This window comes from Coregonus lavaretus (assembly GCF_964263955.1).
Source record: "Coregonus lavaretus genome assembly, contig: HAP1_SCAFFOLD_517, whole genome shotgun sequence".
NCBI lineage: Eukaryota > Metazoa > Chordata > Actinopteri > Salmoniformes > Salmonidae > Coregonus > Coregonus lavaretus.
Window position 1 is genome coordinate 1 of NW_028158141.1, and position 72,089 is coordinate 72,089.

The window sequence follows — 72,089 nt, forward strand, 5'->3', positions numbered from 1 at the left end:
TGATTCCATATGTGTTATTTCATAGTTTTGATGTCTTCACTATTATTCTACAATGTAGAAAATAGTAAAAATAAAGAAAAACCCTTGAATGAGTAGGTGTGTCCAAACATTTGACTGGTACTGTGTATAAATATATATATATATATATATATATATATATATTTGGATTGAAAAAAGAAAACTGCTTACAAATGCTCTCTGTGAGTTTCATCATCTGCCAACATGGCTGGTAAGGATAGACAGTGGCTGGTGGCTGGTGGCTGGTGGCTGGTGGCTGGTGTTCATTTGGCTGATGGCTGGTGTTCATTTGGCTGGTGGTTGGTGTTCATTTGGCTGGTGGTTGGTGTTCATTTGGCTGGTGGTTGGTGTTCATTTGGCTGGTGGTTGGTGTTCATTTGGCTGGTGGTTGGTGTTCATTTGGCTGGTGGCTGGTGTTCATTTGGCTGGTGGCTGGTGTTAATTTGGCTGGTGGCTGGTGTTCATTTGGCTGGTGGCTGGTGTTCATTTGGCTGGTGGCTGGTGTTCATTTGGCTGGTGGCTGGTGGCTGGTGTTCATTTGGCTGGTGGCTGGTGGCTGGTGTTCATTTGGCTGGTGGCTGGTGGCTGGTGTTCATTTGGCTGGTGGCTGGTGTTCATTTGGCTGGTGGCTGGTGTTCATTTGGCTGGTGGCTGGTGGCTGGTGTTCATTTGGCTGGTGGCTGGTGGCTGGTGTTCATTTGGCTGGTGGCTGGTGGCTGGTGTTCATTTGGCTGGTGGCTGGTGTTCATTTGGCTGGTGGCTGGTGTTCATTTGGCTGGTGGCTGGTGTTCATTTGGCTGGTGGCTGGTGTTCATTTGGCTGGTGGCTGGTGTTCATTTGGCTGGTGGCTGGTGTTCATTTGGCTGGTGGCTGGTGTTCATTTGGCTGGTGGCTGGTGTTCATTTGGCTGGTGGCTGGTGGCTGTTGTTCATTTGGCTGGTGGCTGGTGGCTGGTGTTCATTTGGCTGGTGGCTGGTGTTCATTTGGCTGGTGGCTGGTGTTCATTTGGCTGGTGGCTGGTGTTCATTTGGCTGGTGGCTGGTGTTCATTTGGCTGGTGGCTGGTGTTCATTTGGCTGGTGGCTGGTGTTCATTTGGCTGGTGGCTGGTGGCTGGTGTTCATTTGGCTGGTGGCTGGTGTTCATTTGGCTGGTGGCTGGTGTTCATTTGGCTGGTGGCTGGTGTTCATTTGGCTGGTGGCTGGTGTTCATTTGGCTGGTTGCTGGTGTTCATTTGGCTGGTGGCTGGTGTTCATTTGGCTGGTGGCTGGTGTTCATTTGGCCGGTGGCTGGTGTTCATTTGGCCGGTGGCTGGTGGCTGGTGTTCATTTGGCTGGTGGCTGGTGTTCATTTGGCTGGTGGCTGGTGTTCATTTGGCTGGTGGCTGGTGTTCATTTGGCCGGTGGCTGGTGGCTGGTGTTCATTTGGCTGGTGGCTGGTGTTCATTTGGCTGGTGGCTGGTGTTCATTTGGCTGGTGGCTGGTGTTCATTTGGCTGGTGGCTGGTGTTCATTTGGCTGGTGGCTGGTGTTCATTTGGCTGGTGGCTGGTGTTCATTTGGCTGGTGGTTGGTGTTCATTTGGCTGGTGGTTGGTGTTCATTTGGCTGGTGGCTGGTGTTCATTTGGCTGGTGGCTGGTGTTCATTTGGCTGGTGGTTGGTGTTCATTTGGCTGGTGGCTGGTGTTCATTTGGCTGGTGGCTGGTGTTCATTTGGCTGGTGGCTGGTGTTCATTTGGCTGGTGGTTGGTGTTCATTTGGCTGGTGGCTGGTGTTCATTTGGCTGGTGGTTGGTGTTCATTTGGCTGGTGGTTGGTGTTCATTTGGCTGGTGGCTGGTGGCTGGTGTTCATTTGGCTGGTGGCTGGTGTTCATTTGGCCGGTGGCTGGTGTTCATTTCCCACCCTCCCTGCCAACAGCCCAATTGTTCTCTCATTGAACCACCCCAACATGTTTCCTAATGCTGCTGCGTTCGACAGGTTCCTGCAGCACTTTGCTCTGAGCAGTGTGGGTCAGGAGCCCATCCAGGATGACCACCTGGGGGCACTGTTCCCCACGCCAGACACCAGGAACCATCTGGCAGGACGCACTGACAAGGTAACTAACCCTCTGGCAGGACACACTGACAAGGTAACTAACCCTCTCACAGGACAGACTGACAAGGTAACTAACCCTCTCACAGGACGCACTGACAAGGTAACTAACCCTCTCACAGGACACACTGACAAGGTAACTAACCCTCTCACAGGACACACTGACAAGGTAACTAACCCTCTCACAGGACGCACTGACAAGGTAACTAACCCTCTCACAGGACACACTGACAAGGTAACTAACCCTCTCACAGGACACACTGACAAGGTAACTAACCCTCTCACAGGACACACTGACAAGGTAACTAACCCTCTGGCAGGACAGACTGACAGGGTAACTAACCCTCTCACAGGACACACTGACAAGGTAACTAACCCTCTCACAGGACAGACTGACAAGGTAACTAACCCTCTCACAGGACAGACTGACAAGGTAACTAACCCTCTCACAGGACACACTGACAAGGTAACTAACCCTGTCACAGGACAGACTGACAGGGTAACTAACCCTCTCACAGGACAGACTGACAAGGTAACTAACCCTCTCACAGGACAGACTGACAAGGTAACTAACCCTCTCACAGGACACACTGACAAGGTAACTAACCCTCTGGCAGGACAGACTGACAAGGTAACTAACCCTCTGGCAGGACACACTGACAAGGTAACTAACCCTCTCACAGGACACACTGACAAGGTAACTAACCCTCTCACAGGACACACTGACAAGGTAACTAACCCTCTGGCAGGACAGACTGACAAGGTAACTAACCCTCTGGCAGGACACACTGACAAGGTAACTAACCCTCTCACAGGACACACTGACAAGGTAACTAACCCTCTCACAGGACACACTGACAAGGTAACTAACCCTCTCACAGGACAGACTGACAAGGTAACTAACCCTCTCACAGGACACACTGACAAGGTAACTAACCCTCTGGCAGGACACACTGACAAGGTAACTAACCCTCTCACAGGACAGACTGACAAGGTAACTAAAGCTCTGGCAGGACAGACTGACAAGGTAACTAACCCTGTCACAGGACAGACTGACAAGGTAACTAACCCTCTCACAGGACAGACTGACAAGGTAACTAACCCTCTGGCAGGACACACTGACAAGGTAACTAACCCTCTGGCAGGACAAACTGACAAGGTAACTAACCCTCTCACAGGACAGACTGACAAGGTAACTAACCCTTTGGCAGGACACACTGACAAGGTAACTAACCCTCTCACAGGACAGACTGACAAGGTAACTAACCCTCTGGCAGGACAGACTGACAAGGTAACTAAAGCTCTGGCAGGACAGACTGACAAGGTAACTAACCCTGTCACAGGACAGACTGACAAGGTAACTAACCCTCTCACAGGACAGACTGACAAGGTAACTAACCCTCTGGCAGGACACACTGACAAGGTAACTAACCCTCTGGCAGGACAAACTGACAAGGTAACTAACCCTCTCACAGGACAGACTGACAAGGTAACTAACCCTTTGGCAGGACACACTGACAAGGTAACTAACCCTCTCACAGGACAGACTGACAAGGTAACTAACCCTCTGGCAGGACACACTGACAAGGTAACTAACCCTCTCACAGGACAGACTGACAAGGTAACTAACCCTCTGGCAGGACACACTGACAAGGTAACTAACCCTCTCACAGGACAGACTGACAAGGTAACTAACCCTCTCACAGGACAGACTGACAAGGTAACTAACCCTTTGGCAGGACACACTGACAAGGTAACTAACCCTCTCACAGGACAGACTGACAATTCTCACAGGACAGACTGACAAGGTAACTAACCCTCTCACAGGACACACTGACAAGGTAACTAACCCTCTGGCAGGACACACTGACAAGGTAACTAACCCTCTCACAGGACAGACTGACTAGGTAACTAACCCTCTGGCAGGACACAGTGACAGGGTAACTAACCCTCTGGCAGGACACACTGACAGGGTAACTAACCCTCTCACAGGACAGACTGACAAGGTAACTAACCCTCTCACAGGACAGACTGACAAGGTAACTAACCCTCTCACAGGACAGACTGACAAGGTAACTAACCCTCTCACAGGACAGACTGACAAGGTAACTAACCCACTCACAGGACAGACTGACAGGGTAACGAACCCTCTCACAGGACAGACTGACGAGGTAACTAACCCTTTGGCAGGACACACTGACAAGGTAACTAACCCTCTCACAGGACAGACTGACAAGGTAACTAACCCTCTCACAGGACAGACTGACAAGGTAACTAACCCACTCACAGGACAGACTGACAGGGTAACTAACCCTCTCACAGGACAGACTGACAAGGTAACTAACCCTTTGGCAGGACACACTGACAAGGTAACTAACCCTCTCACAGGACAGACTGACAAGGTAACTAACCCTCTCACAGGACAGACTGACAAGGTAACTAACCCTCTCACAGGACACACTGACAAGGTAACTAACCCTCTCACAGGACAGACTGACAAGGTAACTAACCCTCTGGCAGGACACACTGACAAGGTAACTAACCCTCTCACAGGACAGACTGACAAGGTAACTAACCCTCTCACAGGACAGACTGACAAGGTAACTAACCCTCTCACAGGACACACTGACAAGGTAACTAACCCTCTCACAGGACACACTGACAAGGTAACTAACCCTCTCACAGGACACACTGACAAGGTAACTAACCCTCTCACAGGACAGACTGACAAGGTAACTAACCCTCTCACAGGACACACTGACAAGGTAACTAACCCTCTCACAGGACACACTGACAAGGTAACTAACCCTCTCACAGGACACACTGACAAGGTAACTAACCCTCTCACAGGACAGACTGACAAGGTAACTAACCCTCTCACAGGACACACTGACAAGGTAACTAACCCTCTCACAGGACACACTGACAAGGTAACTAACCCTCTCACAGGACACACTGACAAGGTAACTAACCCTCTCACAGGACAGACTGACAAGGTAACTAACCCTCTCACAGGACACACTGACAAGGTAACTAACCCTGTCACAGGACAGACTGACAGGTTAACTAACCCTCTCACAGGACAGACTGACAAGGTAACTAACCCTCTCACAGGACAGACTGACAAGGTAACTAACCCTCTCACAGGACACACTGACAAGGTAACTAACCCTCTGGCAGGACAGACTGACAAGGTAACTAACCCTCTCACAGGACAGACTGACAAGGTAACTAACCCTCTCACAGGACAGACTGACAAGGTAACTAACCCTCTGGCAGGACAGACTGACAAGGTAACTAACCCTCTCACAGGACACACTGACAAGGTAACTAACCCTGTCACAGGACAGACTGACAAGGTAACTAACCCTCTCACAGGACACACTGACAAGGTAACTAACCCTCTCACAGGACACACTGACAAGGTAACTAACCCTCTGGCAGGACAGACTGACAAGGTAACTAACCCTCTGGCAGGACACACTGACAAGGTAACTAACCCTCTCACAGGACACACTGACAAGGTAACTAACCCTCTCACAGGACACACTGACAAGGTAACTAACCCTCTCACAGGACACACTGACAAGGTAACTAACCCTCTGGCAGGACAGACTGACAAGGTAACTAACCCTCTGGCAGGACACACTGACAAGGTAACTAACCCTCTCACAGGACACACTGACAAGGTAACTAACCCTCTCACAGGACACACTGACAAGGTAACTAACCCTCTCACAGGACACACTGACAAGGTAACTAACCCTCTCACAGGAGAGACTGACAAGGTAACTAACCCTCTCACAGGACAGACTGACAAGGTAACTAACCCTCTCACAGGACACACTGACAAGGTAACTAACCCTCTCACAGGACAGACTGACAAGGTAACTAACCCTCTGGCAGGACACACTGACAAGGTAACTAACCCTCTCACAGGACACACTGACAAGGTAACTAACCCTCTCACAGGACACACTGACAAGGTAACTAACCCTCTGGCAGGACAGACTGACAAGGTAACTAACCCTCTGGCAGGACACACTGACAAGGTAACTAACCCTCTGGCAGGACACACTGACAAGGTAACTAACCCTCTCACAGGACAGACTGACAAGGTAACTAACCCTCTGGCAGGACACACTGACAAGGTAACTAACCCTCTGGCAGGACACACTGACAAGGTAACTAACCCTCTCACAGGACAGACTGACAAGGTAACTAACCCTTTGGCAGGACACACTGACAAGGTAACTAACCCTCTCACAGGACAGACTGACAAGGTAACTAACCCTCTGGCAGGACACACTGACAAGGTAACTAACCCTCTCACAGGACACACTGACAAGGTAACTAACCCTCTGGCAGGACACACTGACAAGGTAACTAACCCTCTGGCAGGACACACTGACAAGGTAACTAACCCTCTCACAGGACAGACTGACAAGGTAACTAACCCTTTGGCAGGACACACTGACAAGGTAACTAACCCTCTCACAGGACAGACTGACAAGGTAACTAACCCTCTCACAGGACAGACTGACAAGGTAACTAACCCTCTCACAGGACACACTGACAAGGTAACTAACCCTCTGGCAGGACAGACTGACAAGGTAACTAACCCTCTGGCAGGACAGACTGACAAGGTAACTAACCCTCTGGCAGGACAGACTGACAAGGTAACTAACCCTCTGGCAGGACACACTGACAAGGTAACTAACCCTCTGGCAGGACAGACTGACAAGGTAACTAACCCTCTGGCAGGACACACTGACAAGGTAACTAACCCTCTCACAGGACACACTGACAAGGTAACTAACCCTCTCACAGGACAGACTGACAAGGTAACTAACCCTTTGGCAGGACACACTGACAAGGTAACTAACCCTCTCACAGGACAGACTGACAAGGTAACTAACCCTCTCACAGGACAGACTGACAAGGTAACTAACCCTCTCACAGGACACACTGACAAGGTAACTAACCCTCTGGCAGGACACACTGACAAGGTAACTAACCCTCTCACAGGACAGACTGACAAGGTAACTAACCCTCTGGCAGGACACAGTGACAGGGTAACTAACCCTCTGGCAGGACACACTGACAGGGTAACTAACCCTCTCACAGGACAGACTGACAAGGTAACTAACCCTCTCACAGGACAGACTGACAAGGTAACTAACCCTCTCACAGGACAGACTGACAAGGTAACTAACCCACTCACAGGACAGACTGACAGGGTAACGAACCCTCTCACAGGACAGACTGACGAGGTAACTAACCCTTTGGCAGGACACACTGACAAGGTAACTAACCCTCTCACAGGACAGACTGACAAGGTAACTAACCCTCTCACAGGACAGACTGACAAGGTAACTAACCCACTCACAGGACAGACTGACAGGGTAACTAACCCTCTCACAGGACAGACTGACAAGGTAACTAACCCTTTGGCAGGACACACTGACAAGGTAACTAACCCTCTCACAGGACAGACTGACAAGGTAACTAACCCTCTCACAGGACAGACTGACAAGGTAACTAACCCTCTCACAGGACACACTGACAAGGTAACTAACCCTCTCACAGGACAGACTGACAAGGTAACTAACCCTCTGGCAGGACACACTGACAAGGTAACTAACCCTCTCACAGGACAGACTGACAAGGTAACTAACCCTCTCACAGGACAGACTGACAAGGTAACTAACCCTCTCACAGCAAACACTGACAAGGTAACTAACCCTGTCACAGGACAGACTGACAGGGTAACTAACCCTCTCACAGGACAGACTGACAAGGTAACTAACCCTCTCACAGGACAGACTGACAAGGTAACTAACCCTCTCACAGGACACACTGACAAGGTAACTAACCCTCTGGCAGGACAGACTGACAAGGTAACTAACCCTCTGGCAGGACAGACTGACAAGGTAACTAACCCTCTGGCAGGACAGACTGACAAGGTAACTAACCCTCTGGCAGGACACACTGACAAGGTAACTAACCCTCTCACAGGACACACTGACAAGGTAACTAACCCTCTGGCAGGACAGACTGACAAGGTAACTAACCCTCTGGCAGGACACACTGACAAGGTAACTAACCCTCTCACAGGACACACTGACAAGGTAACTAACCCTCTCACAGGACACACTGACAAGGTAACTAACCCTCTCACAGGACAGACTGACAAGGTAACTAACCCTCTCACAGGACACACTGACAAGGTAACTAACCCTCTGGCAGGACACACTGACAAGGTAACTAACCCTCTGGCAGGACACACTGACAAGGTAACTAACCCTCTCACAGGACAGACTGACAAGGTAACTAACGCTCTGGCAGGACAGACTGACAAGGTAACTAACCCTGTCACAGGACAGACTGACAAGGTAACTAACCCTCTCACAGGACACACTGACAAGGTAACTAACCCTCTCACAGGACAGACTGACAAGGTAACTAACCCTCTCACAGGACAGACTGACAAGGTAACTAACCCTCTGGCAGGACACACTGACAAGGTAACTAACCCTCTGGCAGGACACACTGACAAGGTAACTAACCCTCTCACAGGACAGACTGACAAGGTAACTAACCCTCTGGCAGGACACAGTGACAGGGTAACTAACCCTCTGGCAGGACACACTGACAGGGTAACTAACCCTCTCACAGGACAGACTGACAAGGTAACTAACCCTCTCACAGGACAGACTGACAAGGTAACTAACCCTCTCACAGGACAGACTGACAAGGTAACTAACCCACTCACAGGACAGACTGACAGGGTAACGAACCCTCTCACAGGACAGACTTACGAGGTAACTAACCCTTTGGCAGGACACACTGACAAGGTAACTAACCCTCTCACAGGACAGACTGACAAGGTAACTAACCCTCTCACAGGACAGACTGACAAGGTAACTAACCCACTCACAGGACAGACTGACAGGGTAACTAACCCTCTCACAGGACAGACTGACAAGGTAACTAACCCTTTGGCAGGACACACTGACAAGGTAACTAACCCTCTCACAGGACAGACTGACAAGGTAACTAACCCTCTCACAGGACAGACTGACAAGGTAACTAACCCTCTCACAGGACACACTGACAAGGTAACTAACCCTCTCACAGGACAGACTGACAAGGTAACTAACCCTCTGGCAGGACACACTGACAAGGTAACTAACCCTCTCACAGGACAGACTGACAAGGTAACTAACCCTCTCACAGGACAGACTGACAAGGTAACTAACCCTCTCACAGGACACACTGACAAGGTAACTAACCCTTTCACAGGACAGACTGACAGGGTAACTAACCCTCTCACAGGACAGACTGACAAGGTAACTAACCCTCTCACAGGACAGACTGACAAGGTAACTAACCCTCTCACAGGACACACTGACAAGGTAACTAACCCTCTGGCAGGACAGACTGACAAGGTAACTAACCCTCTGGCAGGACAGACTGACAAGGTAACTAACCCTCTGGCAGGACAGACTGACAAGGTAACTAACCCTCTGGCAGGACACACTGACAAGGTAACTAACCCTCTCACAGGACACACTGACAAGGTAACTAACCCTCTGGCAGGACAGACTGACAAGGTAACTAACCCTCTGGCAGGACACACTGACAAGGTAACTAACCCTCTCACAGGACACACTGACAAGGTAACTAACCCTCTCACAGGACACACTGACAAGGTAACTAACCCTCTCACAGGACAGACTGACAAGGTAACTAACCCTCTCACAGGACACACTGACAAGGTAACTAACCCTCTGGCAGGACACACTGACAAGGTAACTAACCCTCTGGCAGGACACACTGACAAGGTAACTAACCCTCTCACAGGACAGACTGACAAGGTAACTAACGCTCTGGCAGGACAGACTGACAAGGTAACTAACCCTGTCACAGGACAGACTGACAAGGTAACTAACCCTCTCACAGGACACACTGACAAGGTAACTAACCCTCTCACAGGACAGACTGACAAGGTAACTAACCCTCTCACAGGACAGACTGACAAGGTAACTAACCCTCTGGCAGGACACACTGACAAGGTAACTAACCCTCTCACAGGACAGACTGACAGGGTAACTAACCCTCTCACAGGACAGACTGACAGGGTAACGAACCCTCTCACAGGACAGACTGACAAGGTAACTAACCCTCTCACAGGACAGACTGACAAGGTAACTAACCCTCTGGCAGGACACACTGACAAGGTAACTAACCCTCTCACAGGACACACTGACAAGGTAACTAACCCTCTCACAGGACACACTGACAAGGTAACTAACCCTCTCACAGGACAGACTGACAAGGTAACTAACCCTCTCACAGGACACACTGACAAGGTAACTAACCCTCTGGCAGGACACACTGACAAGGTAACTAACCCTCTGGCAGGACACACTGACAAGGTAACTAACCCTCTCACAGGACAGACTGACAAGGTAACTAACGCTCTGGCAGGACAGACTGACAAGGTAACTAACCCTGTCACAGGACAGACTGACAAGGTAACTAACCCTCTCACAGGACACACTGACAAGGTAACTAACCCTCTCACAGGACAGACTGACAAGGTAACTAACCCTCTCACAGGACAGACTGACAAGGTAACTAACCCTCTGGCAGGACACACTGACAAGGTAACTAACCCTCTCACAGGACAGACTGACAAGGTAACTAACCCTTTGGCAGGACACACTGACAAGGTAACTAACCCTCTCACAGGACAGACTGACAAGGTAACTAACCCTCTGGCAGGACACAGTGACAGGGTAACTAACCCTCTGGCAGGACACACTGACAGGGTAACTAACCCTCTCACAGGACAGACTGACAAGGTAACTAACCCTCTCACAGGACAGACTGACAAGGTAACTAACCCTCTCACAGGACAGACTGACAAGGTAACTAACCCACTCACAGGACAGACTGACAGGGTAACGAACCCTCTCACAGGACAGACTGACGAGGTAACTAACCCTTTGGCAGGACACACTGACAAGGTAACTAACCCTCTCACAGGACAGACTGACAAGGTAACTAACCCTCTCACAGGACAGACTGACAAGGTAACTAACCCACTCACAGGACAGACTGACAGGGTAACTAACCCTCTCACAGGACAGACTGACAAGGTAACTAACCCTTTGGCAGGACACACTGACAAGGTAACTAACCCTCTCACAGGACAGACTGACAAGGTAACTAACCCTCTCACAGGACAGACTGACAAGGTAACTAACCCTCTCACAGGACACACTGACAAGGTAACTAACTCTCTCACAGGACAGACTGACAAGGTAACTAACCCTCTGGCAGGACACACTGACAAGGTAACTAACCCTCTCACAGGACAGACTGACAAGGTAACTAACCCTCTCACAGGACAGACTGACAAGGTAACTAACCCTCTCACAGGACACACTGACAAGGTAACTAACCCTTTCACAGGACAGACTGACAGGGTAACTAACCCTCTCACAGGACAGACTGACAAGGTAACTAACCCTCTCACAGGACAGACTGACAAGGTAACTAACCCTCTCACAGGACACACTGACAAGGTAACTAACCCTCTGGCAGGACAGACTGACAAGGTAACTAACCCTCTGGCAGGACAGACTGACAAGGTAACTAACCCTCTGGCAGGACAGACTGACAAGGTAACTAACCCTCTGGCAGGACACACTGACAAGGTAACTAACCCTCTCACAGGACACACTGACAAGGTAACTAACTCTCTGGCAGGACAGACTGACAAGGTAACTAACCCTCTGGCAGGACACACTGACAAGGTAACTAACCCTCTCACAGGACACACTGACAAGGTAACTAACCCTCTCACAGGACACACTGACAAGGTAACTAACCCTCTCACAGGACAGACTGACAAGGTAACTAACCCTCTCACAGGACACACTGACAAGGTAACTAACCCTCTGGCAGGACACACTGACAAGGTAACTAACCCTCTGGCAGGACACACTGACAAGGTAACTAACCCTCTCACAGGACAGACTGACAAGGTAACTAACGCTCTGGCAGGACAGACTGACAAGGTAACTAACCCTGTCACAGGACAGACTGACAAGGTAACTAACCCTCTCACAGGACACACTGACAAGGTAACTAACCCTCTCACAGGACAGACTGACAAGGTAACTAACCCTCTCACAGGACAGACTGACAAGGTAACTAACCCTCTGGCAGGACACACTGACAAGGTAACTAACCCTCTCACAGGACAGACTGACAGGGTAACTAACCCTCTCACAGGACAGACTGACAGGGTAACGAACCCTCTCACAGGACAGACTGACAAGGTAACTAACCCTCTCACAGGACAGACTGACAAGGTAACTAACCCTCTCACAGGACAGACTGACAAGGTAACTAACCCTCTTGCAGGACAGACTGACAAGGTAACTAACCCTCTGGCAGGACAGACTGACAAGGTAACTCACCCTCTCACAGGACAGACTGACAAGGTAACTAACCCTCTGGCAGGACACACTAACAAGGTAACTAACCCTCTCACAGGACAGACTGACAAGGTAACTAACCCTCTGGCAGGACACACTGACAAGGTAACTAACCCTTTGGCAGGACACACTGACAAGGTAACTAACCCTCTCACAGGACAGACTGACAAGGTAACTAACACTCTCACAGGACAGACTGACAAGGTAACTAACCCTCTCACAGGACAGACTGACAAGGTAACTAACCCACTCACAGGACAGACTGACAGGGTAACGAACCCTCTCACAGGACAGACTGACGAGGTAACTAACCCTTTGGCAGGACACACTGACAAGGTAACTAACCCTCTCACAGGACAGACTGACAAGGTAACTAACCCTCTCACAGGACAGACTGACAAGGTAACTAACCCACTCACAGGACAGACTGACAGGGTAACTAACCCTCTCACAGGACAGACTGACAAGGTAACTAACCCTTTGGCAGGACACACTGACAAGGTAACTAACCCTCTCACAGGACAGACTGACAAGGTAACTAACCCTCTCACAGGACAGACTGACAAGGTAACTAACCCTCTCACAGGACACACTGACAAGGTAACTAACCCTCTCACAGGACAGACTGACAAGGTAACTAACCCTCTGGCAGGACACACTGACAAGGTAACTAACCCTCTCACAGGACAGACTGACAAGGTAACTAACCCTCTCACAGGACAGACTGACAAGGTAACTAACCCTCTCACAGGACACACTGACAAGGTAACTAACCCTTTCACAGGACAGACTGACAGGGTAACTAACCCTCTCACAGGACAGACTGACAAGGTAACTAACCCTCTCACAGGACAGACTGACAAGGTAACTAACCCTCTCACAGGACACACTGACAAGGTAACTAACCCTCTGGCAGGACAGACTGACAAGGTAACTAACCCTCTGGCAGGACAGACTGACAAGGTAACTAACCCTCTGGCAGGACAGACTGACAAGGTAACTAACCCTCTGGCAGGACACACTGACAAGGTAACTAACCCTCTCACAGGACACACTGACAAGGTAACTAACCCTCTGGCAGGACAGACTGACAAGGTAACTAACCCTCTGGCAGGACACACTGACAAGGTAACTAACCCTCTCACAGGACACACTGACAAGGTAACTAACCCTCTCACAGGACACACTGACAAGGTAACTAACCCTCTCACAGGACAGACTGACAAGGTAACTAACCCTCTCACAGGACACACTGACAAGGTAACTAACCCTCTGGCAGGACACACTGACAAGGTAACTAACCCTCTGGCAGGACACACTGACAAGGTAACTAACCCTCTCACAGGACAGACTGACAAGGTAACTAACGCTCTGGCAGGACAGACTGACAAGGTAACTAACCCTGTCACAGGACAGACTGACAAGGTAACTAACCCTCTCACAGGACACACTGACAAGGTAACTAACCCTCTCACAGGACAGACTGACAAGGTAACTAACCCTCTCACAGGACAGACTGACAAGGTAACTAACCCTCTGGCAGGACACACTGACAAGGTAACTAACCCTCTGGCAGGACACACTGACAAGGTAACTAACCCTCTCACAGGACAGACTGACAAGGTAACTAACCCTTTGGCAGGACACACTGACAAGGTAACTAACCCTCTCACAGGACAGACTGACAAGGTAACTAACCCTCTGGCAGGACACACTGACAAGGTAACTAACCCTCTGGCAGGACACACTGACAAGGTAACTAACCCTCTCACAGGACAGACTGACAAGGTAACTAACCCTTTGGCAGGACACACTGACAAGGTAACTAACCCTCTCACAGGACAGACTGACAAGGTAACTAACCCTCTCACAGGACACACTGACAAGGTAACTAACCCTCTCACAGGACACACTGACAAGGTAACTAACCCTCTCACAGGACAGACTGACAAGGTAACTAACCCTCTCACAGGACACACTGACAAGGTAACTAACCCTCTGGCAGGACACACTGACAAGGTAACTAACCCTCTGGCAGGACACACTGACAAGGTAACTAACCCTCTCACAGGACAGACTGACAAGGTAACTAACGCTCTGGCAGGACAGACTGACAAGGTAACTAACCCTGTCACAGGACAGACTGACAAGGTAACTAACCCTCTCACAGGACACACTGACAAGGTAACTAACCCTCTCACAGGACAGACTGACAAGGTAACTAACCCTCTCACAGGACAGACTGACAAGGTAACTAACCCTCTGGCAGGACACACTGACAAGGTAACTAACCCTCTGGCAGGACACACTGACAAGGTAACTAACCCTCTCACAGGACAGACTGACAAGGTAACTAACCCTTTGGCAGGACACACTGACAAGGTAACTAACCCTCTCACAGGACAGACTGACAAGGTAACTAACCCTCTGGCAGGACACACTGACAAGGTAACTAACCCTCTGGCAGGACACACTGACAAGGTAACTAACCCTCTCACAGGACAGACTGACAAGGTAACTAACCCTTTGGCAGGACACACTGACAAGGTAACTAACCCTCTCACAGGACAGACTGACAAGGTAACTAACCCTCTCACAGGACAGACTGACAAGGTAACTAACCCTCTCACAGGACACACTGACAAGGTAACTAACCCTCTGGCAGGACACACTGACAAGGTAACTAACCCTCTCACAGGACAGACTGACAAGGTAACTAACCCTCTGGCAGGACACAGTGACAGGGTAACTAACCCTCTGGCAGGACACACTGACAGGGTAACTAACCCTCTCACAGGACAGACTGACAAGGTAACTAACCCTCTCACAGGACAGACTGACAAGGTAACTAACCCTCTCACAGGACAGACTGACAAGGTAACTAACCCACTCACAGGACAGACTGACAAGGTAACTAACCCTCTGGCAGGACACACTGACAAGGTAACTAACCCTCTCACAGGACAGACTGACAGGGTAACTAACCCTCTCACAGGACAGACTGACAGGGTAACGAACCCTCTCACAGGACAGACTGACAAGGTAACTAACCCTCTTGCAGGACAGACTGACAAGGTAACTAACCCTCTGGCAGGACAGACTGACAAGGTAACTAACCCTCTCACAGGACAGACTGACAAGGTAACTAACCCTCTGGCAGGACACACTAACAAGGTAACTAACCCTCTCACAGGACAGACTGACAAGGTAACTAACCCTCTCACAGGACAGACTGACAAGGTAACTAACCTTCTGGCAGGACAGACTGACAAGGTAACTAACCCTCTGGCAGGACAGACTGACAAGGTAACTAACCCTCTCACAGGACAGACTGACAGGGTAACTAACCCTCTCACAGGATAGACTGACAAGGTAACTAACCCTCTCACAGGACAGACTGACAATGTAACTAACCCTGTCACAGGACAGACTGACAAGGTAACTAACCCTCTCACAGGACAGACTGACAATGTAACTAACCCTCTCACAGGACAGACTGACAAGGTAACTAACCCTCTCACAGGACAGACTGACAAGGTAACTAACCCTGTCACAGGACAGACTGACAAGGTAACTAACCCTCTCACAAGACAGACTGACAAGGTAACTAACCCTCTCACAGGACAGACTGACAGGGTAACTAACCCTGTCACAGGACAGACTGACAAGGTAACTAACCCTCTCACAGGACAGACTGACAAGGTAACTAACCCTCTCACAGGACAGACTGACAAGGTAACTAACCCTGTCACAGGACAGACTGACAAGGTAACTAACCCTCTCACAGGACAGACTGACAAGGTAACTAACCCTCTCACAGGACAGACTGACAAGGTAACTAACCCTGTCACAGGACAGACTGACAAGGTAACTAACCCTGTCACAGGACAGACTGACAAGGTAACTAACCCTCTCACAGGACACACTGACAAGGTAACTAACCCTGTCACAGGACAGACTGACAAGGTAACTAACCCTGTCACAGGACAGACTGACAGGGTAACTAACCCTGTCACAGGACAGACTGACAGGGTAACTAACCCTGTCACAGGACAGACTGACAAGGTAACTAACCCTCTGGCAGGACAGACTGACAGGGTAACTAACCCTCTGGCAGGACAGACTGACAAGGTAACTAACCCTCTCACAGGACAGACTGACAAGGTAACTAACCCTGTCACAGGACAGACTGACAGGGTAACTAACCCTGTCACAGGACAGACTGACAAGGTAACTAACCCTCTCACAGGACACACTGACAAGGTAACTAACCCTCTGGCAGGACAGACTGACAAGGTAACTAACCCTCTGGCAGGACAGACTGACAAGGTAACTAACCCTCTGGCAGGACAGACTGACAAGGTAACTAACCCTCTGGCAGGACACACTGACAAGGTAACTAACCCTCTCACAGGACACACTGACAAGGTAACTAACCCTCTGGCAGGACAGACTGACAAGGTAACTAACCCTCTGGCAGGACACACTGACAAGGTAACTAACCCTCTCACAGGACACACTGACAAGGTAACTAACCCTCTCACAGGACACACTGACAAGGTAACTAACCCTCTCACAGGACAGACTGACAAGGTAACTAACCCTCTCACAGGACACACTGACAAGGTAACTAACCCTCTGGCAGGACACACTGACAAGGTAACTAACCCTCTGGCAGGACACACTGACAAGGTAACTAACCCTCTCACAGGACAGACTGACAAGGTAACTAACGCTCTGGCAGGACAGACTGACAAGGTAACTAACCCTGTCACAGGACAGACTGACAAGGTAACTAACCCTCTCACAGGACACACTGACAAGGTAACTAACCCTCTCACAGGACAGACTGACAAGGTAACTAACCCTCTCACAGGACAGACTGACAAGGTAACTAACCCTCTGGCAGGACACACTGACAAGGTAACTAACCCTCTGGCAGGACACACTGACAAGGTAACTAACCCTCTCACAGGACAGACTGACAAGGTAACTAACCCTTTGGCAGGACACACTGACAAGGTAACTAACCCTCTCACAGGACAGACTGACAAGGTAACTAACCCTCTGGCAGGACACACTGACAAGGTAACTAACCCTCTGGCAGGACACACTGACAAGGTAACTAACCCTCTCACAGGACAGACTGACAAGGTAACTAACCCTTTGGCAGGACACACTGACAAGGTAACTAACCCTCTCACAGGACAGACTGACAAGGTAACTAACCCTCTCACAGGACACACTGACAAGGTAACTAACCCTCTCACAGGACACACTGACAAGGTAACTAACCCTCTCACAGGACAGACTGACAAGGTAACTAACCCTCTCACAGGACACACTGACAAGGTAACTAACCCTCTGGCAGGACACACTGACAAGGTAACTAACCCTCTGGCAGGACACACTGACAAGGTAACTAACCCTCTCACAGGACAGACTGACAAGGTAACTAACGCTCTGGCAGGACAGACTGACAAGGTAACTAACCCTGTCACAGGACAGACTGACAAGGTAACTAACCCTCTCACAGGACACACTGACAAGGTAACTAACCCTCTCACAGGACAGACTGACAAGGTAACTAACCCTCTCACAGGACAGACTGACAAGGTAACTAACCCTCTGGCAGGACACACTGACAAGGTAACTAACCCTCTGGCAGGACACACTGACAAGGTAACTAACCCTCTCACAGGACAGACTGACAAGGTAACTAACCCTTTGGCAGGACACACTGACAAGGTAACTAACCCTCTCACAGGACAGACTGACAAGGTAACTAACCCTCTGGCAGGACACACTGACAAGGTAACTAACCCTCTGGCAGGACACACTGACAAGGTAACTAACCCTCTCACAGGACAGACTGACAAGGTAACTAACCCTTTGGCAGGACACACTGACAAGGTAACTAACCCTCTCACAGGACAGACTGACAAGGTAACTAACCCTCTCACAGGACAGACTGACAAGGTAACTAACCCTCTCACAGGACACACTGACAAGGTAACTAACCCTCTGGCAGGACACACTGACAAGGTAACTAACCCTCTCACAGGACAGACTGACAAGGTAACTAACCCTCTGGCAGGACACAGTGACAGGGTAACTAACCCTCTGGCAGGACACACTGACAGGGTAACTAACCCTCTCACAGGACAGACTGACAAGGTAACTAACCCTCTCACAGGACAGACTGACAAGGTAACTAACCCTCTCACAGGACAGACTGACAAGGTAACTAACCCACTCACAGGACAGACTGACAAGGTAACTAACCCTCTGGCAGGACACACTGACAAGGTAACTAACCCTCTCACAGGACAGACTGACAGGGTAACTAACCCTCTCACAGGACAGACTGACAGGGTAACGAACCCTCTCACAGGACAGACTGACAAGGTAACTAACCCTCTTGCAGGACAGACTGACAAGGTAACTAACCCTCTGGCAGGACAGACTGACAAGGTAACTAACCCTCTCACAGGACAGACTGACAAGGTAACTAACCCTCTGGCAGGACACACTAACAAGGTAACTAACCCTCTCACAGGACAGACTGACAAGGTAACTAACCCTCTCACAGGACAGACTGACAAGGTAACTAACCTTCTGGCAGGACAGACTGACAAGGTAACTAACCCTCTGGCAGGACAGACTGACAAGGTAACTAACCCTCTCACAGGACAGACTGACAGGGTAACTAACCCTCTCACAGGATAGACTGACAAGGTAACTAACCCTCTCACAGGACAGACTGACAATGTAACTAACCCTGTCACAGGACAGACTGACAAGGTAACTAACCCTCTCACAGGACAGACTGACAATGTAACTAACCCTCTCACAGGACAGACTGACAAGGTAACTAACCCTCTCACAGGACAGACTGACAAGGTAACTAACCCTGTCACAGGACAGACTGACAAGGTAACTAACCCTCTCACAAGACAGACTGACAAGGTAACTAACCCTCTCACAGGACAGACTGACAGGGTAACTAACCCTGTCACAGGACAGACTGACAAGGTAACTAACCCTCTCACAGGACAGACTGACAAGGTAACTAACCCTCTCACAGGACAGACTGACAAGGTAACTAACCCTGTCACAGGACAGACTGACAAGGTAACTAACCCTCTCACAGGACAGACTGACAAGGTAACTAACCCTCTCACAGGACAGACTGACAAGGTAACTAACCCTGTCACAGGACAGACTGACAAGGTAACTAACCCTGTCACAGGACAGACTGACAAGGTAACTAACCCTCTCACAGGACACACTGACAAGGTAACTAACCCTGTCACAGGACAGACTGACAAGGTAACTAACCCTGTCACAGGACAGACTGACAGGGTAACTAACCCTGTCACAGGACAGACTGACAGGGTAACTAACCCTGTCACAGGACAGACTGACAAGGTAACTAACCCTCTGGCAGGACAGACTGACAGGGTAACTAACCCTCTGGCAGGACAGACTGACAAGGTAACTAACCCTCTCACAGGACAGACTGACAAGGTAACTAACCCTGTCACAGGACAGACTGACAGGGTAACTAACCCTGTCACAGGACAGACTGACAAGGTAACTAACCCTCTGGCAGGACAGACTGACAAGGTAACTAACCCTCTCACAGGACAGACTGACAGGGTAACTAACCCTGTCACAGGACAGACTGACAGGGTAACTAACCCTGTCACAGGACAGACTGACAAGGTAACTAACCCTCTGGCAGGACAGACTGACAAGGTAACTAACCCTCTCGCAGGACAGACTGACAAGGTAACTAACCCTCTCACAGGACACACTGACAAGGTAACTAACCCTCTGGCAGGACAGACTGACAAGGTAACTAACCCTCTCACAGGACAGACTGACAAGGTAACTAACCCTCTCACAGGACAGACTGACAAGGTAACTAACCCTGTCACAGGACAGACTGACAAGGTAACTAACCCTGTCACAGGACAGACTGACAGGGTAACTAACCCTCTGGCAGGACAGACTGACAAGGTAACTAACCCTGTCACAGGACAGACTGACAAGGTAACTAACCCTGTCACAGGACAGACTGACAGGGTAACTAACCCTCTGGCAGGACAGACTGACAAGGTAACTAACCCTCTGGCAGGACAGACTGACAAGGTAACTAACCCTCTCACAGGACATACTGACAAGGTAACTAACCCTCTGGCAGGACAGACTGACAGGGTAACTAACCCTCTGGCAGGACAGACTGACAGGGTAACTAACCCTCTCACAGGACAGACTGACAGGGTAACTAACCCTCTGGCAGGACAGACTGACAGGGTAACTAACCCTCTCACAGGACAGACTGACAGGGTAACTAACCCTGTCACAGGACAGACTGACAGGGTAACTAACCCTCTCACAGGACAGACTGACAGGGTAACTAACCCTCTCACAGGACAGACTGACAAGGTAACTAACCCTCTCACAGGACAGACTGACAAGGTAACTAACCCTCTCACAGGACAGACTGACAAGGTAACTAACCCTGTCACAGGACAGACTGACAAGGTAACTAACCCTGTCACAGGACAGACTGACAAGGTAACTAACCCTCTCACAGGACAGACTGACAAGGTAACTAACCCTCTCACAGGACAGACTGACAAGGTAACTAACCCTCTGGCAGGACAGACTGACAGGGTAACTAACCCTGTCACAGGACAGACTGACAGGGTAACTAACCCTCTCACAGGACAGACTGACAAGGTAACTAACCCTCTCACAGGACAGACTGACAAGGTAACTAACCCTCTCACAGGACAGACTGACAAGGTAACTAACCCTCTTGCAGGACAGACTGACAAGGTAACTAACCCTCTGGCAGGACAGACTGACAAGGTAACTCACCCTCTCACAGGACAGACTGACAAGGTAACTAACCCTCTGGCAGGACACACTAACAAGGTAACTAACCCTCTCACAGGACAGACTGACAAGGTAACTAACCCTCTGGCAGGACACACTGACAAGGTAACTAACCCTCTCACAGGACAGACTGACAGGGTAACTAACCCTCTCACAGGACAGACTGACAGGGTAACTAACCCTCTCACAGGACAGACTGACGAGGTAACTAACCCTCTCACAGGACAGACTGACAAGGTAACTAACCCTCTCACAGGACACACTGACAAGGTAACTAACCCTCTGGCAGGACACACTGACAAGGTAACTAACCCTCTCACAGGACAGACTGACAGGGTAACTAACCCTCTCACAGGACAGACTGACAAGGTAACTAACCATCTCACAGGACAGACTGACAAGGTAACTAACCCTCTCACAGGACAGACTGACAAGGTAACTAACCCTCTTGCAGGACAGACTGACAAGGTAACTAACCCTCTGGCAGGACAGACTGACAAGGTAACTAACCCTCTCACAGGACAGACTGACAAGGTAACTAACCCTCTGGCAGGACACACTAACAAGGTAACTAACCCTCTCACAGGACAGACTGACAAGGTAACTAACCCTCTCACAGGACAGACTGACAAGGTAACTAACCTTCTGGCAGGACAGACTGACAAGGTAACTAACCCTCTGGCAGGACAGACTGACAAGGTAACTAACCCTCTCACAGGACAGACTGACAGGGTAACTAACCCTCTCACAGGATAGACTGACAAGGTAACTAACCCTCTCACAGGACAGACTGACAATGTAACTAACCCTGTCACAGGACAGACTGACAAGGTAACTAACCCTCTCACAGGACAGACTGACAATGTAACTAACCCTCTCACAGGACAGACTGACAAGGTAACTAACCCTCTCACAGGACAGACTGACAAGGTAACTAACCCTGTCACAGGACAGACTGACAAGGTAACTAACCCTCTCACAGGACAGACTGACAAGGTAACTAACCCTCTCACAGGACAGACTGACAGGGTAACTAACCCTGTCACAGGACAGACTGACAAGGTAACTAACCCTCTCACAGGACAGACTGACAAGGTAACTAACCCTCTCACAGGACAGACTGACAAGGTAACTAACCCTGTCACAGGACAGACTGACAAGGTAACTAACCCTCTCACAGGACAGACTGACAAGGTAACTAACCCTCTCACAGGACAGACTGACAAGGTAACTAACCCTGTCACAGGACAGACTGACAAGGTAACTAACCCTGTCACAGGACAGACTGACAAGGTAACTAACCCTCTCACAGGACACACTGACAAGGTAACTAACCCTGTCACAGGACAGACTGACAAGGTAACTAACCCTGTCACAGGACAGACTGACAGGGTAACTAACCCTGTCACAGGACAGACTGACAGGGTAACTAACCCTGTCACAGGACAGACTGACAAGGTAACTAACCCTCTGGCAGGACAGACTGACAGGGTAACTAACCCTCTGGCAGGACAGACTGACAAGGTAACTAACCCTCTCACAGGACAGACTGACAAGGTAACTAACCCTGTCACAGGACAGACTGACAGGGTAACTAACCCTGTCACAGGACAGACTGACAAGGTAACTAACCCTCTGGCAGGACAGACTGACAAGGTAACTAACCCTCTCACAGGACAGACTGACAGGGTAACTAACCCTGTCACAGGACAGACTGACAGGGTAACTAACCCTGTCACAGGACAGACTGACAAGGTAACTAACCCTCTGGCAGGACAGACTGACAAGGTAACTAACCCTCTCACAGGACAGACTGACAAGGTAACTAACCCTCTCACAGGACACACTGACAAGGTAACTAACCCTCTGGCAGGACAGACTGACAAGGTAACTAACCCTCTCACAGGACAGACTGACAAGGTAACTAACCCTCTCACAGGACAGACTGACAAGGTAACTAACCCTGTCACAGGACAGACTGACAAGGTAACTAACCCTGTCACAGGACAGACTGACAGGGTAACTAACCCTCTGGCAGGACAGACTGACAAGGTAACTAACCCTGTCACAGGACAGACTGAAAAGGTAACTAACCCTGTCACAGGACAGACTGACAGGGTAACTAACCCTCTGGCAGGACAGACTGACAAGGTAACTAACCCTCTCACAGGACATACTGACAAGGTAACTAACCCTCTGGCAGGACAGACTGACAGGGTAACTAACCCTCTGGCAGGACAGACTGACAGGGTAACTAACCCTCTCACAGGACAGACTGACAGGGTAACTAACCCTCTGGCAGGACAGACTGACAGGGTAACTAACCCTCTCACAGGACAGACTGACAGGGTAACTAACCCTGTCACAGGACAGACTGACAGGGTAACTAACCCTCTCACAGGACAGACTGACAGGGTAACTAACCCTCTCACAGGACAGACTGACAAGGTAACTAACCCTCTCACAGGACAGACTGACAAGGTAACTAACCCTCTCACAGGACAGACTGACAAGGTAACTAACCCTGTCACAGGACAGACTGACAAGGTAACTAACCCTGTCACAGGACAGACTGACAAGGTAACTAACCCTCTCACAGGACAGACTGACAAGGTAACTAACCCTCTGGCAGGACAGACTGACAGGGTAACTAACCCTGTCACAGGACAGACTGACAGGGTAACTAACCCTCTCACAGGACAGACTGACAAGGTAACTAACTTAGATGACTATTCTTCGCAGCTCCCACTACTTCCCAGTGTGTTGATTGTCCAGGAGACTGATGTACCTGTGTGTTTGTATGATAACAGGTGGTTATAACCATCATCTCTGGACTACCAGGCAGCCACAAGAACAGACTGGCTAACTTCCTGGTCCAGCTGAATAGAGAAGGAGGAAGGTGAGACAAGTCAATAGGAACTATGACCCTGACCCACTGTACAGTATGTGGCTGACTGTGGTGTTTGAACTATGACCCTGACCCACTGTACAGTATGTGGCTGACTGTGGTGTTTGAACTATGACCCTGACCCACTGTACAGTATGTGTCTGACTGTGGTGTTTGAACTATGACCCTGACCCACTGTACAGTATGTGGCTGACTGTGGTGTTTGAACTATGACCCTGACCCACTGGACAGTATGTGGCTGACTGTGGTGTTTGAACTATGACCCTGACCCACTGTGGTGTTTCTAGCTGTGTGTGTGTATATTCAACCAGGTGGGTTGTCTACTGATCAGGTCCAGACAGCAGTGATGGTGTCTAACTAGTGTTTCTCCTGTGTGTGTTGATGTGTAGGTGGGTGGTATACCATCCAGAACCAGACAGCAGTGATGGTGTCTCCACCTCCCACCTGCAGCGCTACCTGTCCTGCTTCCTGGAGACTCAGAGAGCACCTGGAGGGAAACCCCGACTACTGCTGCTCACTCCTGGGTATGTCCACATTAAGCTGTGTACCGGTGTCTGAGATCATAATGTCCCATGTAGCTTACAAAAGACAAGTCAACCAGCCAGACAGACCCTCCATCAGCTGCTGGTGTCACTGTTTAAGTCTGTGTAGATGTATTAAACGTGGTCCAGGCGGTGCTGTCCCACTGTTTAAGTCTGTGTAGATGTATTAAACGTAGTCCAGGCGGTGCTGTCCCACTGTTTAAGTCTGTGTAGATGTATTAAACGTGGTCCAGGCGGTGCTGTCCCACTGTTTAAGTCTGTGTAGATGTATTAAATGTGGTCCAGGCGGTGCTGTCCCACTGTTTAAGTCTGTGTAGATGTATTAAACGTGGTCCAGGCGGTGCTGTCCCACTGTTTAAGTCTGTGTAGATGTATTAAACGTGGTCCAGGCGGTGCTGTCCCACTGTTTAAGTCTGTGTAGATGTATTAAACGTAGTCCAGGCGGTGCTGTCCCACTGTTTAAGTCTGTGTAGATGTATTAAACGTAGTCCAGGCGGTGCTGTCCCACTGTTTAAGTCTGTGTAGATGTATTAAACGTGGTCCAGGCGGTGCTGTCCCACTGTTTAAGTCTGTGTAGATGTATTAAACGTAGTCCAGGCGGTGCTGTCCCACTGTTTAAGTCTGTGTAGATGTATTAAACGTAGTCCAGGCGGTGCTGTCCCACTGTTTAAGTCTGTGTAGATGTATTAAACGTGGTCCAGGCGGTGCTGTCCCACTGTTTAAGTCTGTGTAGATGTATTAAACGTGGTCCAGGCGGTGCTGTCCCACTGTTTAAGTCTGTGTAGATGTATTAAACGTAGTCCAGGCGGTGCTGTCCCACTGTTTAAGTCTGTGTAGATGTATTAAACGTGGTCCAGGCGGTGCTGTCCCACTGTTTAAGTCTGTGTAGATGTATTAAACGTGGTCCAGGCGGTGCTGTCCCACTGTTTAAGTCTGTGTAGATGTATTAAACGTGGTCCAGGCGGTGCTGTCCCACTGTTTAAGTCTGTGTAGATGTATTAAACGTAGTCCAGGCGGTGCTGTCCCACTGTTTAAGTCTGTGTAGATGTATTAAACGTGGTCCAGGCGGTGCTGTCCCACTGTTTAAGTCTGTGTTGATGTATTAAACGTAGTCCAGGCGGTGCTGTCCCACTGTTTAAGTCTGTGTAGATGTATTAAACGTAGTCCAGGCGGTGCTGTCCCACTGTTTAAGTCTGTGTAGATGTATTAAACGTGGTCCAGGCGGTGCTGTCCCACTGTTTAAGTCTGTGTAGATGTATTAAATGTGGTCCAGGCGGTGCTGTCCCACTGTTTAAGTCTGTGTAGATGTATTAAACGTAGTCCAGGCGGTGCTGTCCCACTGTTTAAGTCTGTGTAGATGTATTAAACGTGGTCCAGGCGGTGCTGTCCCACTGTTTAAGTCTGTGTAGATGTATTAAACGTAGTCCAGGCGGTGCTGTCCCACTGTTTAAGTCTGTGTAGATGTATTAAACGTAGTCCAGGCGGTGCTGTCCCACTGTTTAAGTCTGTGTAGATGCATTAAATGTGGTCCAGGCGGTGCTGTCCCACTGTTTAAGTCTGTGTAGATGTATTAAACGTGGTAGTATACACCCGGCTTAACCCTGACTATGTCTCTGTCTCTATCTGTATACACCCGGCTTAACCCTGACTATCTCTCTGTCTCTATCTGTATACACCCGGCTTAACCCTGACTATCTCTCTGTCTCTATCTGTATACACCCGGCTTAACCCTGACTATCTCTCTGTCTCTATCTGTATACACCCGGCTTAACCCTGACTATCTCTCTGTCTCTATCTGTATACACCCGGCTTAACCCTGACTATCTCTCTGTCTCTATCTGTATACACCCGGCTTAACCCTGACTATCTCTCTGTCTCTAGATGTACAGATGTGTTAGACGTGGTCCAGGCGGTGCTGTCCCATCCAGACGCTGTGGTCCAGGCCTGTTTCACCATCGGGGCGGTCACAGCCTGCGTGAACCCTCTCAGCTCATACATGGAACACAGGTCAGCACACCTTTCACTGGTCACACCTAGGGCTGTGGTGGTCACACCTAGGGCTGTGGTGGTCACACCTAGGGCTGTGGTGGTCAGCACACCTTTCACTGGTCACACCTAGAGCTGTGGCGGTCAGCACACCTTTCACTGGTAACACCTAGGGCTGTGGCGGTCACGAAACTTCGTCAGCCGGTGATTGTCAAGCAAATAACTGTCGGTCTCACGGTAATTTACCGTTAATTAACAAACACATTTAGCATCTCCTGGCTTCCACACATAGCCTACAAGCCACTGATGCAGACCTTTGGAACATCTACATTTTAAAAAGTCTAATAAATCCATGTAATATAGCCTACACCTTCACAATAAATCCATTATTTATTTTAGACAGGTCTAAAGAAACATGATATGAAGAAAATGCAGTCTATTTCAGAAGAACAGAATAGCATCCTCTGAGTTGTCCTTATGTTAGGCCCTGATCTGGCCATGCCATATGGCTGTGGGCTACACTAGTTCATTTAGCAGACAAGATTAGCTTAGAATTCCATGGCATTATTTTATATTATTTTATAGTATGAAGAATAGAATTGAACAAAGCTGAATAAAATAGAAAGGATATTTTCTCCAAACGATTTGAGGGATTGTGCACAGGCGGCTATTCTGTGTTGAGCGGTTAACAAAGAAACAGGTCCTCCTATATGCTTAATTTAGAGTTATTCATGTAACTTTAGTTGTTCTACATGTTTTGATTTTTAATACATTGTAAGGCTGCATGTTGCGACTAATGATGATTTTAAAAAAGTTGCTTGAAAGGCATGAGCTAGCTCTGCTTTGTTTTTTGGCGCAGGCTGTACACACGGTCGTGACGTGACTTACTTTAATGTATGACTGTTATTTATTGAATCACCGAACTATGTTAAATTATCACTTGATTGAATTAATCAGTTAACAATTAACTCATTAGGAATTTGGGGCACCACGGAATAAGTTGTTTAATGAGTTACCATCTCCCGAATTAAACTCTTAGAAGATATGTTATATATCGATAACAGTCACTTGTCACATAATTGATGGTAGCCAGTAGTTTTTAACTGTAATGCTGTTGATTGGTGACGATGACATGAACATGAGTTGGTGTTGACGTCCATACAGGCGTTATACTCTGATTTTTACCTCAACATAGTGTGAAATACAGTTAATACTTTACTTTACACCAAGCGTCATAACCTGTTACAATAGGGTCATAACACTGTCATGACACCTGCTGTGACATATTGCCTCATTTTACGGCTGGTTATGACACCTACATAAGAGTGTAAATCCCATATGACACTATGACACTGTCAAGAAGCATTATGACCATCTTAATCATATGAGCCAGATAGGTCTATCACCTACAGGCCTTTACATCAGTCATCAGTCAGAAAGAGGGTGTCTTGTCCTGCTCCTGAAATCTGCTCCTGCATTCATCCCAGTCATCAGCAACAGAGCATCGGGGTCGGTGCATGTCTGACATCAATGTGTGATTTATAATGATAATTTTAATATGGTCAATAAAAAAATATGAAGTAAACATACTGTTGACAAGTAGGCTATGGTGTAATGGAATGGTTTGCCCTGTGTGGTAGGTTTGGTGGTGTTATGTAGGTGTCATAACCAGCCATAAAATAACGCAATACACTACATGGCCAAAGGTATGTGGACACCTGCTCGTCGAACATCTCATTCCAAAATCATGGGCTTTAATATGGAGTTGGTCCCCCCTTTGCTGCTATAACAGCCTCCACTCTTCTGGGAAGGCTTTCCACTAGATGTTGGAACATTGCTGCAGGGACTTGCTTCCATTCAGCCACAAGAGCATTAGTGAGGTCTGGCACTTATGTTGGGCGATTAGGCCTGGCTCACAGTGGACGTTCCAATTCCTCCTAAAGGTGTTCGATGGGGTTACATTTACATTTTACATTTTAGTCATTTAGCAGACGCTCTTATCCAGAGCGACTTACAGAAGCAATTAGGGTTAAGTGCCTTGCTCAAGGGCACATCGACAGATTTTTCACCTAGTCGGCTCAGGGATTAGAACCTGCAACCTTTCGGTTACTGGCACAACGCTCTTACCCACTAAGCTACCTGCTCTGTGCAGGCCAGTCAAGTTCTTCCACACCGATCTCGACAAACCATTTCTGTATGGACCTCGCTTTGTGCATGGGGGCATTGTCATGCTGAAACAGGAAAGGGCCTTCCCCAAACTGTTGCCACAATGTTGGAAGCACAGAATCATCTAGAATGTCATTGTATGCTGTAGCGTTAAGATTTCCCTTCACTGGAACTAAGGGGCCTAGCCCGAACCATGAAAAACAGCCCCAGACCATTATTCCTCCTCCATCAAACTTTACAGTTGGCACTATGCATTCGGGCAGGTAGCGTTCTCCTGGCATCCACCAAACCCAGATTAGTCCGCCAGACTGCCAGATGGTGAAGTGTGATTCATCACTCCAGAGAACGCGTTTCCACTGCTCCAGAGTCCAATGGCGGCGAGCTTTACACCACTCCAGCTGGCGCTTGGCCATGGAAACCCATTTCATGAAGCTCCCGACCAACAGTTCTTGTTTTGCTTCCAGAGGCAGTTTGGAACTCGGTAATGAGTGCTGCAACCGAGGACAGACTATTTTTACGCGCTACGTGCTTCAGCACTCGGCGGTCCCGTTCTGTGAGCTTGTGTGGCCTACCACTTCACGGCTGAGCCGTTGTTGCTCCTAGACGTTTCCACTTCACAATAACAGCACTTACAGTTGACCGGGGCAGCTCTAGCATGGCAGAAATTTGACAAACTGACTTGTTGGAAAGGTGGCATCCTATGACGGTGCCACGTTGAAAGTCACTGAGCTCTTCAGTAAGGCCATTCTACTGCCAATGTTTGTCTATGGAGATTGCATGGCTGTGTGCTTGATTTTATACACCTGTCAGCAATGGGTGTGGCTGAAATATCAAAATCCACTAAATTGAAGGGGTGTCCACATACTTTTGTGTATATAGTGTATGTCACAACAGGTGTACATATATGGGTCATGACAGTGTTACGATATATGACATGGTTATGACTGTGTTATGATATGACATGGTTATGACTGTGTCAAGTAAAGTGTTACCGGAATACACATGTAAGCAATAGCATAAATGGAGACTCATTTTGCTGGGGGCAATGAGGAGACTCACGGCCTTTTCCCCCACCCGTTTCCATGGCACCTTTTACCCCACCCGTTTCCATGGCAATTCCATTGTTTCAGTCGAGGTCCATTGACCTCTTAACCATATCTATGTTAACTGATGTGGCTCATGCAATGGAATGGAATTTTTTTAATGTCAATTGAGTTGATTCAACAAATCACAGCACAGATTGATGGGTAAACTTCCTGTTTTGCTTCTATGGGTACAATCGCAATGGCCGCCAGTCCACCCATTATGCCATCATTGACTTAAATGGGGACGTCCGTTCTCTTTTTATGGGGCTAACTGGGTGTGATTAGCCTAATGCTGAACTAAACCCATCTGTACCATAACTGATGGATATCTGATTCTACCTGTATAGGTTTGTCTTCCCTAAGCTGGTGGAGCAGTGCAGCCAAGGTATAGTGAGTACAGTCGTCTTCACTGGACTGACAGCAGACCAGAAGAACCCTCTCCTCCAAAGTGTACAACAGCTGATCCGGTCAGCCAATCCCAACGCTGTCTTTGTCCTGGCAGAGAGAGGAGCTGTTACCAGGTAGATTAGCCTGATGGAGTCTTACCTAATTTCTATCTGAATCTGAAGTCTTTCAGTGATTCTCATGGTTCCTTGTGTAACAGTGCATCATTCCCTTCTATAGGAATGAGGATGTGAAGATGATTATGTCTGAGAGCAGCTTCTCTGAGGCTCAGATGATGAGAGCCCGTTACCTGCTCTACCCTGGCTGGTAAGATGATCTCTCCCTCTCTCCTTCTCTCCTCTCCCTCTCTCCTTCCCCTCTATCTATCCTCTTCTTCTCTCCTCTCTCTCTCCTTCCCCTCTATCTCTCCTCTCCTTCTCTCCTCTCTCCTTCCCCTCTATCTATCCTCTACTTCTCTCCTCTCCCTCTCTCCTTCCCCTATATCTATCCTCTTCTTCTCTCCTCTCTCTCTCTCTCCTTCCCCTCTATCTCTCCTCTCCCTCTCTCATCTCCCTCTCTCCTTCCCCTCTATCTCTCCTCTCCCTCTCTCCTCTCCCTCTCTCCTTCCCCTCTAACTCTCCTCTCCCTCTCTCCCTCTCTCCTCTCCCTCTCTCCTTCCCCTCTATCTCTCCTCTCCCTCTCTCCTCTCCCTCTCTCCTTCCCCTCTATCTCTCCTCTCCCTCTCTCCTCTCCCTCTCTCCTTCCCCTCTAACTCTCCTCTCCCTCTCTCCCTCTCTCCTCTCCCTCTCTCCTTCCCCTCTATCTCTCCTTCCCCTCTATCTCTCCTCTCCCTCTCTCCTCTCCTTCTCTCCTCTCCCTCTCTCCCTCTCTCCTCTCCCTCTCTCCTTCCCCTCTAACTCTCCTCTCCCTCTCTCCCTCTCTCCTTCCCCTCTATCTCTCCTCTCCCTCTCTCCTCTCCTTCTCTCCTCTCCCTCTCTCCCTCTCTCCTCTCCCTCTCTCCTTCCCCTCTATCTACCCTCTCCCTCTCTCCTCTCCCTCTCTCCTTCCCCTCTAACTCTCCTCTCCCTCTCTCCCTCTATCTCTCCTCTCCCTCTCTCCTCTCCTTCTCTCCTCTCCCTCTCTCCCTCCCTCCTCTCCCTCTCTCCTTCCCCTCTATCTACCCTCTCTCCTCTCCCTCCCTCCTCCAGCTCTAGCTCTCCTCTCCCTCTCTCCCTCTCTCCTCTCCCTCTCTCCTTCCCCTCTATCTCTCCTCTCCCTCTCTCCTCTCCTTCTCTCCTCTCCCTCTCTCCCTCTCTCCTCTCCCTCTCTCCCTCCCCTCTATCTACTCTCTCCTCTCCCTCTCTCCTTCCCCTCTAACTCTCCTCTCCCTCTCTCCCTCTCTCCCTCTCTCCTCTCCCTCTCTCCTTCCCCTCTATCTCTCCTCTCCCTCTCTCCTCTCCTTCTCTCCTCTCCCTCTCTCCCTCTCCCTCTCTCCTTCCCCTCTATCTACCCTCTCCCTCTCTCCTCTCCCTCCCTCCTCCAGCTCTAGCTCTCCTCTCCCTCTCTCCCTCTCTCCTCTCCCTCTCTCCTTCCCCTCTATCTCTCCTCTCCCTCTCTCCTCTCCTTCTCTCCTCTCCCTCTCTCCCTCTCTCCTCTCCCTCTCTCCTTCCCCTCTATCTACCCTCTCCCTCTCTCCTCTCCCTCTCTCCTTCCCCTCTAACTCTCCTCTCCCTCTCTCCCTCTCTCCTCTCCCTCTCTCCTTCCCCTCTATCTCTCCTCTCCCTCTCTCCTCCAGCTCTCTCCTCCAGCTCTAGCTCTCCTCTCCCTCTCTCCCTCTCTCCTCTCCCTCTCTCCTCTCCCTCTCTCCTCTCCCTCTCTCCTTCCCCTCTATCTACCCTCTCCCTCATTCCTCTCCCTCTCTCCTCTCCCTCTCTCTTCTCCCTCTCATACATTATTTACGTAAGTATTCAGATGCTTTGCTATGAGACTTGAATTTGAGCTCAGGTGCATCCTGTTTCCATTGATCATCCTTGAGATGTTTCTACAACTTGATTGGAGTCCATCTGTGGTAAATTCAATTGATTGGACATGATTTGGAAAGGCACACACCTGTCTATATAAGGTCCCATAGTTGACAGTGCATGTCAGAGCAAAAATCAAGCCATGAGGTCGAAGGAATTGTCCGTAGAGCTCCGAGACAAGATTGTGTCGAGGCACAGATCTGGGGAAGGGTACCAAAACATGTCTGCAGCATTGAACATAGTGGCCTCCATCATTCTTAAATGGAAGAAGTTTGGAACCACCAAGACTCTTCCTAGAGCTGGCTGCCCGGCCAAACTGAGCAATCGGGGGAGAAGGGCCTTGGTCAGGGAGGTGACCCGATGGTCACTCTGACAGAGCTCCAGAGTTCCTCTGTGGAGATGGGAGAACCTTCCAGAAGGACAAGCATCTCTGCAGCACTCCACCAATCAGGCCTTTATGGTAGAGTGGCCAGACGGAAGTCACTCCTCAGTAAAAGGCACATGACAGCCCGCTTGGAGTTTGCCAAAAGGCACCTAAAGACTCTCAGACCATGAGAAACAAGATTCTCTGGTCTGATGAACCCAAGATTGAACTCTACAACACTCACTACTAAGTTCCAAACTGCTTCTGGAAGCAACATCAGCACAATAACTGTTCGTCGGGAGCTTCATGAAAAGGATTTTCCATGGCCGAGCAGCCACACACAGGCCTAAGATCACCATGCGCAATGCCAAGCGTCGGCTGGAGTGGTGTAAAGCTCGTTCTCTGGAGTGATGAATCACGCTTCACCATCTGGCAGTCCGACGGCCGAATCTGGGTTTGGTGGATGCCAGGAGAACGCTACCTGCCCCAATGCATAGTGCCAACTGTAAAGTTTGGTGGAGGCGGAATAATGGTCAGGGGCTGTTTTTCATGGTTCGGGCTAGGCCCCTTAGTTCCAATGAAGGGAAATCTTAACGCTACATCATACAGTGACATTCTAGACGATTCTGTGTTTCCAACTTTGTGGCAACAGTTTGGGGAAGGCTCTTTCCTGTTTCAGCATGACAATGCCCCCGTGCACGAGGTCTATACAGAAATGGTTTGTTGAGCCTCCCAAGTGGTTTGTTGAGATCAGTGTGGAAGAACTTGACTGGCCTGCACAGAGCCCTGACCTCAACCCCATTGAACACCTTTGGGATGAATTGGAACGCTGACTGCGAGCCAGGCCTAATCTCCCAACATCAGTGCCCGACCTCACTAATGCTCTTGTGGCTGAATGGAAGCAAGTCCCCACAGCAATGTTCCAACATCTAGTGGAAAGCCTTCCCAGAAGAGTGGAGGCTGTTATAGCAGCAAAGGGGGGGACCGACTCCATATTAATACCCATGATTTTGGAATGAGGTCTTTGACGAGCACGTGTCCACATACTTTTGGTCATGTATTGTATGTGTTGAGCTTTAAGAGATTTGCACCACTTTTCAACCTCATGTTCATTATCTCCAGCACAATACCAGCGTCTACAAATGTGAAAACATATATAAAGTTGAATAGTTCTACGCGATGACATCATCAAAAGTAAAAATAATTTGAAAATAAAATGATTTTCAAACACTGAGTTTCGCGGTGACGTGGGGAGCAAAAATACCCTCTCTCTGGCTAGAAACTTTTAATCCTACCCTGTGATGTTACAGAGAAGCCTTTTTTAGGACCTTATCTTTTTAACCACAGATCAAATCAAATCACATTTTATTTGTCACATGCGCCGAATACAACAGGTGTAGACCTTACCGTGAAATGCTTCCTTACAAGCCCTTAACCAACAATGCAGTTCAAGAAATAGAGTTAAGATAATATTTACTAAATAAACTAAAGTAAAAAATAAAATAACACAATAAAATAACAATAATGAGGCTATATACAGGAGGTACCGGTACCCAGTCAATATGCGGGGGTACAGGTTAGTGGAGGTAGTTTGTACATGTAGGTAGGGGTAAAGTGACTATGTACTGATAATAAACAGCGAGTAGCAGCAGTGTAAAAACAAGGTGGGGGGGGGGGGGGGGTCAATGCAAATAGTCCAGGTGGCCATTTGATGAATTGTTCAGCAGTCTTATGGCTTGGGGGTAGAAGCTGTTAAGGAGCCTTTTGGTCCTAGAATTGGCGCTCCGGTACCGCTTGCCGTAGATCATAGAAACGTGCTGTTTTCACATATGTAGACACTGGTATGGTGCTGGAGATGATGAACATGAGGTTGAAAAGTGGTGGAATTGCTATTTAATGTCAACCCCTGCTGCTGAGCTCAGTGGTGTTTCCTCTCTCCATACAAGGCCTTGAGAGCTCAGCTTCTATCATAACCTGTCAGTCTGATCATTGACCCCTCATTAGCTTCTATCATAACCTGTCAGTCTGATCATTGACCCCTCATTAGCTTCTATCATAACCTGTCAGTCTGATCATTGACCCCTCATTAGCTTCTATCATAACCTGTCAGTTTGATCATTGACCCCTCATTAGCTTCTATCATAACCTGTCAGTCTGATCAAGGACCCATCATTGCTGTTGATCTCTAGCTAGCGTTACATCAGTGCAGACCACTACCAGTCTGCCCTCTCCTATTGCAGCAGACCACTACCAGTCTGCCCTCTCCTACTGTAGCAGACCACTACCAGTCTGCCCTCTCCTACTGCAGCAGACCACTACCAGTCTGCCCTCTCCTACTGTAGCAGACCACTACCAAGCTGTTGGCCAGGCGGTTGCCATGGACACAGACTGGCTGGCCTCTCTACCTCTGGACCAGTCCATTTATACACCAGACGTCACCTCATTGGTCAGCTTGCCTCATTAGAACTGGTTCTAAAAGCAGCTCAAACACAGGGTATCTGCTGAGAGCTTGCTATTATCTGCTATTAGAGGGATTCTCTGAGACTCCTTTTGACCTACTCAATGCAGCATGCATGAATGCCCGTCACAAGGTTTAATGTGTGTCTGTCAGGTGTAAGGGCCGGTTCAGCAGTGGCTGTGGGTCCCTGTCTCTGGTCCACCAGTGTGTGATGTTCAGCCTTCCCCTGGAGAGACCTCTGTTTCTGACACACTGTAAAGGTAAGAACCTCCTAATAATTACATCAATCAATAAAGTGGAACCCATAAAGACCATTCTCTCCTAATATGGAGTCTGAGGTGTCATGACATGGCACACGTTCCTAAAAGATTCCCAGTACAATAGAATTGGAATGATTTAATTATATCAAATGGTATTTGTCACGTGCTGAATACAACAGGTGTAGTAGACCTTACCGTGAAATGCTTACTTACAAGCCCTTAACCAACAATGCAGAGTTAAAAAGTAAGAAAGAAAATAAATAGATAAGGAGACCATAGACTAGATGTACCAGAACTACCAAGTCAATGTGCAGGGTACCAGGTAGTGGAGTTAACATGTAGGAGTAAAGAGACTAGGCATAGATAATAAACAGAGAGGAGCAGGATGTGTTAAAGTGTGTCTGTGTGTATGTGAGCGTATGTAGTGTGTGTGGGTTGTAGTGGCAGTGTAGTATGTGTGAGTGAGTGTGCATGGAGCCAGTGCAAGAATGTCATTAAATAAAAAAAGGGGTAAATGTAAATAGTCCAGGTAGCCATGAACTGTTCAGCAGTCTAATGGCTTGGGGGTAGAAACTGCTAATAGTCTGGGTAGCCATGAACTGTTCAGCAGTCTAATGGCTTGGGGGTAGAAACTGCTAATAGTCTGGGTAGCCATGAACTGTTCAGCAGTCTAATGGCTTGGGGGTAGAAACTGCTAATAGTCTGGGTAGCCATGAACTGTTCAGCAGTCTAATGGCTTGGGGGTAGAAACTGTTAAGGAACCTTTTGGTCCTAGAGTTGGCGCTCCGGTACCGCTTGCCGTGCGGTAGCAGAGAGAACAGTCTATGACTTGGGTGGTCTTTGACAATTTTTAGGGTCTTCCTCTGACACCGCCTGGTATAGAGGTCCTGGATCGCAGGGAGCTCGGCCCCAGTGATGTACTGGGCCGTACACACTACCTTCTATAGCGCCTTGCGGTCGGATGCCGAGCAGTTGTCATACCAAGCGGTGATGCATCTAGTCAATATGCTCTCAATGGTGCAGCTGTATAACTTTTTGAGGATCTATATAGTGTACAATACAATGCTTAACCATGTATATGATGCAGTAAAATATTTTATACAGTTTGATATCCTACCAGTCTCTCTCTGCCCCCTAGCCTTCAAGTCAGCTCTGAGTCCAAACCCTTTCAGAGGAAATGTCTACAACATCTGGGGGAAGGTCCTCTTCTCTGGTAGGGTCTCTGTTATTCTCACTCACTGACAATATACAGAACACAACACCACTCTAATGGTGATGGATGAGTAGACGTGTTTAGTTGTACTACTTATCAATAATCATACAGGTATTATTGTACTACTTATCAATAATCATACAGGTATTATTTCAGATGTCTTCTGTAATACTAAATGAATGTCAATATTTAACCTGTACTTGCATTCCCAGTTGTGGTTGTTATAAGATAAATGTTTGCCCTCAAGGCAGGCAGCACCAGCTGAGGGTAGGAAACTGTTCTTTAAGAGTTGAGCTCCTTCACTCTCCACTGGTTTAGTTTGGTTAACTTCACCCTCCACTGGTTTAGTTTGGTTAACTTCACTCTCCACTGGTTTAGTTTGGTTAACTTCACTCTCCACTGGTTTAGTTTGGTTAACGTCACTCTCCACTGGTTTAGTTTGGTTAACTTCACTCTCCACTGGTTTAGTTTGGTTAACGTCACTCTCCACTGGTTTAGTTTGGTTAACTTCACTCTCCACTGGTTTAGTTTGGTTAACTTCACTCTCCACTGGTTTAGTTTGGTTAACGTCACTCTCCACTGGTTTAGTTTGGTTAACTTCACTCTCCACTGGTTTAGTTTGGTTAACGTCACTCTCCACTGGTTTAGTTTGGTTAACTTCACTCTCCACTGGTTTAGTTTGGTTAACTTCACTCTCCACTGGTTTAGTTTGGTTAACTTCACTCTCCACTGGTTTAGTTTGGTTAACTTCACTCTCCACTGGTTTAGTTTGGTTAACTTCACTCTCCACTGGTTTAGTTTGGTTAACTTCACTCTCCACTGGTTTAGTTTGGTTAACTTCACTCTCCACTGGTTTAGTTTGGTTAACTTCACTCTCCACTGGTTTAGTTTGGTTAACTTCACTCTCCACTGGTTTAGTTTGGTTAACTTCACTCTCCATTGGTTTAGTTTGGTTAACGTCACTCTCCACTGGTTTAGTTTGGTTAACTCCACTCTCCACTGGTTTAGTTTGGTTAACTTCACTCTCCACTGGTTTAGTTTGGTTAACTTCACTCTCCACTGGTTTAGTTTGGTTAACTTCACTCTCCACTGGTTTAGTTTGGTTAACTTCACTCTCCACTGGTTTAGTTTGGTTAACTTCACTCTCCACTGGTTTAGTTTGGTTAACTTCACTCTCCACTGGTTTAGTTTGGTTAACGTCACTCTCCACTGGTTTAGTTTGGTTAACTTCACTCTCCACTGGTTTAGTTTGGTTAACTTCACTCTCCACTGGTTTAGTTTGGTTAACGTCACTCTCCACTGGTTTAGTTTGGTTAACTTCACTCTCCACTGGTTTAGTTTGGTTAACGTCACTCTCCACTGGTTTAGTTTGGTTAACTTCACTCTCCACTGGTTTAGTTTGGTTAACTTCACTCTCCACTGGTTTAGTTTGGTTAACTTCACTCTCCACTGGTTTAGTTTGGTTAACTTCACTCTCCACTGGTTTAGTTTGGTTAACTTCACTCTCCACTGGTTTAGTTTGGTTAACTTCACTCTCCACTGGTTTAGTTTGGTTAACTTCACTCTCCACTGGTTTAGTTTGGTTAACTTCACTCTCCACTGGTTTAGTTTGGTTAACTTCACTCTCCACTGGTTTAGTTTGGTTAACTTCACTCTCCATTGGTTTAGTTTGGTTAACGTCACTCTCCACTGGTTTAGTTTGGTTAACTCCACTCTCCACTGGTTTAGTTTGGTTAACTTCACTCTCCACTGGTTTAGTTTGGTTAACTTCACTCTCCACTGGTTTAGTTTGGTTAACTTCACTCTCCACTGGTTTAGTTTGGTTAACTTCACTCTCCACTGGTTTAGTTTGGTTAACTTCACTCTCCACTGGTTTAGTTTGGTTAACTTCACTCTCCACTGGTTTAGTTTGGTTAACGTCACTCTCCACTGGTTTAGTTTGGTTAACGTCACTCTCCATTGGTTTAGTTTGGTTAACGTCACTCTCCACTGGTTTAGTTGGGTTAACGTCACTCTCCACTGGTTTAGTTTGGTTAACGTCACTCTCCACTGGTTTAGTTTGGTTAACGTCACTCTCCACTGGTTTAGTTTGGTTAACGTCACTCTCCACTGGTTTAGTTTGGTTAACGTCACTCTCCACTGGTTTAGTTTGGTTAACTTCACTCTCCACTGGTTTAGTTTGGTTAACTTCACTCTCCACTGGTTTAGTTTGGTTAACGTCACTCTCCACTGGTTTAGTTTGGTTAACGTCACTCTCCACTGGTTTAGTTTGGTTAACGTCACTCTCCACTGGTTTAGTTTGGTTAACTTCACTCTCCACTGGTTTAGTTTGGTTAACTTCACTCTCCACTGGTTTAGTTTGGTTAACTTCACTCTCCACTGGTTTAGTTTGGTTAACTTCACTCTCCACTGGTTTAGTTTGGTTAACTTCACTAACCACTGGTTTAGTTTGGTTAACTTCACTCTCCACTGGTTTAATTTGGTTAACTTCACTAACATTTTAACATTTTACATTTTAGTCATTTAGCAGACGCTCTTATCCAGAGCGACTTACAGTTAGTGAGTGCATAAATTTTCATACTGGCCCCCCGTGGGAAACGAACCCACAACCCTGGTGTTGCAAAGGCCCTGCTCTACCAACTGAGCCCTGCTCTACCAACTGAGCCCTGCTCTACCTACTGAGCCCTGCTCTACCAACTGAGCCCTGCTATACCAACTGAGCCCTGCTCTACCAACTGAGCCCTGCTCTACCTACTGAGCCCTGCTCTACCTACTGAGCCCTGCTCTACCAACTGAGCCCTGCTCTACCAACTGGGCCCTGCTCTACCAACTGGGCCCTGCTCTACCAACTGAGCCCTGCTCTACCAACTGGGCCCTGCTCTACCTACTGAGCCCTGCTCTACCAACTGAGCCCTGCTCTACCTACTGAGCCCTGCTCTACCAACTGAGCCCTGCTCTACCAACTGAGCCCTGCTCTACCAACTGAACCCTGCTCTACCAACTGAGCCCTGCTCTACCAACTGAACCCTGCTCTACCAACTGAGCCCTGCTCTACCAACTGAACCCTGCTCTACCAACTGAGCCCTGCTCTACCAACTGAGCCCTGCTCTACCAACTGAGCTACAGGGGGCCACTGGTTTAGTTTGGTTGATTAGTTTCTCTTCACTTTATTCATACAGATGTTTATGTGATGTTGTTGAATGAGGAGCGAGAGCAGAATGAAGAGAGAGCAGATGTCTGAGAGAGCAGATGTCTGAGAGAGCAGATGTCTGAGAGAGCAGATGTCTGAGAGAGCAGATGTCTGAAATGTGGAGGTTGAATGATTCTGTAGCTGATGGTCCTAGGCGTGTTCCTTACTAGTTTCTGTGAATTTTAAGTTACCGTCCATTGAATTACACTAGTTGCATTGATTTTGTTTGTTCATGTCTTCCATTGAATGGTCCATGTTGTTTGAGTCATTCTGGAGTTGGATCATGGATAGATGGATGTTGTAGCACTGAACCCCTCCTTATCCTCAGCATGCTGTCTGGTATATGTAGCTGCCACAGTGGTAGGTCCATCAGACCAGGCATTAGACCATCAGACAGGTCAGTGAGATGCTGATATATCTCCATGTTCTTCTCCAGACTCTGAGAGGATGATGGAGGTGAGCTACAACACTGTGAGTGGGAACCTCTGTATCACCCAGCAGCCCCTGGGGGACAGCCACCAGGGAGACCAGGAGCCCTCTGGATGCTTCCTGGTGTTCCATGGAGTGGGATTGACACAGGAGGCCCTGAAGGACTGGCTGAGGTTCTGTGTAAAACAGGTACAACACTGACTAACTGACCAACTACTTGAACTCACAGCTCATCTAACTGACCATCTAACTGAACTGACCATCTAACTGAACTGACCAACTAACTGACCATCTAACTGACCATCTAACTGACCATCTAACTGAACTGACCATCTAACTGAACTGACCATCTAACTGAACTGACCAACTAACTGACCATCTAACTGACCATCTAACTGACCATCTAACTGACCATCTAACTGACCATCTAACTGAACTGACCATCTAACTGACCATCTAACTGAACTGACCATCTAACTGAACTGACCAACTAACTGACCATCTAACTGACCATCTAACTGAACTGACCATCTAACTGAACTGACCATCTAACTGAACTGACCATCTAACTGACCATCTAACTGAACTGACCATCTAACTGAACTGACCATCTAACTGACCATCTAACTGACCATCTAACTGAACTGACCAACTAACTGACCATCTAACTGAACTGACCATCTAACTGAACTGACCATCTAACTGACCATCTAACTGAACTGACCATCTAACTGACCATCTAACTGACCATCTAACTGACCATCTAACTGACCATCTAACTGAACTGACCATCTAACTGACCATCTAACTGACCATCTAACTGACCATCTAACTGAACTGACCATCTAACTGACCATCTAACTGACCATCTAACTGAACTGACCATCTAACTGACCATCTAACTGACCATCTAACTGAACTGACCATCTAACTGAACTGACCATCTAACTGACCATCTAACTGACCATCTAACTGAACTGACCATCTAACTGAACTGACCATCTAACTGACCATCTAACTGACCATCTGCTGTAGACAAGTTGCAGACGGTGATGTTATTGTCACTAACATCAGAGGTAATATAGTCATCTTGGTGTTGTCTTGTTTTCAGAAGGAGGTGAGGAAGGTGAAGAGGACCCAGATGAGCCTCTCTCCTCAGGAGATCAGGAACATCCATGTGAGTGTTCCTCTAATATCATATATAATATATCATCTCTCTTTACCCGCCTGTCCGTCTGTCTAACTGCCTGCCTGTCTGTCTGGCTACCTGCCTGTCTGTCTACCTGCCTGTCTGTCTACCTGCCTGTCTGTTTGTCTGTCTACCTGCCTGTCTGTCTACCTGCCTGTCTGTCTGCCTGTCTACCTGCCTGTCTGTCTGTCTAACTGCCTGTCTGTCTGTCTGTCTGTCTGTCTGCCTGTCTGTCTGTTTGTCTGTCTACCTGCCTGTCTGTCTGCCTGTCTACCTGTCTACATGTCTGTCTGCCTGCCTGTCTGCCTGTCTGTCTGTTTGTCTGTCTACCTGCCTGTCTGTCTGTCTAACTGCCTGCCTGCCTGCCTGTCTGTCTGTCTGTCTGCCTGTCTGTCTGCCTGTCTGTCTGCCTGTCTGCCTGTCTGTCTGCCTGTCTGTCTGCCTGTCTGTCTGTCTGTTTGTCTGTCTACCTGCCTGTCTGTTTGTCTGTCTACCTGCCTGTCTGTCTACCTGCCTGTCTGTCTGCCTGTCTACCTGTCTGTCTGTCTGCCTGTCTGTCTACCTGCCTGTCTGTTTGTCTGTCTACCTGCCTGTCTGTTTGTCTGTCTACCTGCCTGTCTGTCTGCCTGTCTACCTGTCTGCCTGCCTGTCTGTTTGTCTGTCTACCTGTCTGTCTGTTTGTCTGTCTACCTGCCTGTCTGTCTGCCTGCCTGTCTGTCTGTCTGTCTGTTTGTCTGTCTACCTGCCTGTCTGTTTGTCTGTCTACCTGCCTGTCTGTCTGCCTGTATGTCTGTCTGTCTACCTGCCTGTCTGTCTACCTGCCTGTCTGTCTGTCTACCTGCCTGTTTGTCTGTCTACCTACCTGCCTGTCTGTCTGCCTGTCTGTCTGTCTGTCTGTTTGTCTGTCTACCTGCCTGTCTGTCTGCCTGTCTGTCTGTCTGTTTGTTTGTCTGTCTGCCTGTCTGTTTGTCTGTCTACCTGCCTGTCTGTCTGCCTGTCTGTTTGTCTGTCTACCTGCCTGTCTGTTTGTCTGTCTACCTGCCTGCCTGTCTACCTGCCTGTCTGTTTGTCTGTCTACCTGCCTGTCTGTTTGTCTGTCTACCTGCCTGCCTGTCTACCTGCCTGCCTGTCTGTCTGCCTGTCTGTCTGTCTGTTTGTCTGTCTACCTGCCTGTCTGTCTACCTGTCTGTCTGCCTGTCTGTCTGCCTGTCTACCTGTCTGTCTGTCTGCCTGTCTACCTGTCTGTCTGTCTGCCTGTCTACCTGCCTGTCTGTCTGTCTACCTGCCTGTCTGTCTGTCTGTGTGTTTCTGTGTTCAGGTGAAGAGACATCTGGACCCTTTACCTCCAGGCTTCTTCTACAATGGACAACAGTATGTCAGTTTCTTTGGAGAAAAGAACAACTTCCATCCACGTATCCTTTTATCGCTACTGTCTGTCCTCAACACAACCATTGTAAAACCATAGCATCTTATACAGACCTACTATCGTTGGTTTAGCTGTCCTTACATTAAGCCCCTGCAGAAATGGACCAGTTCATAGCGGAGTATGTTGAGGAGGCCAACAGAGAGATCGACCTCTTCAACAATCGGCTGGAGCAGCAGCAGCACCATGACCTGTTTGACCCTTAGTGACCCCTAATGACCCCCAGGGTTAGGGTTAGAGGTCGTCTGTCTCGTCCTTTTACTGTTTGTCCTCTCCTTCTCAGCACATCTCAAAGGGAAACACGGGGGAGTGGGGCAGGGAGACTATTACCATACATACTGTAACCTCCACTATACCATACATACTGTAACCTCCACTATACCATACATACTGTAACCTCCAGTATACCATACATACTGTAACCTCCACTATACCATACATACTGTAACCTCCACTATACCATACATACTGTAACCTCCACTATACCATACATACTGTAACCTCCACTATACCATACATACTGTAACCTCCACTATACCATACATACTGTAACCTCCACTATACCATACATACTGTAACCTCCACTATACCATACATACTGTAACCTCCACTATACCATACATACTGTAACCTCCACTATACCATACATACTGTAACCTCCACTATACCATACATATATGGGTGATAAACATAACTGAATCAAGACATTATTATGGCGAGAGAGTACAAGCTTTCCGTCCAGATGACAGGTTCAACTTTACAGTGTCAGTCAGTATCATTCTAGTGCTAGGTAGGTTTCTAATAGGCCAGGAGAATTGGTTGTATTTGTAGGCTGGCTGTTGGTGGGACTCCACTGGTTCCCTAATGGGTATCCCAAGAAACGCTCTCCTCTCTCGTCTCCTTTCCTGACCGGTCATATGATCTACAGCCCACCTGTTAGTTAGCTGCTCTCTGTATCTGCCTGGTGTGGTGATAGAAACTGGAACTACTAGCTAGACCAGCACACAGCTCTAGTCAGCATAGCAACACGGTCAGGGCTGGATCCCTCATCTCTCCATCCTCAGTAGCATAATGTCATGATGTGGGTGGGCTACTGGTTGGAATGGGGATGAGGCCAGTTTGGGCTGGGTTAGGAGGGTTTGGGTTGAGCGTGGGGAGGGTAGGACTGGTGTTGAGGGATGGGTTAGTAGTGGTGTCTACAGGGATGGGTTAGTAGTGGTGTCTACAGGGATGGGTTAGTAGTGGTGTCTACAGGGATGGGTTAGTAGTGGTGTCTACAGGGATGGGTTAGTAGTGGTGTCTACAGGGATGGGTTAGTAGTGGTGTCTACAGGGATGGGTTAGTAGTGGTGTCTACAGGGATGGGTTAGTAGTGGGATATTACAGGGATGGGTTAGTAGTGGTGTCTACTGGGATGGGTTAGTAGTGGTGTCTACAGGGATGGGTTAGTAGTGGTGTCTACAGGGATGGGTTAGTAGTGGTGTCTACAGGGATGGGTTAGTAGTGGTGTCTACAGGGATGGTCAGGGTCTTTAGTGGTGGTGTTGACCACATGCAGTTCCTTGATGTGGGACTTAAGCTGCATCCACCACCTGTTAGATAGATAGATGGTGGAGGTATCTTACATGTTCTCTCAGGACCACCTGTCATGTGATGTTCCTGGTGATGGGACTTAAGCTGCATCCACTACCTGTTAGATAGATGGGATTTAAGCTGTGTCCACTACCTGGTAGATAGATGGGATTTAAGCTGTGTCCACTACCTGGTAGATAGATGGGATTTAAGCTGTGTCCACTACCTGTTAGATAGATGGGATTTAAGCTGCGTCCACTACCTGGTAGATAGATGGGATTTAAGCTGTGTCCACTACCTGGTAGATAGATGGGATTTAAGCTGTGTCCACTACCTGTTAGATAGATGGGATTTAAGCTGTGTCCACTACCTGGTAGATAGATGGGATTTAAGCTGTGTCCACTACCTGGTAGATAGATGGGATTTAAGCTGTGTCCACTACCTGTTAGATAGATGGGATTTAAGCTGCGTCCACTACCTGTTAGATAGATGGGATTTAAGCTGTGTCCACTACCTGTTAGATAGATGGGATTTAAGCTGTGTCCACTACCTGTTAGATAGATGGGATTTAAGCTGTGTCCACTACCTGTTAGATAGATGGGATTTAAGCTGCGTCCACTACCTGTTAGATAGATGGGATTTAAGCTGTGTCCACTACCTGGTAGATAGATGGGATTTAAGCTGTGTCCACTACCTGGTAGATAGATGGGATTTAAGCTGTGTCCACTACCTGTTAGATAGATGGGATTTAAGCTGTGTCCACTACCTGTTAGATAGATGGGATTTAAGCTGTGTCCACTACCTGGTAGATAGATGGGATTTAAGCTGTGTCCACTACCTGGTAGATAGATGGGATTTAAGCTGCGTCCACACTACATGATATTCACCGCGGATGTCATGTTCATGCAACATCCTGATATTGTTAGGATGTGGTGTGTTGTGGAGGCATCGTACATGTTCCTTCAGGACTACATCTATAGTAGAACCATCCACTCAGACAATACTAATACGGCACTACTTCAATACTAGTACTACACTACTACAATACTAGTACTACACTACTACAATACTAGTACTACACTACTACAATACTAGTACTACACTACTACAATACTAGTACTACACTACTACAATACTAGTACTACACTACTACAATACTAGTACTACACTACTACAATACTAGTACTGCACTACTACAATACTAGTACTACACTACTACAATACTAGTAATACAGTATATCTGTCTGACTGACCAAGCCTGTCATCATACAGTCCATCTATACCAAGCCTGTCATCATACAGTCCATCTATACCAAGCCTGTCATCATACAGTCCATCTATACCAAGCCTGTCATCATACAGTCCATCTATACCAAGCCTGTCATCATACAGTCCCTCTATACCAAGCCTGTCATCATACAGTCCCTCTATACCAAGCCTGTCATCATACAGTCCCTCTATACCAAGCCTGTCATCATACAGTCCCTCTATACCAAGCCTGTCATCATACAGTCCCTCTATACCAAGCCTGTCATCATACAGTCCCTCTATACCAAGCCTGTCATCATACAGTCCCTCTATACCAAGCCTGTCATCATACAGTCCCTCTATACCAAGCCTGTCATCATACAGTCCCTCTATACCAAGCCTGTCATCATACAGTCCCTCTATACCAAGCCTGTCATCATACAGTCCCTCTATACCAAGCCTGTCATCATACAGTCCCTCTATACCAAGCCTGTCATCATACAGTCCCTCTATACCAAGCCTGTCATCATACAGTCCCTCTATACCAAGCCTGTCATCATACAGTCCATCTATACCAAGCCTGTCATCATACAGTCCATCTATACCAAGCCTGTCATCATACAGTCCATCTATACCAAGCCTGTCATCATACAGTCCATCTATACCAAGCCTGTCATCATACAGTCCATCTATACCAAGCCTGTCATCATACAGTCCATCTATACCAAGCCTGTCATCATACAGTCCATCTATACCAAGCCTGTCATCATACAGTCCATCTATACCAAGCCTGTCATCATACAGTCCATCTATACCAAGCCTGTCATCATACAGTCCATCTATACCAAGCCTGTCATCATACAGTCCCTCTATACCAAGCCTGTCATCATACAGTCCATCTATACCAAGCCTGTCATCATACAGTCCCTCTATACCAAGCCTGTCATCATACAGTCCATCTATACCAAGCCTGTCATCATACAGTCCCTCTATACCAAGCCTGTCATCATACAGTCCCTCTATACCAAGCCTGTCATCATACAGTCCATCTATACCAAGCCTGTCATCATACAGTCCCTCTATACCAAGCCTGTCATCATACAGTCCCTCTATACCAAGCCTGTCATCATACAGTCCATCTATACCAAGCCTGTCATCATACAGTCCCTCTATACCAAGCCTGTCATCATACAGTCCCTCTATACCAAGCCTGTCATCATACAGTCCATCTATACCAAGCCTGTCATCATACAGTCCCTCTATACCAAGCCTGTCATCATACAGTCCCTCTATACCAAGCCTGTCATCATACAGTCCATCTATACCAAGCCTGTCATCATACAGTCCCTCTATACCAAGCCTGTCATCATACAGTCCCTCTATACCAAGCCTGTCATCATACAGTCCATCTATACCAAGCCTGTCATCATACAGTCCATCTATACCAAGCCTGTCATCATACAGTCCCTCTATACCAAGCCTGTCATCATACAGTCCCTCTATACCAAGCCTGTCATCATACAGTCCATCTATACCAAGCCTGTCATCATACAGTCCCTCTATACCAAGCCTGTCATCATACAGTCCATCTATACCAAGCCTGTCATCATACAGTCCCTCTATACCAAGCCTGTCATCATACAGTCCCTCTATACCAAGCCTGTCATCATACAGTCCCTCTATACCAAGCCTGTCATCATACAGTCCATCTATACCAAGCCTGTCATCATACAGTCCATCTATACCAAGCCTGTCATCATACAGTCCCTCTATACCAAACCTGTCATCATACAGTCCATCTATACCAAGGCTGTCATCATACAGTCCATCTATACCAAGCCTGTCATCATACAGTCCATCTATACCAAGCCTGTCATCATACAGTCCATCTATACCAAGCCTGTCATCATACAGTCCATCTATACCAAGCCTGTCATCATACAGTCCCTCTATACCAAGCCTGTCATCATACAGTCCCTCTATACCAAGCCTGTCATCATACAGTCCATCTATACCAAGCCTGTCATCATACAGTCCCTCTATACCAAGCCTGTCATCATACAGTCCCTCCCATGCTTGACATGCCACTGTCTGTCTTAATAGAGAATGATCCAGTCCTCTGCTAGACGTGCTACTGTCTTAATAGAGAATGATCCAGTCCTCTGCTAGACTTGCTTCTGTCTTAATAGAGAATGATCCCTAGCCACTAAGTTAGTTACTTTTGTGTCCATGCATGTTCCAGTCAGATTCACACCCAGTCAGTCAGTCAGGAAAGAGAGACAGACTACATCACGTCACAATCCTCCAGACCCACGTTACTATTCATTCTCTTAGCTTACAATCCCTCCCTCTCCTTAACTTTATCAAGTGCAATTGTACTCTGTTTTTATATGTATTCTAACTACCTTCACAGAACTATTTTAAGGACTAGCTGATTAAATAAGGACTGCATTCTCAGTCTCAGCATTGGAGTGAGTTGAGATTTGCTCAACGTTCAGTAGCATGCTGTTCTAATCCCTAAAGCTCTGTGTCTGTCTCCGGATGACTGGTCTCTTCTGACAAGTCCTCTGTCTGCTTAGAGCAAAAGTTGTTTTCATTCGCAATACCACAGAGACCTGGTTGAGTCAGAGACACAGAGCCATAGCTGAGGGTGATTGGTATTCTACAGCATTAGACTGAAGATGCCATAACTAGAGGGCTTAATGGGCCATGTTAGGAAACAGACACTGATTGGTCTACGGCTTAGCTATCAGTCCTTAAAGGGTTCTAGAGGGATATTATTATGATAGAACATGTTTGTGACAGTAACATTACTTAGTAGCACATATGATACCACACTATCTGCATGTGTTAGGATGTCCTTTTAATATATAAATGATATATTCTGATACTGTTGCCTTTCACCAAACTGGTACAACCAAGAGAAAATGATCACATTTATTTTACAGAACTGGTGAGAATTGAAGTACCTCAAAGACACCACAAGAGTATTTTTGTAATGTTGTGAATTGAACAGAGAAAAAGCTAAGTGTCAATCTTTTTCTCACACAATTGAATAAAGAAGCAAAGCAGAGAAATGTTGTGAGACGTGAAGTTTCTCTGGTCCAGCAGTGCCTTGGCCCGTTACCATACGGCTAAGAAATAACCCTGTTCAGATCTCCAGCCCCCTCTAGTCTACGTTCTACTGTTACTGTACATGACGGGGCTGGAGGCTGGGGAACCGTGCTGAAACGGTATTGGTGAAAGGAACCGTGCTGAAACAGCCTGGGTACCAGTCTATTTGTGCCATCATGCCACTCCTTGGCGGTTTGGCATGACAAGGAGACACAAACAGATCTGGGACCAGCTACCTTAAACAGTGTTGGTGAAAGGAATGAATCCATGGAATTGTTCTTTAAGCAATGTGTTACTCAGCCAAAGGGGGCAGTAAGTCCCGGGGGAGGGAGGTCACTCGAGGGCTCACACCATTTCTAGTAGTAAAGAAATTATACAAAGCAAAAATTATTCTGGATGGAAACCGGGTCCTCATTATTCTGAATGGAAACCGGGTCCTCATTATTCTGGATGGAAACCGGGTCCTCATTATTCTGAATGGAAACCGGGTCCTCATTATTCTGGATGGAAACCGGGTCCTCATTATTCTGGATGGAAACCGGGTCCTCATTATTCTGAATGGAAACCGGGTCCTCATTATTCTGAATGGAAACCGGGTCCTCATGTGGTTCTGGTTTCAAGGCTGTTGTCGAAAATGAGGATGATGAGTTAGTGGTTGAAGTAGAGCAGCTTACCCTGTCCTAATAGTTAACTGGGTACAGGGCAGGGTAGTGGTCAGCTGTTTGGTTTGGTTAGGTGACCCACCTTATTGCACAGTGGGCCCCAGAACAGAGCCCTCTAGAGGTTCTCCCCTGTAACTCAGAGCTAAATCTATGGTTCTGATTCAACTCTTCCCCCTCAACCCTCTGGCTACGTTGGATTCATGATGTATGTGGATGCTAGCAGCTTGTAGCTGAAGTTATAGGACAAAAACAAAGTTTAGTGTTCCCTGGTTTTATATGAGGGAAATGTGACCAGTTCTAATAAAGGAGTAGTCTGGAGATTGGCTCCAAGGTTCCAAAAAGACCACATTTGGAATATATGCACTTTTTGATGAAAACTGACATTTGAATTCATTGTATTTTTATGTTTTGTAATGGAGTAATTATCTCATCTGTAGTCAAAGTGATCCTTCTCAGGCCTACAGTAACTTATACAGTACCCTGACTTACAGTAACTTATACAGTACCCTGACTTACAGTAACTTATACAGTACCCTGACTTACAGTAACTTATACAGTACCCTGACTTACAGTAACTTATACAGTACCCTGACTTACAGTAACTTATACAGTACCCTGACTTACAGTAACTTATACAGTACCCTGACTTACAGTAACTTATACAGTACCCTGACTTACAGTAACTTATACAGTACCCTGACTTACAGTAACTTATACAGTACCCTGACTTACAGTAACTTATACAGTACCCTGACTTACAGTAACTTATACAGTACCCCGACTTACAGTAACTTATACAGTACCCTGACTTACAGTAACTTATACAGTACCCTGACTTCAACAGTCTGGCCAGGCCTACAGTAACTTATACAGTACCCTGACTTCAACAGTCTGGCCATTCCGTCCTTTAGGTGTTAAAAGGAATCAAAAGTTTCAGTGGGAGTAATAACTCAGGTATATACACTACTGTTCAGAAGTTTGGGGTCACTTAGAAATGTCCTTGTTTTCGAAAGAAAGGCAATTTTTTTGTCCATTGAAATAACATCAAAATTGATCAGAAATACAGTGTAGACATTGTTAATGTTGTAAATGGCTATTGTAGCTGGAAACGGCTGATTTTTTATGGAATATCTACATAGGCGTACAGAGGCCCATTATCAGCAACCATCAGTCCTGTGTTCCAATGGCACGTTGTGTTTGTTAATCCAAGTTTATCATTTTAAAAGGCTCATTGATCATTAGAAAACCCTTTCTTCTGAAACACGTCAGTCTATTCTTGTTCTGAGAAATGAAGGCTATTCTATGCGAGAAATTGCCAAGAAACTGAAGATCTCGTACAACAGTTGCAAAGAAAAAGCCATATCTCAGACTGCCCATCTTAATCTTTTCTTTTTATTGGCCAGTCTAAGATATGGCTTTTTCTTTGCAACTCTGACTAGAAGGTCAGCATCCCGGAGTCGCCTCTTCACTGAAGCTGCCAGTTGAGGACCTGTGAGGCGTCTGTTTCTCAAACTAGACACTAATGTATTTGTCCTCTTGCTCAGTTGTGCACCGGGGCCTCCCACTCCTCTTTCTATTCTGGTTAGAGCCAGTTTGCGCTGTTCTGTGAAGGGAGTAGTACACAGCATTGTACGAGATCTTCAGTTTCTTGGCAATTTCTCGCATAGAATAGCCTTCATTTCTCAGAACAAGAATAGACTGACGAGTTTCAGAAGAAAGTTATTTGTTTCTGGCCATTTTGAGGCTGTAATCGAACCCACAATTGCTGATGCTCCAGATACTCAACTAGTCTCAAGAAGGCCAGTTTTATTGCTTCTTTAATCAGCATAACGGTTTTCAGCTGTGCTAACATAATTGCAAAAGGGTTTTCTAATGTTCAATTAGCCTTTTAAAATGATAAACTTGGATTAACAAACACAACGTGCCATTGGAACACAGGACTGATGGGTGCTGATAATGGGCCTCTGTACGCCTATGTAGATATTCCATTAAAAACCAGCCGTTTCCAGCTACAATAGCCATTTACAACATGAACAATGTCTACACTGTATATCTGATCAATTTGAAGTTAATTTAATGGACAAAAAATTGCTTTTCTTTCGAAAACAAGGACATTTCTAAGTGACCCCAAACTTTTGAACGGTAGTGTAGGTCTATAGGAAGGTTATAGGTCAGGGCCCAGATTCACAAAACCTTCTTAAGAAGACATTTATTCTTAACTGCCATTTATTCCTTAACTATAGACTTCTGAAGAAAGTTAAGCAAAGTTGCTATTCCTCAAAAAGGTTATTGGAAATGTCATTGCGTTATTTCATGTTGTTTCTCTTTAAGTAAAAGGTTAAGAAGAAATTAGATTCTTGAAAATAAAGTTATTGTATTTGTTCTTGGATAGCTAAACTCAGGGCAGTGAGAGAATAAGCTAATTAAAGCAATTGAACGTGTTTAATTCACTCACAAACTTCATCTGAAAGTTTAAGTATTAATTATTTGAAACCCAAGAACGTGTTCTAGAACAGTAATCTCAGTACGAAATATGCTAACATGATTGCCATTGCTAGCTAGATAGTTAGCTAAATCGGTTTGCCTAGTGACAATCATTTTAAACAGATAGTTCCGTTTGTAAGAAGATATTTGAGAAGTTTGTAAGAAAATCATAAAATCTTAAGATATTGTTGAGGAATTGCACTAATGAACTATCTTATGAACGAAAAAAAATTCTTAAGAAGCTTCTTACATTTTTGCATAAGAAGTATTTAGTGAATCTGGGTCCACGTTTCCACCCTGTCAAACGCAGGTTCAGTAGTGGTTAGTCTGCCAATCCTAATCAGAAGCTGATAGCCCATTGTATGGGGAAAAACTCTTATGACAACTACATTTATAAATTTGAAAATGTATTGATTTAAATTGGAGGTAGTTTATGGCATGAACATGGTGGTAAACTAAAGACTGTCTTTTCACCTCTACAACCAAGTTATTACATTAAAATAAACTCATCTATATTGCCTCAAAAAATGATTTCCGATGTGGAACTTGAAAAGTGCCAACATGTTTGAGGATGTTCACAGAAAGCATGTGAAATTAACTGAGTCGCATTTGCACAAAACTACTGTAACTTTTTTTTTCTTCCTGTGACTGATGCTTTTATAACCTTATTGTGGTATTTATTGCACCAAATAATCCATTAAAATATTGATATGGTTAAATAGTCTCATTATTTTTGTCATTGTCAGATATTAGTGTATATACAGTACCTTGCAAAAGTATTCAGACCCCTTGGATTTCTTCAAATTTGTGTTAACGTGGTTTTCAATGGATTTCATTGTAATTTATTCAACAACATACTCTGTCAAAGTGGAAGAAATTTTTAACTTTTTTATTTTTATTTTTAAGATTAACGATTAAGTAACTAAAATATAGTCATTGCATAAGGATTGACCCTCTTTGTTTAGACGGGGCTAAATTAGTTCAGGAGTAAAATGTGTCTTAACAAGTCACATTATAACTTTATATGGACTCACTTTGTGTGTAATAAGTGTTTAACATAATTTTTTAAATAATCATTAATCTGTCCCCCATACATACATATGTAAGGTCCCTCAGTCAAGTATTGAATTTCAAGCAACTACAAAGACCAGGGAGCTTTTTGAAAGCCTCAGAAAGGGCAGTGATTGGTAGATGGCTAACAATAACAATTCAGACATGGAATAGCTCTTGAATGATGGGGTAAAATGTTGATTTCAACCTAAATAGACGTACCCAAATGTAATTATTTTTCATGAGATGGCCATAAACAGTAACAGGTAATGTTGCATCATTTTAGAAAGGTCTGGAACTTCTGGTCAAATGTTTTATAAACTGCTGAGGTGTGCTCACTTTGGAGGACATGGTACAAATATTATCAAAATATGAAAAATCATTATTGTTTTTACTTCAACAGAAGTGGGGAAATAGGATTTAAATTGACTGATATGCATTCTAAATATAGTAAAAAATCAAATTATAAACGACTTAATATAAGATTTCACCTTTCATATAACTGTAAAATAAATATGATCATACTTGGTGACAGTACAATATTGCCACCATTTCATAACTGAGGACAGAGAATGTTCTCCTAAACGTCTACTAAGCAGGCAGACACCATTCAAGTGTGTGCAGAATCATTACAACTACAGCTTTAAGAACGAAGTGTTCTATATCGTGGAGCTCCGCCCCATAGGGGAGCTCTGCTCCTAGTGGTTTACCCTCTGCCCTAAGGCAGCAACAGCCTGAAGCAAAATTATGCACACACCTGCAGCCAATGGGAGCACAGGTGTCCCTATAAGAGGGGACGCCTCCCCTCAATCAGCCTCCCATTATCTTCAGCGACTGGACGACTAGACTGAAGAAGCCAAGAAGAGAAGAGAAGACTCAGGAAGAAATCGCCGTCGATGAGCCAGCCATCGACGTCTTCTAAAATGAGCACGCCAGGAGATTTTCCACCCCCAAAAGCCCTTTTCAGGGCTCAGTGCCGATGCTCCTCCATGGCATCTGCGGACCCCCACGACCTTTGTTTCGTGTGTTTGGGGCCGCAGCATGCCAAGGAAGGAACCGGCAATCCCCCTAATTGCGCCTCCTGCGCCCTCCTTCCTATGAAGGTGACGAAGCAGCGTTGGGCGTTCTTTAGGGAGGATATCCCCCTAGAGGATGTACTGTCTCTTCTCGCCTCTGCTTCAGAGGCGTCGTCGGACAGTGCTGGCTCAGGGGATGACAAGGAGAGAGACACAGAGATGGATGTTCCAATGGAACAATCCGACCCTCTGGCGCCAACCTTCAAGACCCCCTTCCCTATGGGGAGTGTGAGATCTGAAGGCTCCTTGTGCGATGACGACACGGGCTCTGTTACGTCAGCAGCCCTGTCCTTCGCAGCGGCCTCTCTGCGTGCGGACTTTCCCGAACTCATTGAGAGAGCCGCCAATCGACTCGAGATAGCGCTGCCCCCTGCTCCCCCCCCTGTGGAGGTCGACATGATGGAGGGCGGCCCCTACTCTAGACCGAGGAAGGCAGCTGAGCCGATGGCTCCTGCTATGCCTTCCCTCTGAAAATATGTGCAGGGCTCGTGGGATACACCCCTGGCGGCGTGTTCGCCGGCCAAAGTGTACACCCCATTCACGAGAGTGGCTGGACGTGAGTGGGCTGCTAAGGGAATCCCTAGGCTCGAGAGCGCCATGGCGGCGTATCTAGTGCCGGGTTCGAGTCCCTGGGCGGCCTCCAAGAAAGCCACCTTGCCAGCACAAAAGGACAGACTCACAGCACAGCTGGCTGAGAAGTCCTTTACGCTGGGAGCCCAGGCTGTGTCAGCGGCTAACAACATTGCCCTCCTCGCGGCCTCCCTATCCCGTCTAACAACGGGTAGGTCTGAGTTGACCAGCGAGGAGATTGAAGAGGCGCAATTCTACATTTGACACAGGCGTCAGCGATATGCGCAGGCCGGTCCATGGCCACCTCGGTGGTCATGGAACGTCACCTCTGGCTGTCAATGACAGCCATGAAGGAGACGGACAGAGCCTCGCTGCTAAACGCTCCCGTCTCTAGCGAGGGCCTCTTTGGGGTCGCCGTTAAGGAGGCGACGGAACGTTTTGGTAAGCTAGACGAAGAGAGAAAGCACCTGGCTAAACACCTGCCATTGGCAGGCAAGTCTAGCCGGGCTTCAACTAACCCGTCAACCTCTAACGCCCCCAGTAGAACTACAGGGAGGCGACGGGCCAGGCGACAGGCGCCTACCACCGACAGCAGGCGAGCGGGCTCGGCCCCTCCAGCGACGACGGTGGTGGCGACGATTCCGCCGGCGAGAGAGGTCGTCACAAAACCGTCCTGGCAACACCAGAAGGTCAGCCAGAAACGACGGCGTCAATGACGGGACGAGGGGGAGAGGACGGATGACGGCTCGGCGCTGGACGCGACAGAGCCCACTGTTCCCCCCCACCCTACTGTTCAGGGCATGGAGGGAAATGTTTATTGTTGTTATGTGAATAAAGAGTTGGCTCCCACTGACATTGTCACAAAAGAGCCTTTCTTCCATGACACATTGCAGAGTACTTCACGTCCTATAAAATTCTCTCACCATCCTGAGTGTAGCTCAACCCACCAAGAGTGCGTAGTTGAACACACTCAGGAGAGGAAAGAGAAAAAGGTAGCAAGGCGCAGCCTTAGCTCACCTGTTAAGGACCTCTTACTACAGACTCCTAGGAGCTCTGTAGTAAAGGTCTCACATAGCAGGCAGCTGTCTCAGTCTAAGTCTGACATGAAGACGCAGCCGCTAGCTGGGAATGACGCCTTGCTTCAGGCTAACGCCTCAGCCAGCGCAGTTCAGACCTGTGCGACGTTCACGGAGGGCGGGAATACTAGAGTTACAGGTGTAACCAATGTATGGGCGCCCCCGGTTAATTCAGAACGTAACAATGCCCACTACTCTGAGTGCAGCTCACCACACCTAGAGTGTGCTGTTGAGCAGCCTCATGAGACCAGTAAAAAATAGGTATTGTGGCGCCACCTTGTGGTACCAGTTAGAGACCACACTTTCCAGAACTGTTGAGTACTGCAGTGGACGGATCTCATGACAAGCAGCAGACTCAGTCAGACAATGACATGATGACGCAATTGCTATCCGGGGAGGGCGCTCTGTCTCAGGTTAATACCTCAGTCAGTGCAGCTCAAAACCGTGCTGCGTTCACGGAGGGCCGGGAGCAAAGGAACAAAGGGCTATATTCGCCTTATTTCCTAGTGCCCAAAAAGACGGGGGGAGTGAGGCCGATTTTGGATTTACGCACTCTCAACGAGAGCATAACCAAACGACCCTTCCGAATGCTGACGACAAAACGTCTACTGGAATGTGTCCAGAAAGGAGACTTTTGTACAAGCATAGACCTAAAGGACGCGTACTTCCATGTGCCGATACAATCGCGTCACAGGAAGTTTCTGCGGTTCGCCTTTCAAGGGGTGGCGTACGAGTTCACGAGGATGCCATTCGGGTACGCCCTGGCACCTCGAACGTTTTCCAAATGTGTGGAGGCGGCAATGGAACCGCTGCGTCATCAAGGGATAAGGCTATTAGCCTACCTAGACGACCTACTGGTTCTCGCCCCGTCAGCAGAGCTGGCGTTCACTCACACAACACAGACAGTGATTCATCTCACGCGTCTGGGGTTCGCTGTGAATTGGAAAAAGAGCGCACCCTGGCCCAGTCATCAGATTGTCTACCTGGGGCTACAGCTAGACACTGTAATGATGAGGGCTCGAATTTCGGACCCTCGAAGGGTAGCATTGTTGCTAGCCCTGAGGAAGTGTCGTCCGAATCACACGGTGACGGCGCTGTCGATCATGTCACTTTTGGGTCTCATGTCGTCAGCCCACTCTGTGGTCCCGCTGGGACTCCTGCACATGCGCAGAATATAGCGATGGTTCGCCCAACTAAGACTAGACCCAGTGCGTCAACGTCATCGGTTGGTGGTGGTTCCTCTCTCGCTAAGAGCAGACCTGGACTATTGGAGGAATCCGAGCGTTCTCACGCACGGAGTCCCGATGGGCAAGGTGTCATCCTACATTCCAGTGTTTACAGATGCCTCTCTGACTGGATGGGGAGGGACATGTCAGACTCAAGCGATAGGAGGTGTATGGCCTCAATCAGGTCGTCACATAAACCTCTTGGAGTTGGAAACGGTTCGACTGGTTCTGACCCACTTCGCGCCTACCCTTCGGGGTCGCGATGTGCTGGTCTGGTCAGACAACCGGACCACAGTAGCCCACATAAATCGCCAGGGAGGAGTCAGGTCTCCTGCTCTCCATCGGGCGGCAGAGGAATTGTGGCTGTGGGCTCACGAGCACCTTCGCTCATTGAGAGCAGCACACATTCCGGGCTACTTGAACGTAGGAGCAGACCTCATGTCAAGAGGGGGTCCTCGAGACGACGAGTGGTGTCTGCACCCGGACATTGTTCTCCGAATTTGGGAACAGTTCGGGAGAGCCGAGGTGGATCTGTTCGCGTCACGCGTGAACGCGCAATGTCCCCTATGGTTCTCTCTGAGGGAACAGGACGAGCCACCACTGGGAAGAGACGCATTCGCGCACTACCCGTGGCCGAAAGTTACATTTACATTTTTACATTTTAGTCATTTAGCAGACGCTCTTATCCAGAGCGACTTACAGTTAGTGAATACATTATTTTTTTTTATACTGGCCCCCCGTGGGAATCGAACCCACAACCCTGGCGTTGCAAACGCCATGCTCTATCAACTGAGCTACATCCCTGCCGGCCATTCCCTCCCCTACCCTGGACGACGCTGGGCCAATTGTGCGCCGCCCATGAGTCTCCCGGTCGCGGCCGGCTGCGACAGAGCCTGGATTTGAACCAGGATCTCTAGTGGCACAGTTAGCACTGCGATGCAGTGCCTTAGACCACTGCGCCACTCAGGAGTAAGTTCTCCTGTATGCATTCCCTCCGCTGTCTTGCATTCTCCCACTGCTAGCCAGGGTGAGGTCAGGGGGGCTGTCAGTGATACTGATAGCGCCCGATCGCCCGGGGGCTCCGTGGTTTGCGGAGATGAGTCAGATGTTGATTGCGCCACCTTGGCCAATTCCACATCGACGGGACGCGTTGACTCAGGCGGGAGGCTCGATAGGGCAGTGGCCCATAATCGGCCAACCACTGAAGGCTTGGTTCCTGAATGGGACAGGTTGAGGCGCCGTGGGTTATCTGATGCAGTGATCAGAACCATACAAGGTGCACGAGCCAGTTCCACTTCTAGGATGTATACCAGCAGATGGAATGTTTTCTCACGATGGTGTGACACACAGGCCGTAGACCCCATGAACTGTCAGGTTGAGAGTGTGCTCTCTTTTCTGCAGTTTATGTTTGATAAGCAGAAATCGCCCTCCACCATTCGGGTGTTTGCAGCGGCAATTTCAGCTGGTCATGAGGGGTTTGACGGAAAGAACGTGTTCAGTCACCCATTAGTGAAACGTTTCTTATTGGGAACACGGCGGCTTAGGCCAATGCTTAGAGCTACGCTGCCCCAGTGGGATTTGGCTTTGGTTCTCGAAGCGCTATGTAAGTCGCCGTTCGAGCCATTGAATCAAATACCCCTCAAGATGCTGTCTATCAAGACGGCACTGTTGCTCGCCTTGACTACCGCTAAGAGGGTCAGTGATTTGTGTGCCCTGTCGACGAGACCCGACTGCCTTGCCATTAATGGCGATTTGAGCAGAGCGGTGTTACGTCCTAACCCGGCGTTTGTACCGAAGGTTATTAGCAGTGCATATAGATCACAGACCGTGGAGTTGTGGGCTTTTTCTCCCCCTCCTCATGGGGAGAGGAGTGAGGAAAAGCTTCATTGTCTGTGCCCAGTGCGCGCTTTGGCGTGTTACGTTGAGCGCACAGCAGCGATTAGGTCATCGCCTCAGCTGTTTGTGTGTCACGGTGCGGCTGCATTAGGTAGACCACTTTCAAAACAGCGATTGTCTCATTGGCTTTGTGAAGGTATTTAGACAGCTTACGAGGCAGCGGGGCGACAACTGCCTCAGGGTATCAGAGCTCACTCCACTCGTGGAGTAGCAGCTTCTACTGCCCTCTTCAGAGGAACAGGGGTAGAGGATATTTGTAGAGCAGCGTCATGGTCGACACCGTCTCCATTCGATCTGTACTCAGCGTGGCTGAAGGGAGATCTTGAGCAAGAAAGAGAGGGAAAAAGCAGGACTGTGGACATGGGTGTCCATCAGGCTCGCTTTGGTTAAGAAGACATATTCTGCTCTATCTATTAGATATGTCTTCTAACTCTTTGGCTCGATCTGTACTCAGCGTGGCTGAAGGGAGATCTTGAGCAAGAAAGAGAGGGAAAAAGCAGGACTGTGGACATGGGTGTCCATCAGGTCCGCTTTGGTTAGGAAGACATCTTTTTGACAGATATGTTTTCTAACTCTTTGGCTCTGTCTATACTCAGCAAAGCTGAAAGGAGATTTTGAGCCAGGAAGAGAGGATAAAGCAGGACAATGGACAGGTTCCCATCAGGTCCGCTTTGGTTAGGAAAACATGTTTTTTGATAGATAGGCTTTCTATCTCTCTTGCTCGATTGTACTCAGCATAGCTGAAGGGGAATCTTGAGATAGAAGAGAGAAAAGCAGGACGATGGAAACAGGTTTCTATCAGGTCCGCTTTGGATGGAAAGCATATCTTGTGGCATGACTCTTGACTGACAGGGTCAGTATAGTAGAGACATGTATTGAATTGACAGAATGTGAGGTCATCTATCTGATTGTTCAGTTTAGTATGACTTATATTTTGTTCCTGCCTACTAATCTCTGGGATTCCATTGAGTGAGTGAGGTGGTCTACTGGGCACATAATGTAGAGTGATACTTGGTGTCATTCCATTAGTGGTCGGTGGTGTTTTCACAGGATATTGAGGCACATCTATCTGCTAGTACAGATTAGTGTAGCTTCTATTCTGGTGATCTGCCCACTAGTCATTGGCATTGCCATTGGACTAGGTGGGGCGGGTCTTTAACCGATGACGCGGTATATTGTGACGCCCGTAGGGGTTTTTAGTTGCAGTACTGCGGGAATTGGTTGCGGCCATTGCTAGGCTTGACCTTTTCATTTTTTAATGGGAAGTGTTAGGCTCGGCAGGGAGTACATTTTGGAGCGCTACGCTCCGCCTTAAACCACTAGGAGCAGAGCTCCCCTATGGGGCGGAGCTCCACGATATAGAACGATTAGTTACCGGAGTGTAACTCCAGTTCTATGAGTGGAGCGGAGCCCCATAGGACTTAAGGCCCTGCCGACCCTCTCTAGTCTCGCTGAAGATAATATCTCGGGAGGCTGATTGAGGGGAGGCGTCCCCTCTTATAGGGACACCTGTACTCCCATTGGCTGCAGGTGTGTGCATAATTTTGCTTCAGGCTGTTCTGCCCTAGGGCAGAGGGTAAACCACTAGGAGCAGAGCTCCCCTATGGGGCTCCGCTCCACTCATAGAACTGGAGTTACACTCCGGTAACTAATCGATTTCCTCTGTCTTTGACCAAGTGAAAGTGGTCGTGTCAATTCTATGAAATGATTAATACTTTTATTTTTTTATTGAGCTGTAAATATGAGATTATCACAGCGAGATGAAACTGTCGGATTCAGTAGACTGTCACCGTTCATATGCCATCTCCCAGGCTGTGCTCAGATGAAGAGCAAATCTATTATTTATCGGTATAGGCCAGAACATGTGACATCACTCCCTATGCAAATGTGGGGTCTGAAACCTGACACTTCAAGTCAGCTCTGCTGAGAGAGTGGAAGCAGAGAGCAGACAGATGGGGCTTTCTGGCACTATAAGGCACGGGACCCGACGGCGTTCACAGAGCCCTTTGTACACCAAAATGTCAGTCGGAACCGGTCCAGAACAGCTCAAAGTCCCCCATATAGGGGACTTAACATCTAAGAGTGATCAAGTTAATAATGATGCTGTGGATTATGTATTAAACCACCCAGACACATCAAAGATACAGTCGTCCTTCTGAACTGAGCTGCAGGACAGGAATGAAACTGCTCAGGGATGTTACCATGAGACCATTGGTGATTTTAAAACGGCTACAGAGTTCAATGGCTGTGATAGGAGAAAACTGAGGATGGATCAACAACAATGTAGTGTGGCGTAGGGTGGATAAGCCACCAGGGGGAGACTCGTCAAGGCCTGTTGACGGACTGAGTCGACATCACGCGGCGGTGGCTCCCTCTGCTGGACGTGCCAGGTCTAGACGGGTCCTCCGGCCAGGACTAATTGGGGCTGATTGAGGCTGGTGAGTGATCAAGGGGCTGATTGCTCACCAGCCAGACGGGGCCCATAAAGCTGCCAGGAGGGCAGCACACGGGAGGGTTGGAGGTAGTTAGAGGTTGCTACCGGACAGACGTCCTCACGGTCTGATAGAACCGAGGGGCTCGGTGTTCTACCCCAGAGGAGGGGCTCGGGGTTCTACCCCAGAGGAGGGGCTCGGTGTTCTATCCCAGAGGAGGGGCTCGGGGTTCTACCCCAGAGGAGGGGCTCGGGGTTCTACCCCAGAGGAGGGGCTCGGGGTTCTACCCCAGAGGAGGGGCTCGGGGTTCTACCCCAGAGGAGGGGCTCGGTGTTCTACCCCAGAGGAGGGGCTCGGGGTTCTACCCCAGAGGAGGGGCTCGGGGTTCTACCCCAGAGGAGGGGCTCGGGGTTCTACCCCAGAGGAGGGGCTCGGTGTTCTACCCCAGAGGAGGGGCTCGGGGTTCTACCCCAGAGGAGGGGCTCGGGGTTCTACCCCAGAGGAGGGGCTCGGGGTTCTACCCCAGAGGAGGGGCTCGGGGTTCTACCCCAGAGGAGGGGCTCGGTGTTCTACCCCAGAGGAGGGGCTCGGGGTTCTACCCCAGAGGGGCTCGGGGTTCTACCCCAGAGGAGACCGCATTCCCCGGAGCCCAGAGCCTTGAAACTGAGGTATCACACTTGTGTCTGATCTGTGTAAACGTTTAGATCAAACCCCCTGGTCTGCCTCTAAAATAACGACCTAAAGTGACTGAAAAGAAGAATACAGATATACAGAACATCCTGTATGCAACAAGGCACTAAAGTAATACTGCAGAACATCCTGTATGCAACAAGGCACTAAAGTAATACTGCAGAACATCCTGTATGCAACAAGGCACTAAAGTAATACTGCAGAACATCCTGTATGCAACAAGGCACTAAAGTAATACTGCAGAACATCCTGTATGCAACAAGGCACTAAAGTAATACTGCAGAACATCCTGTATGCAACAAGGCACTAAAGTAATACTGCAGAACATCCTGTATGCAACAAGGCACTAAAGTAATACTGCAAAACATCCTGTATGCAACAAGGCAATACTGCAAAAAAACACGGCAGTTTTCGGCCTAAATGCAAAGCCTCGCGTTTGGGGCAAATCCAATACAACACATCACCAAGTTACTGCCTCCTTATTTTCATGCATGGTGCTGCATCATGGTATGGGTATGCTTGACATCGGCAAAGACTGGGGAGTTTTTCAGGATAAAAATAAACGGGATGGAGCTAAGAACAGAGGAAAACCTACTTCAGTCTGCTTTACACCAGACACTGGGAAAGGATTTCACCTTTCAGTAGGACAGTAACCTACAACACAAGGCCAACAACTATATTTTAGTTATTACATTTCTATTCATCTTTAAAAAATGCTAAAATTTATCTTCCACTGACAGAGTATTTTGTGTAGATTGTTGGCCAAAAATGACAATTAAATTCAACAGCATTGTTGAAAACTCATTTCTGATTGTCTAGAAGGGCATTCTAGAATGGACATTAAAACCAGATAACGAGACCGTTGGAAAAGATATCGGGACACCTTGCAATCATGACGCAATATGGTCCCGTGTAGCTCAGTTGGTAGAGCATGGCGCTTGCAATGGCAGGGTTGCGGGTTCGATTCCCACGGGGGGCCATTCTGAAAAAAAAATAATGTATGCACTCACTAACTGTACGTCGCTCTGGATAAGAGCGTCTGCTAAATGACAAAAAATGTTAAATGTAAATATGCACCTACACAGGCAGATCATACTTGCCATACTAATGCCAGAAAAGCCGGTGTTTGGAGGATATATTGGCACGGGTGTTGTTAGCTTCGTCAAGGGCCGGCAAACCGTGCCAATATATCCTCGAAACACCGGCTTCGAGAGCATTATCACTTTTATATAACGGGTTACCAACATATTCAAATAATGATTGACATATTTTCATGAAAAAATGTTTTTTTAGCCGTAGTTGGTAACCGATACTGGCTGGCAACATTCTTATCCCTTGCTTGCTAGCTAGCCAACTACGGCTAACTTAGTCACGTCAAACAGTGCAGCCAGAATAACAATTTAGTAGCTGCATTTGCATTTGTTTAAGCTGTTTTCTAGTGACATTTATTTGGATACATCCATAACAATGAGCTAATGATGTGTGATTTCGCCTGGCATAGAACATTTGCTCTCTCGTCAGGACATCTTTGTTCAACAACACAGCTAACACAATCACTTCAAACGGAAGCTGGAAAGACGGCAAACTAGCTGCATTTCGTTTTGTTTTACCTGTTTTCTATTGACATTTCTTTGTATATATCCATAAAAATGATGCCAGATGATTGATGATTTCGACTGGCTGAGAAAAGCTGTCTGTCTGTCTGTCTGCCTGCCTGTCTGTCTGTCTGTCTGTCTGTCTGCCTGCCTGCCTGCCTGTCTGTCTGTCTGTCTCGTCCCGACTCCCAACACGTTCATTACTATGGGACAGCTGGAGATCTAATTTAAATATTGAAACAATGTTGCAAATGTCAGAGAGACAGATAGCAAGGTTTATACAAATCTCCGCTGTTGAAAACCAAATGCTAATCTAAAAGAAATGGGAGATAATGTCTAGAGTCTTTTTATAGTGGAGATCAAGTTTATAAATTGCCTGGTTGGGCTGATGAGACAGTGGATTGAGCAGTGAGATGGTGGTAACTTGTGGAATAGACACCGGCTGGAATGTGGTTTTAACCTATCAGCATCCAGGATTAGACCCCCCCATTGTATAAAGAAAGCTAAACCAGCAACCACTCAAACTGAAATTGGATACATTGTAAATGCAGGTCCAACGAGGAAAAAATGTAGCTAGCTAGCATTGATTTGTTTTTGCAGAGACATATTTTTTGGGAGCATCCAATGACCTAACTTGGTGAGTGATGAACGTGAATTTCTCCCCTAAAGCTGTCAAATCCCCAGTTTCTTGTTTGACCAGCTGTTTTCAGAAGCTGATATTTTTTTTATTTGGCTGTCATATTGGCAGGTTTGCTAGCAACAAACTAATTAGCTAGCTTCTAGCCTAGTGTTTGATATGCAATGCAATCTCATAATTAAGTAAGGGATAATCAACGAGAGGCTGCGTTCTATGGAAAATATGATGTGTTCCACGATGCGCTCGACTTCGTCTCGGGCCTAACAACACCCGTGCCAATATATCCCCCAAACACCGGCGTCTCGGGCCTTATCACTTAAATAAGAACGTTGCCACTGAGCACGGCAATGGAACATAAAGAATGAACGACTGGGTCGCGTCCGTAAATATTGAACTAATCAAACGAATGTCTGGGTTGCGTCTCTAGCAAGCGAATGATGAGAAAGTATGAATTCGCTTATCAAATATAAATCAACTTTTTAAAACGGTGGTATAAGAGGGTACCTTGGGAAAATGAACTCCGTAAAGGGACTCCGCTGTGTAGTCCATTATCTCCAAGGTCATGTACAGAATGTCGGCAGGTGGCTTAGTGGTTAAGAGCGTTGTGCCAGTAACCGAAAGGTTGCTGGTTCTAATCCCTGAGCTGACTAGGTGAAAAATCTGTCGATGTGCCCTTGAGCAAGGCACTTAACCCTAATTGCTCCTGTAAGTCGCTCTGGATAAGAGTGTCTGCTAAATGACAAAGAAAAGGACTGGGCGGGATGAATATATTTCTGTCATGGGCAAAGAAACTCAAAAGGGGTGATTTATACTGAGCAAAAATATAAACGTAACATGCAACTATTTTTATGATTTTACTGAGTTACATTTCATATAAGGAAATCAGTCAATTGAAATACATTCATTAAGCCCTAATCTATGAATTTCATATGACTGGGCAGGGGCGGAGCCAATCAGCAGGGGCGGAGCCATGGGTGGGCCTGGGAGGCCATAGGTCCACCCACTGGGGAGCCAGGCCCAGCCAATCCGAATGAGTTTTTCCCTACAAAAAGGCTTTATTACAGACAGAAATACTCCTCAGCACCCCCCCCCCACCCTCCCTCAGACGATCCCACAGGTGATGAAGCCGGATGTGGAGGTCCTGGGCTGGCGTGGTTACACGTGGTCAGCGGTTGTGAGGCCGGTTGGACGTACAGCCAAATTCTCTAAAACGACGTTGGAAGCTGTTTATGGTAGAGAAATTAACATTCAATTCTCTGGCAACAGCTCTGGTGGACATTCCTGCAGTCAGCATGTCAATTGCACGCTCCCTCAAAACTTGAGACATCTGTGACCAAACTGCACATTTTAAAGTGGCTTTTATTGTCCCCAGCACAAGGTGCACCTGTGTAATGATCATGCTGTTTAATCAGCTTCTTGATATACCATACCTGTGATGCGTGTGATAGGAGTCAGGCGCAGGAGAGGAATACGTATCCAAAGAGTTTATTCCGTCGATAAACAGTTGCGCAAGCATGCGACAACAAAACTCAGGCAAACCAGGCACAGGGGAAATACCTACCCTGGCAACAACAAGGTAAGGGTAGCTCAACCGAGCTACACACAGCTCACTACAAACAATCACCCACACAGACAACGAAGCAGAGGGAACACTTATACAATGACTAATTGGGGATAAGGACCAGGTGTGTGTGATTAATTAGACAAGACAAGTGGAGTGATGATAAATGGATCGGCAGCAGCTAGTAAGCCGGTGACGACGAACACCGAAACCTGCCCGAAAAAGGAGGGGAGGCAGCCTCGGCGGAAGTCGTGACAATACCTGTCAGGTGGATGGATTATCTTGGCAAAGGAGAAATGCTCACTAACAGGGATGTAAACAAATTTGTGCACAACATTTTAGAGAAATACGCTTTTTGTGCGCATGAAACATGGGACCAACACTTTACATGTTGCGTTTATATTATTGTTCAGTGTATATGTATTAACAACAATTTTGATCCGAATGTGCAAACTGTCCAAACAGATCCTCAAGGAAGATGGATCCTTTTACGTAGGCTATTGGACCTAAAACAGATTTGGCTAATTCATCTACAGTGGGTAAAAAAAATATTTAGTCAGCCACCAATTGTGCAAGTTCTCCCACTTAAAAAGATGAGAGAGGCCTGTAATTTTCATCATAGGTACACGTCAACTATGACAGACAAAATGAGCATTTTTTTCTCCAGAAAATCACATTGTAGGATTTTTAATGAATTTATTTGCAAATTATGGTGGAAAATAAGTATTTGGTCAATAACAAAAGTTTCTCAATACTTTGTTATATACCCTTTGTTGGCAATGACACAGGTCAAACGTTTTCTGTAAGTCTTCACAAGGTTTTCACACACTGTTGCTGGTATTTTGGCCCATTCCTCCATGCAGATCTCCTCTAGAGCAGTGATGTTTTGGGGCTGTCGCTGGGCAGCACGGACTTTCAACTCCCTCCAAAGATTTTCTATGGGGTTGAGATCTGAAGACTGGCTTTCCCCACGGGGTGAGATCTTGCGTGGAGCCCCAGATCGAGGGAGATTATCAGTGGTCTTGTATGTCTTCCATTTCCTAATAATTGCTCCCACAGTTGATTTCTTCAAACCAAGCTGCTTACCTATTGCAGATTCAGTCTTCCCAGCCTGGTGCAGGTCTACAATTTTGTTTCTGGTGTCCTTTGACAGCTCTTTGGTCTTGGCCATAGTGGAGTTTGGAGTGTGACTGTTTGAGGTTGTGGACAGGTGTCTTTTATACGGATAACAAGTTCAAACAGGTGCCATTAATACAGGTAACGAGTGGAGGACAGAGGAGCCTCTTAAAGAAGAAGTTACAGGTCTGTGAGAGCCAGAAATCTTGCTTGTTTGTAGGTGACCAAATACTTATTTTCCACCATAATTTGTAAATAAATTCATAAAAAATCCTACAATGTGATTTTCTGGAAAAAAAAAAAAAAATCTCAATTTGTCTGTCATAGTTGACGTGTACCTATGATGAAAATTACAGGCCTCTCTCATCTTTTTAAGTGGGAGAACTTGCACAATTGGTGGCTGACTAAATACTTTTTTTCCCCACTGTATATTGTCCAAATAATGATGATCCACACTTCTTAGAAAATATATATAATAAGCTATTGAGCTCACAAGTAAATCCTTAATCTATTATTATGGTGAGAGATTATAATATGGTTTTATGTACCTCAATGGACTGTAAAGGAAATCGTAAAGGAAACTATCACCCTCATGCACTTAAGGAGATCACGAATATCATAGACACATAAAAAATCCTGACCTAGTGAGATATACCCTACCGGTCAAAAGTTTTAGAACACTACTCATTCAAGGGTTTTTCTTTATTTTTACATTGTAGAATAATAGTGAAGACATCAAAACTATGAAATAACCAAAAAAAGTGTTCAATAAATCAAAATATATTTTATATTTGAGATTCTTCAAATAGCCACCCTTTGCCTTGATGCCAGCTTTGCACACTCTTGGCATTCTCTCAACCAGCTTCACCTGGAATGCTGTTCCAACAGTCTTGAAGGAGTTCCCACATATGCTGAGCACTTGTTGGCTGCTTTTCCTTCACTCTGCGGTCCGACATCCCAAACAATCTCAATTTGGTTGAGGTTGGAGGATTGTGGAGGCCAGGTCATCTGATGCAGCACTCCATCACTCTCCTTCTTGGTAAAATAGCCCTTACATAGCCTGGAGGTGTGTTGGGTCATTGTCCTGTTGAAAAACAAATGATAGTCCCACTAAGCCCAAACCAGATGGGATGGCGTATCGCTGCAGAATGCTGTGGTAGCCATGCTGGTTAAGTGTGCCTTGAATTCTAAATAAATCACAGACAGTGTCACCAGCAAAGCACCATAACACCTCCTCCTCCATGCTTTACGGTGGGAAATACACATGCGGAGATCATCTGTTCACCCACACCGCATCTCACAAAGACACGCGGTTGGAACCAAAAATCTCCATTTTGGACTCCAGACCAAAGGACACATTTCCACCAGTTTAATGTCCATTGCTTGTGTTTCTTGTCCCAAGCAAGCCTCTTCTTCTTATTGGTGTCCTTTAGTAGTGGTTTCTTTGCAGCAATTCGACCATGAAGGCCTGATTCACACAGTCTCCTCTGAACAGTTAATGTTGAGATGTGTCTGTTACTTGAACTCTGTGAAGCATTTATTTGGGCTGCAATTTCTGAGGCTGGTAACTCTAATGAACGTATCCTCTGCAGCAGACGTAACTCTGGGTCTTCCATTCCTGTGGCGGTCCTCATGAGAGCCAGTTTCATCATAGCGCTTGCTGGTTTTTACGACTGCACTTGAAGAAACTTTCAATGTTCTTGAAATGTTCCGTATTGACTGACCTTCATGTCTTAAAGTAATGATGGACTGTCGTTTCTCTTTGCTTATTTGAGCTGTTCTTGCCATAATATGGACTTGGTCTTTTACCAAATAGGGATATCTTCTATATATATATATATTTCATAGTTTTGATGTCTTCACTATTATTCTACAATGTAGAAAATAGTAATAATAAAGAAAAACCCTTGAATGAGTAGGTGTTCTGAAACGTTTGACCGGTAGTGTTCAGTACATGGAGGAGGCTCAATCAAGCTTCACTACCTTCTTATGTTATTCTCACTGGCACCAAAAGTTTAAAAAGTATTGGTAGGAGACAGAATGTGATCGGACCATCATCGAATTGGCCTCCACATAACACTTACAGAATTTCCACGTGGACAGGGATATTGGACATTTTATGAAAGCCAATTGGATGACAATTTGTTCGTAACTAAGACAAAATAATTTATAACTGACTTTTATCTGCACAACATCCCCTTATTGTATGGGGACACTTTCAAATGTACTTTTAGAGGCCATTCAACACAATACTCATAATTAAAACAAAAGCAGTTTAGGTCAAAAGAGATTAGACTAATAAAGGAAATAAAAGAACTAACAGGATACCAATAAAAACTGGACTATAGAGGCATAACAAGTTCATGGAAAAACAAAAAGAATTGGAGCAACTTATTCAAGAACGATCAAGTGTAATTTACTATAAAAATAAAGTGAACTGGATGGAAAATTATGAAAAATGCCCTACATTTTTATTGAATCTTCAACATAGAAATGCTGCCAAAAGTAATTTACAGAAACTCGTTACAAATGACATCATCCATGACTCACCAAATTAGGACAAGAGGAAGCAAAATATTGTAATGTTTATTAATAATAATAATAATAATATTTTCAGTCTTCTCCATCTCCACTGAATGATGTTAACTGTAAGGAATCTTTTCCTTATAATAATAATGCAAAATTAACAAATGTACAGAAAGACCTGTGAAGGCCATGTACAGAAAGACCTGTGAAGGCCATGTACAGAAAGACCTGTGAAGGCCATGTACAGAAAGACCTGTGAAGGCCATGTACAGAAAGACCTGTGAAGGCCATGTACAGAAAGACCTGTGAAGGCCATGTACAGAAAGACCTGTGAAGGCCATGTACAGAAAGACCTGTGAAGGCCATGTACAGAAAGACCTGTGAAGGCCATGTACAGAACAGAAAGACCTGTGAAGGCCATGTACAGAAAGACCTGTGAAGGCCATGTACAGAACAGAAAGACCTGTGAAGGCCATGTACAGAACAGAAAGACCTGTGAAGGCCATGTACAGAAAGACCTGTGAAGGCCATGTACAGAAAGACCTGTGAAGGCCATGTACAGAAAGACCTGTGAAGGCCATGTACAGAAAGACCTGTGAAGGCCATGTACAGAAAGACCTGTGAAGGCCATGTACAGAAAGACCTGTGAAGGCCATGTACAGAACAGAAAGACCTGTGAAGGCCATGTACAGAACAGAAAGACCTGTGAAGGCCATGTACAGAACAGAAAGACCTGTGAAGGCCATGTACAGAACAGAAAGACCTGTGAAGGCCATGTACAGAAAGACCTGTGAAGGCCATGTACAGAAAGACCTGTGAAGGCCATGTACAGAACAGAAAGACCTGTGAAGGCCATGTACAGAAAGACCTGTGAAGGCCATGTACAGAAAGACCTGTGAAGGCCATGTACAGAAAGACCTGTGAAGGACCATGTACAGAAAGACCTGTGAAGGCCATGTACAGAAAGACCTGTGAAGGCCATGTACAGAAAGACCTGTGAAGGCCATGTACAGAAAGACCTGTGAAGGCCATGTACAGAAAGACCTGTGAAGGCCATGTACAGAAAGACCTGTGAAGGCCATGTACATAAAGACCTGTGAAGGCCATGTACAGAAAGACCTGTGAAGGCCATGTACAGAAAGACCTGTGAAGGCCATGTACAGAAAGACCTGTGAAGGCCATGTACAGAAAGACCTGTGAAGGCCATGTACAGAAAGACCTGTGAAGGCCATGTACAGAAAGACCTGTGAAGGCCATGTACAGAAAGACCTGTGAAGGCCATGTACAGAAAGACCTGTGAAGGCCATGTACAGAACAGAAAGACCTGTGAAGGCCATGTACAGAAAGACCTGTGAAGGCCATGTACAGAAAGACCTGTGAAGGCCATGTACAGAACAGAAAGACCTGTGAAGGCCATGTACAGAAAGACCTGTGAAGGCCATGTACAGAAAGACCTGTGAAGGCCATGTACAGAAAGACCTGTGAAGGACCATGTACAGAAAGACCTGTGAAGGCCATGTACAGAAAGACCTGTGAAGGCCATGTACAGAAAGACCTGTGAAGGCCATGTACAGAAAGACCTGTGAAGGCCATGTACAGAAAGACCTGTGAAGGCCATGTACAGAACAGAAAGACCTGTGAAGGCCATGTACAGAACAGAAAGACCTGTGAAGGCCATGTACAGAAAGACCTGTGAAGGCCATGTACAGAAAGACCTGTGAAGGCCATGTACAGAAAGACCTGTGAAGGCCATGTACAGAAAGACCTGTGAAGGCCATGTACAGAAAGACCTGTGAAGGCCATGTACAGAAAGACCTGTGAAGGCCATGTACAGAACAGAAAGACCTGTGAAGGCCATGTACAGAACAGAAAGACCTGTGAAGGCCATGTACAGAACAGAAAGACCTGTGAAGGCCATGTACAGAACAGAAAGACCTGTGAAGGCCATGTACAGAACAGAAAGACCTGTGAAGGCCATGTACAGAAAGACATGTGAAGGCCATGTACAGAAAGACCTGTGAAGGCCATGTACAGAAAGACCTGTGAAGGCCATGTACAGAAAGACCTGTGAAGGCCATGTACAGAAAGACCTGTGAAGGCCATGTACAGAAAGACCTGTGAAGGCCATGTACAGAAAGACCTGTGAAGGCCATGTACATAAAGACCTGTGAAGGCCATGTACAGAAAGACCTGTGAAGGCCATGTACAGAAAGACCTGTGAAGGCCATGTACAGAAAGACCTGTGAAGGCCATGTACAGAAAGACCTGTGAAGGCCATGTACAGAAAGACCTGTGAAGGCCATGTACAGAAAGACCTGTGAAGGCCATGTACAGAAAGACCTGTGAAGGCCATGTACAGAAAGACCTGTGAAGGCCATGTACAGAAAGACCTGTGAAGGCCATGTACAGAAAG

At 47.1% G+C, this 72,089-nt stretch overlaps 1 protein-coding gene across 1 annotated transcript; it reads left to right on the plus strand.

Annotated features, from left to right (window-relative positions):
• Positions 1–1,962: 1,962 nt before the first annotated feature.
• Positions 1,963–43,694, plus strand: LOC311124374 (dynein axonemal assembly factor 9-like; the record flags this gene model as incomplete). Its single annotated transcript, XM_084198535.1, has 12 exons — positions 1,963–2,109; positions 24,340–24,428; positions 24,827–24,961; positions 26,861–26,986; positions 30,564–30,737; positions 30,841–30,927; positions 35,597–35,703; positions 36,842–36,916; positions 40,543–40,724; positions 41,647–41,712; positions 43,043–43,136; positions 43,247–43,694. 12 exons carry the CDS (start codon positions 1,963–1,965, stop codon positions 43,351–43,353), a joined length of 1,389 nt encoding a protein of 462 aa, XP_084054661.1. The 3' UTR covers positions 43,354–43,694.
• Between the last annotated feature and the right edge of the window lie 28,395 nt (positions 43,695–72,089).